The following is a 70,686-nucleotide window of genomic DNA, read 5'->3' as shown; positions in this document are numbered from 1 at the left end:
GGTTTTGGTTTTGGTTTGTGTGTTGTTTTTTGGGTTTTTTGCGCGTGTGTGTGGGTTCTGTTTTGTTTGTTTGTTTGTTTGCTTGGTTGGTTGGTTTTTGTAGATGCAAAAATGTGCCGGTATCTGAGTGGCTGGCAAAAGTTCTTCAAAAAGGTCTCCTCATAGACGTTATTTGATTGAAATAATTGTATTTCTTTTTCAGAGTAGGCAAGATTCCCTTTTTGGGAAGCGTTATTTTTTTGTTTTCCACATTGCTTCCTTTGAGAGATGGTGTGAATTTTGGGGTTGTCCTGTGCAGGGACAGGAGTTGGACTCGACGATCCTTGTGGGTGCCTTCCAAGTGTGGACATTCTGTGATTCTAAGAACTTAGAGAGATGTCAATCGAAGAAACGTTCTCATTGCTTCCTCCTCCCCATGACCTGATCCCTTGGGCATTTTCAGTATCTCTGGGGCAATGCAAAACAAAAATAGAACCAGAGAATCATTTTGGTTGGAAGAGACCCTGAGGATCATTGAGTTCAACCAGCCCTCCTGAGGGGCCACCAGCTGGATTTGGCTGCGTTCACCACAGCTCCCAAAGAGCCCAGCCCTCCAGCCAATTCTTTATCCATCGCAGAGTCTACCCACCCAGCCCATGAGCTGCAGCTTCTCCAGGAGAATGCTGTGCGTTATGGTGTCAAAGGCCTTACGGAAGTCTAAGTACACAACATCCACAGCCTTTCCCTCAGCTACTACTTGGGTCGTCTTCTTGTAGAACGACAGCAGGTTGGTCAAACCTTTCACAAACCCATGTTGACTAGGCCTGATCATACAGGTCCCTTGTAAAGTGACGAGAGATGTTACTCAAGATCTGCGTACCTGGAGCACAACTGTTCTGAGTATTAAAGACTGAGGCGAAGAAGGCATTTAGTACCTCAGCCTTTCCACCTTTTTCACGCCCTCACCACCTGGATTTCTCCTTTCGTGCTCGGCCAGCTCCAACACTTTGTCACGTGGTTACACGGTTAGTTTATCCTCAAGCCACTGAGAGCTTCTGTAAGCGGTGAGACAGCGGGCACCTGAAACAAAGTCCACCCTCTGTGCTACCCACCCTTGGAAATCCCTAGAAATCTCTACAGAGCCACCAAAGGAGCAGCTTCGCTGCTGTTCTGAGCAGCCAGCCAGCTGACCACGAGGCTCTGGGACGGCGCGGAGGGCAACAGGGAGGTCCCGAGGGGACATGAGGGCAAAGGGGGGCCTGGAGGCACCCCAAGAACACCCAGGTGCCCAGGGCTGAGCCGGCCTGTGCCTCCCAACGGGACACCCTGCCCCTCCCTGCCCAGGTGCAGGGTCACAGTGGGGCCCGTTGTGACCTCACTTGGTGACACCCACTGCACCGCGTGTGCTCAGCGCAGCTGCGAGCCCCAGCCCACACTGTCCGGCAGGACGGTGACAGGAGAGGGTGTGCGAGCACGGAGACGGCGAGTAGCCCCCGAGCGCAGCCCACCTCTTTCAGAGAATTGGAGAATCGGAGACTTCTTTTGGTTGGAAGCGACTCCTAAGATCATCGCATCCAACCATATCCTAATTCTAGCTGCCCCCGGCAGACTCCCTTCTGCCCCCGGCAGACTCGTGGCGAGGACTCCTCGAGCACAACCCACGTCCTTGCCCTCTGCCCCAGGCAGGCTCGCGGCGTCGCGCCAAAGCTTCCCCCTTCAGCAGCCCGCCCAGCCTCTTTCCTCGAACCTGAAAGATGGCGGAGAAACTTCTCAGGGTGGCCCTGAAGGAGGACAGGGCTCCTCAGGAGAGCAGCTCTCCAGTGGAGTCCCAGGAGCTATGCCTGGCCCAGCAACTGGAGATGGGTGAGTGAGGGGCCCTGATTTTCTGGAAAGAGCGGGGGCCAGCGAGCGCTCCCTGTTCAACGCCAGGATCCCGTTTGCCCGCACGCTGGCAGGGGCGTCCCACGGGTGGTGGCCATGATGCCACCTGAATGCCAGGGCTGCTCCGAGCTGGGAGCCGGCCCCAGCTCAGCCTCTGCGGGCTGAAGCGAGTTCCTCAGCCGCTGCGCTGGGGCTTCCCGCATCCTGCCTGGCTCCAGCATCGCAGCCCGTCTGCCGGGCACCCTCCAGCACTGACACGCAGGGGAAGACTGTGCCAGGGCAGGGGGCACAGGGCTGGATGGGGGGCAGAGCTCCTTCCTCTGCTCTCTCCTGCCTGCGCACCCTCTCTGTAGCCCTCCCTGCTCTCCTCCGTTCTTAGATGCCAGCTGGTTACCAGTGTACCACCTGGAACCAGAACATGTGGACGTCATCAGGGCCTTTGTCAGCAGCCCGGAAAAGGTAAGTGCGGCCATTTGGAAGGCGGCTGAGCTGGCGTCTGCCGACAGGGGCTCTGCTGCGGGGCTGCTGGAGGGCGCTGGCTGGGCAGAGCTGCTTCTGCCAGCTCTCCATCCGGCACTGCACCCCCGGTGCTGCGGTGCCGCTGACCGTGTGTCCCCATCTCACGCTCCCTGTTTGTCTCTCTGTCCCCCGGCTGCCAGGACGAGGAAGGGAAGCTGAGGTTCCTTAAAAGCATCGCCATGCTCTTCAGAGCCGCAACGTACAACGGCTTGTGCCAGGGCCTAGATCTCTTCTGCCAGAGATACAAACTGGCAGAGAATATCAAGGTGAGGGGATAGCCGGTGGCTCCGGGGAAGGGGACAAGGCCCCCAGCAGCGGCGCCCTGTGAGGACAGCGTTGGGCAGGGCAAGGGGCTGCTGGCACCGGGTGCTGGCAAGCTGCCAGGTCCCATCCTGGCTGTGCTCTGCAGGTGCTGCTGGACGAAGAGCCCAGGGACCAACTGCACACAGCGGTGTGGCGGAGCGCCATGTTTGCCATGGCCGAAATGAGGTGCCTGCCCATCCCTCCCGGGGACTCCTGCCCCAGAGCCCCGTGCCCAACTGCACGAGGCCTCCAGGCACTGCTCCCCGCACCAGTGTCCGACCGGCCCCTCTCTCTTTGCAGCTTCGTGGAGGCGGTGCTGGAGGGCAAAGAGATAGGCCTCCTCCAAGCGTGCTTCTCCGGCATCTTCCTGCTTCCTCCAGAAGAGGAAATGCAGGACCTGAAACCTTTCCTGTACTTCACGGTAAGTGCTGGCTGACCTACAGGAGCTCCGGTCCTGTGCCATGTCCAGAGATGCAAGGCAGGGCACGGTCTCGGCTTTACTTTCCCACTCTTGTCCCGTCGTCCCATTCCTGTGGGCCTGGCCACGTCCAGGGCCGCAGGCTGCCCTGCCCACAGCACACTGTTTGCCCCTGGGCCTCTCCCAGGCACAGCAAAGCAGCCCCCGAGTCCCGCCTCGGTGCTGGGACTTCAGCTCAGTGTCCCAGGGGTGAGAGGGACAGCAGGAAACACGGCCACATCTCGTTGTCTTCCTTGCAGACCATGAAAGGCATGGACAGCATGCTGGTTGCACTGGTGCTCAACTCTCCCACCTCCGGAGTCAACGAGAAGATGCAGAGTATCTTCCAGGTCTGGCATGTGCAAGGAGTGGGCTTGACAAGGGCTGTTCTTCTCCCTGGGGGACGGGGTGTCCACTGCTGAGTGGACAGTCCCACGCCGTGCCATGCAGAGAGCGCACTGCAGGGTGGTGCCCACCTCCCTGGGGGAACCAGGGGCTGCCCACCAGGCTCTTCCGCAGCACAGTGGCCAGCCGCACAGGGTGGCATCTGCCTTCCTGCCTGGCTAGAGGGCTGGCCTGGGGCACCTGTCCCAAGGCTGCCAGGGACCCCAGGGCACGAAACCACTACAGGCTTTGCTCCAGATCAGAGGCAGCCTTAATGGACTGGGCGAGTCCCGCCCAGGACTTGAGCACTGCTGCTTCTGCTGGAGCGCTGGCTGCTCCCAGGGCTCAGCAGCAGCTTCTCTCTCCCCAGATGCTCTTGACCTTCACCACCTCTGAGAGGGCATCTGTGCGCGAGAGGGCCGTGGGCAGGATGAGGGTGCTCAGCTTCTTGCTGGCCAACTACTCCTCACTGAAGGTAACGACCAGGCACACCCCGCTCTGCCAGGAGCCAGCTCTGCCCCAGTCCTGTGTCGGCCGGGGCTGCCCAAGGAGCCCGGACGGAGCACACGTCTGGCAGCTTTCCCCGCATGGGGCTGTTGGGCAAGCCGGGTTCCGCAGGGCCACGCAAACCTCTGACCCACCTGGGTGCAACCCTGGGCACACACATGGGTTCAGGGCTTCGGCCCCAGGTGCCCTCAAGCCCTCTGCTCTTCCTCATCCCTTGCCCAGGCCGATCCCAATGAGGAGAGACACGCCTCCTGTGCAGAGATGCAAATGCCAGTCATCGGAGAGCTGCTGGGACATCTCCTGCTACTCCTCTCATTCAAGGAAGAAGAGACCAGCCGCTTGGCTTTGGACGCTCTTTGTCTCCTCTTCCAATTCAAGTATCAGCAACGCTGTAAGAGAAGCCGTGGTGGGATGGATCCCCCCTGCACGCCAACATCACCCAGGAGCTCCGCTCGTCTTCCTGACGACTTTGCAACAGACAGTTCTGCTGCTTGCTGGAGGCACCACCTTGTCACCAGCACTGCCCTTCCCCTGCTCCTGACCCCCACGCTCTCTCCCAGCCTCTTGATGGTCCCATGTAGCTCAGCTGCTCCTCAGGAGCGTGGGAGGCAGCCCCACGCCGCATCTTCCCATCTCTCCCAGCTAGCCTGTATCCCTGCCCCGCAGCACTCCGGCCATGCGAGCCATCCCCCACGTCACCGTTATTCCAGGCATGGGGGACTGAACTGTGGGACTGCATGCAGAGCTCTAGGACCTTGGAGTTTCCAGGGCCAGAACCATTCGCACACGTACACTGGAGGCGGGTCAGCCTTTCCGTGGCACCGTTCTCCACCACCTCCTCCCCTGATGGCGGTCACAACCTCCCTCCTCGGCCATTCCAAGTTCAAAGCTGTTTCCAGTATCGGGGAAGCTGCTGCGTCTTGTCGACTCTTCCGTGTTTGCCCCGCTCTTCAGGTGCGACACTGACAGAGGAGGATACTCAGCTCCAAGGGGACTGGGAAGCCGAGACCACCTCCTTGCGCACTTCGCCCAGCGCCACTCACATTGTCGAGGTAACGAGCTCCCCCCTCGCTGGCACTCTTGGCCGTGGCATCAGCAGGGGAATGGTGAGAGCGAAGGCGTCCACAGTCAGCGGGCTGGCGCGGCCTCCCTGTCCCTGCTGAGAGGCTTCCTGCTGTCCCCGAGCAGGGACGATGCGAGGGCTGCGCTCCAGTGTCCCAGCAGCAGCCCCCGTCCTGCTGGCCACCAGCAAGCCCTGGCTGGCAGCAGGGTGCGCACCTTGTGCCCGTCACCCCAACAGTCACTGCTGCCCCTGCTGCCAGCGTTGCTGCGGGCACTGCCGCCAGCACTGCCGGGCGCCTCTGCAGGGCTGCTGGCACTGCCCAGCTAAGCAGCAGCTTCAGGGCCCTCAGTGTGACATGGCTGCGCCGCCTCCCTTCCTCCCTTAGTCCTTTGCGGAGTACCTCCAGCCTTCTGAGAGGTCAGACATCGTCCGCGTGGTCATCGAGGCAACGACCGACTCCAGCACCTTTGACACGGAGGCGGCCAGAAACGTGCTGGACGTGGTCAGGGGAAACCCTGACTTGTGGCTGGCGGATGTAAGTGGCCTACGGCCTGTTGCTGGATTGCCCTGCCCTTCAGGCCTGTCAGGCCTTGTTCCTCCCTCCATCCCTCTCTTCCTCCCAATGCCCGCTGTCTCGGGCACCTGAAGCCACCTCAAGGCGGCGGCACAGAGGGATGGCAAGGGCAGCTGAGGAAATGGCCGCACTCCAGTGGCCGCGCCATCCTCACCTGTGTCCCCTCCAGGTGCCGAAGATCACGAGCTGCATCCACAAAACCCTGGGATGCATCAAGTCAGTCCCAGCCCGGCAGAGCGTGGAGTCCCTCGCGGTCGCCATGGCTGACAAATGCCCTCAGGAGGTGGTGACAACACTGCTGCAGGTCGCTCCAGGAGGAGACAGGTACTGTCCCCAAAAGCCACCAGGGCTTGTTCCCTGTGGGGAGAGGGGCCTGGAGACGCTCTGGCTGCCAGAGCCAAGGAGTCCTGCAGGACACACCCGAGGAGCAGGACCCTCCATCCCACCGTGCTTTCCAGCCCAGGGGGTCAGCCAGGCCCACAGCAGGCAAAGCTCAACGAGCAAGCCTGAGCCCAGCCCACACTCCTGCCCACCCCACAGGGAGCACCAGCTCAGCCCTCTGCTGCTGCCCAGGGCATCCCAACCATCCTGCAGGGCTGAGCGCGGCCACGCTGCTGTGGCCACGGCTGCCCTGCTGACAGAGCGCTCTGGCTTGCAGCACTGCCCTGGCACTGTGGGAGGCGATGTTCTCCGTGCCCCAGACTGTGCGGAAGATTTTGAAGGAGCTGCTCAGCCAGCTCTGGGACCTGAAGAGCAGGCTCTTCTGCACACACCTGGAGGACTACTGCCTCGTTCGCTTGGCCGTGAGTTACCGGAAAAAGCCCCCGCTGCCCTGTGCCTGGGCTGCGCTACGAACCAGGAGCCCCACCAGCTCTGCCGCTCGCTCACTGCTGCCCTGCTTTCAGATGCTGGCCAGCACAGATCTGGGAGACAGGGCGTTTGCTGCAGCCTACCTAGACTTCAGGTTCCTGAAGCAAGAAAGGCCAGCCATGCTCTCCCTGGTGCTCAGGGCCATCATGACACTGTCAGAGAGAGACGAGATGGTGAGTAGGGTGTTGCCAAGGGGAACCATGTTGGCAGCCAAGGGCTGGGGCAGGGGCTGAGGGCTTGGCCTTGGCTGGCAGGCGGGCGGCGGGGTGGCTGCTCCAAAGGCCCTCCCTTCCGTGGTGGGGCCTGCTGGCTGCCCGGGGAGCTTTCCAGGCACGGACCTGGTCCCAAAAGGGCAACTCTTGTCTTCACACAGGCAAGAAAAATGAAGGTCATCCTGCCAGACCTCCTGAGGGTTCTGCTGTTTGGCTATCAGGCTGCCACCACCAAGGCTCTGCTGGTCTTCAGAACCGTCATGGCTCAGCTGGAGAGGAGGGAGGCCAGCCACATCGCTGTGCAGATGGCGGAATTCCTCCTGCCCCTCTTGGATGACGTAAGGCTCATGTGGAAGCCTGAGCCCCACGGGTGGGCCCTGGGCTCTTGTGGGATGGCTTCTGTGTTCAGCAGCCCAGCACAGCTCCTCCCTGACAGCTGCTCCCGGAGCTCTTCCCACCGTGGCGGCTGAAGCTGGTGGGGGATGCTGGCTGGCTGGCTGGCTGGCTGGGGGGGCCCTTGGAGGAACAGGCACTCCCACAACAAGCCTCTTGAGTGGCCTTTCACGGACCCAGGACGGCAGATCTGGCCCACAACTCCAGCGTGCAGAATGCCGCCCCGGAGCATCTCCCCTCACATCAGCCATGCTGGAGCTTCTGCTCACCATGGGCAGAGAGCTGCTGGTGCTCCAGTCCTACTGTGCTTCTCCCTCCCAGGAGCTGAGCCAGCTGAGAGAGAGCTCCATCAGCCTCTTCAGAGACCTGATGAAGATGGCGGTGGGGAACGACAAGAGGGAGATGAAGAACATGGTGCGGCTTGGCCTGCTCCCTCTCTTCTTTCGGCTGAGTGACCAAACGCAGAGCGTGGCCAAGGTACAGCTGTCAAAGCTCAGCACTGATGCGGGGAAGAGACCCCTGGACGTTTGGGCCACGGCATGTCCCAGCTCCCTAAGGGCAGAATCAGCCCAGGACCAAAGTCCCAGTGAAGGGAGACACAAGGTCTCCTGCTCCAGACCGTGGTGCCAGCTCCCAGCTTCTGCTGTTCCGCAGGCTGCTGGGGAAGCCCTTCTTGCTGCCGCAGAGCTCCTCAAGTGGAAACGGCTCAAGCACCTAGTGCGGACACAGCAGACATGGCAGATTGGAGAGAGCTTGGTGAGGACAAGCCCCGAGGCTCAGGGCCCAGGCGGGACGAGGGCTGCCCCACGCGTCTGGGCTGTAGGCTCTGCACATGTGCCTCGCCTGCCCTGCTGCAGCCTGGACCTGCATCCTTGTGCCCTGTCCTCAAGAACAGAGCCCCCAAGGGCTCTTCTCTCTGCCCCGCTGCCCTCCCCATACCCAGCGGGAGGGAGGGTTCTCAGCAACCCTGGGACACCTCGACCTGTGTCTCTCTTTCAGTCTCACCCCACAAGGCTCCTGGCTGGGACATGGGAATGGCCGGGGGGGAAGGGGAATGGCTGGCTCTGGGAGCAGGGACTGGTCCAGCCAACTGGGAATGGACAGTGACGTGCCCATCCCCTTGTGCTCTCTCCAGCTGAAGCAGGACAGGAGCAGCGCTGAAGAATTCTTGAGTCAGAGCCTGTCGTACCTGAAGGATGCTCAGGCCAGCTTGCGAGAGGCGGCCGTGAGGTTCATCGGTGGGTCGCAGTCCCCAGGGTCCCTCTCTTGGCAGCCTGGCCCCAGTCCTCGCCGCTGCCCTGGCAGCAAGGAGCAGTCCTGTGGCTGCCAGAGCCCCGGCTGCCCCGTGCAGGGCGCTGGCTTCCCTCTCCCAGTCCTGCCCACGCAGGTGGCCATGGTTCCCGCCTTGCTCAGTCCCACCATCTTGGCCCCTGCTCTTCCCTGGGGCCAGCCCTGATGAGGGGAGGGAGCAGGGGCTGACGCAAGTCTGTGCCCAGGGCTCGCTGCACGGCACCCGAGGAATCCAAGCGAGAAGAAGCTGGCTGAGATCTGCAGCGGTGAGTAGGGAGGGAGCATGGTCGAGAGGGAATGCCGGGGGGTCTCTGCAGACATGGGAGCTCATCTCAACTCTGCCTCTTTCCCTTGCAGCCCTTCAGACCTTGGAAGGAGACAGCGAGCCCTCCATCCGCTCCCTGGTAGCTCAGACTGTCATCATCATCCGGAGCTCTCCGAGGGAGCAGCCAAGGCCACGATGGACCCTGCGAGCCCTGTGCTGCCGCTGGTGCTGAGCCCTGTGGAGGAGCAGCTCTTCTCAGGAGAGTGGCTGGATTTTAATAAAGAGCCCTTCTTGAAGCTGGGTTTGACATCTGCCTTTTCCAAGGACCCCAGAACGTCTCTGAGTGCACTGGCACTTTTGAGAGCACAACCCAGAATCACAGGCAAGGGTGATGGAGCAGACAGAAGCACTGGCAATGAGCCTGTCCAAGGCAGCGGACATGAAGCTCACTGGGCCCATGGGGTTTGTTGCTCGAGTCACACGTGGAAATAGCAGGCTTCTCTCAGGTGTCCACACCTGAGCTGGCCTCATGCACTCCTTATGCACCCAGGGATGCTCAGAGACAGAGTCTGCCCCTTTTACACACAGAGGCAGGAGTCACAGTGTCTCTCTCACCTGCTCTTGCCACTCCCAAAGGGTGCGAGGCACCTCAGCCCTGCAGTGTGTCACCCTGCCTGCACTCATCTCCGACGTCCCGCGTCATGAGGAATGGACGCGGGGACCTCAGTCCAAGGAAGCACAACCCAGTGCTGCATTCAGGTGGTTTCCTCCTAACGTGAAGTCACCTCGAGACACCGTCTGTCCCACAGACCTTCAGGGAACCCCAAGGAATAGCTGATGACATTTGTGGTCTCTCGGGTTCGGCTCATCCCACCTCCCGTACATGATGTGCAGGCTTGCATCTCATCTGTGCCATGCAAACACGGCCTGCTCACGCTCATGCTCATGCTCATTCACCATCCTTCCTCGGAGGGACAAAGGGCCCCTCCAAGCTGCGCTGAGAGGCCGGGGCTGGAAACGGCGGTTGTGCGGGGCCAGCCCAGGACGATTGCCCTGGGGCAGCTTCCGCGGAGTGCCCAGTGCTCACGGGCACAGCCCAGACCCTGCTCTGCTGGTCCGTCAGGTGTCTGGCAGGAGGCCGGGCTGGGAGAGGACACTGCTGCGTGCCCTCATGCTTCACACTCACGGTGTTGCGCTCTGTACTGGCGCGTACTGGTGTTTTGACCTGCTGGTCATGTTCTTGGGCATGTGCCAGAGAGAAACCTGGGAAGAAGACCTAAAGCTTCCAGCATTGTCCTCAGGAGATCACCTTTCTTCATGGAAGGCTGTTTTGAGGCCAGCTCTGTCACAGAAGCGCCCATTGCCTGTCCCCGCCTGCGGTCACAGGACTGCCACGCAGCAGGACACTGACCAAGCTGCCAGAGCACTCAGGCCTTGCACCAACACGAGGCATGAGAAGGAGAGCGTGGCAGCGGAAAGAGAACAGCTCTGGAACACCAAGCGCTGCTGCTCCCTGCCAGTGCTGGTGTGCTGGGACTGTTGTCCTCCACCCAATTATCAAGGTGAAACTTCAGCCTCCTGCACTACTAGAAAAAATGAGCTTCCAATGAAATGTAATGAGATTTCATTTATTAACTCTTTATGGACCTATGCACTAACGGTACACTCTTCTGCTTTGCAATAACGGTATTTTTAAAAGGCATTCTTTCCCAGCCAATGTGAGCTCTGACTGAAGGACAGGGATGTAAATAGTGGGCCTCGCAGGCACGATAACCATTGGGCTTTCCTTGTTCTCTCTTGTGTCTCTGTATCAATTGAAAAGTAGCACAAAATAATCGTCTCATTCCTTACTATTAGGCAAGCTTTGTTGCATGGCGAAGATTTGTTTATTTGTCAGTCTGGTGCAAGGCTGATAATAAAGTCCAGAGTTTGCTGGTTTTTTTTTTTTTAAAAAAAAACCAATCCCTGAGATCTTGAGTAAATATCCAGCTGAGCTGACATCGATACTGTAAATCGGGTAATTGAAGAAAGAAAGAGCGGGGGGAAGGAAATAGAAGAAATACTGCTTCATTGCTATTTATTATTGAAATGCTCTCTGTTTGGCTATTCCTGAAATCTCTCTGATCATCCACACCAGGCTTGAAGCCTTTAGGAAAACGCTGCAGAGCGCCTTGGCTTGTAAGGGCATTTTGGATGTTAATGAGCCCTCTGCTGCCGTGCTCCTAAACTGCAGATCCTGGCACAACGAACCAACCCCCAGCAAAGTAAAAGGCAGAAACAAACTCAAGTTTCTGAAGGTGCTTGGGATCCCACGAAGGGGGGATCACGGACACAGCTCTGAAGGAAACAAGCAGTCCGTGTCCCTGGAGGATGGTGAAGCAAAAGCCTGCAGACACTGGTCACAGGTGGTAAAGGTGATGTGGAGGTGGTTCTGATGCCATGTCAGCCCTTCATGTTTGTTTATCATCAGAATGGCCGAGCCCTGGCCCCCAGGGCCTGGCAAAGGAGACCTTTTCTCTCAGATGTTTCTCAAGGCTCTGCCTGTGCTCCCTGCGAGGCTATTTGTGTTTGCAATGGGGTTCGGTGCCAAGTGCTGTTGCTTTAACAACAAAGCTGTGGTTTTCTGAGGATTTGGCAATGCCTGTGAGGTCCCCCAAACCCATCCAGCTTCTTTCACAGGCCTGCCAATGGTCCTCAATCACCCAAGCTGTCCCAGTCCCAAACTTGTTTGAATCCTCAATTTGGATCCGTGGCCCAGCACTCAAATGCACACGTTCCTTCTTCTGCCACCCCAAAGTCAAAAAGAAAAGCCAATCTATTCCACATTAGCACGACCAGCCCATGCTCCTCAGGTGTTCTTCTTGCCTTTTACACACTTACTGCTACGCATAGACCACTCTCTTCCTGCACTCCCATGGCTCTCACTAACCTTTCACTCTTGTCTTCCAGTAACGGGCCAACACTCCAGGAGGTTCATGCTTCCTCCAGGCTCACGGATGTTTCCTGAGATCCATCCCAGTGTGGGGAGTGTAAGAGAGGAGCAGAGCAGGGTCACCTCATTGGGCATGACTGAGCACAGCCGCCTCCAGCAGCGGCCATTTTGCATCTCCCAGGTACAGCCATGCCCACAAGATGAAAATATCACTGCCATCTAGGCTTAGCCCAAGAGAGGCCTTTCTTCCTTCCGTATTCCCAGGAGAATCTTCCTCTTATTCCTCCTCCACTTGCGGACATCAACTGCTTTCCATTTCTGGGCTCAGACATTCACTAAATGTAAGGATTCACTAAAGCCATCAGCCATCCCATTGCTCCTCCCTGACACGCCCCAACCCTCTCCCTGACCCCTACACATGGCCAGTCACTGCTGCTCAGGGCCTCCCACTCTTCAGAAGAGGCCTTGAGCTTCTTGGTTCTTCCCGGTGCCTACTGTAAGCATCCTTGCTCTCTCCAGAGTTCATGGTGAGCTTTCTTGTCCGTAACAGCACCTTTATGACCGTGTCTTACTGAATGCTTGTCTTTTTATGACCATCTGTGCAGCAAGAGCAGTCACAGGAAAGCACCAAACACATAAAACCTGACGCCGAGCAAAATGCTGTGAAGACCTGATGAGTCGCCTCTGTGCCTGTGTCCTTCCTGGAAGGTGTCTGTCCCGAGAAGGGGATCCAGCTTCTGCCATGAGAGGCACATGAGAGTGTCCATGCGCCTGGGCAGGAAAAGGGTGGCTTTTGCCAGACCACCCTTCATCTGAACCACTTAGATATCTTCTTCTGGGTGGGGAGAGGGGAGCAGGGTTTTTGATAGTTTATTGGTGGGTTTGGTTTTTGGTGTTGGTTTTGGTTTTGGTTTGTGTGTTGTTTTTTGGGTTTTTTGCGCGTGTGTGTGGGTTCTGTTTTGTTTGTTTGTTTGTTTGCTTGGTTGGTTGGTTTTTGTAGATGCAAAAATGTGCCGGTATCTGAGTGGCTGGCAAAAGTTCTTCAAAAAGGTCTCCTCATAGACGTTATTTGATTGAAATAATTGTATTTCTTTTTCAGAGTAGGCAAGATTCCCTTTTTGGGAAGCGTTATTTTTTTGTTTTCCACATTGCTTCCTTTGAGAGATGGTGTGAATTTTGGGGTTGTCCTGTGCAGGGACAGGAGTTGGACTCGACGATCCTTGTGGGTGCCTTCCAAGTGTGGACATTCTGTGATTCTAAGAACTTAGAGAGATGTCAATCGAAGAAACGTTCTCATTGCTTCCTCCTCCCCATGACCTGATCCCTTGGGCATTTTCAGTATCTCTGGGGCAATGCAAAACAAAAATAGAACCAGAGAATCATTTTGGTTGGAAGAGACCCTGAGGATCATTGAGTTCAACCAGCCCTCCTGAGGGGCCACCAGCTGGATTTGGCTGCGTTCACCACAGCTCCCAAAGAGCCCAGCCCTCCAGCCAATTCTTTATCCATCGCAGAGTCTACCCACCCAGCCCATGAGCTGCAGCTTCTCCAGGAGAATGCTGTGCGTTATGGTGTCAAAGGCCTTACGGAAGTCTAAGTACACAACATCCACAGCCTTTCCCTCAGCTACTACTTGGGTCGTCTTCTTGTAGAACGACAGCAGGTTGGTCAAACCTTTCACAAACCCATGTTGACTAGGCCTGATCATACAGGTCCCTTGTAAAGTGACGAGAGATGTTACTCAAGATCTGCGTACCTGGAGCACAACTGTTCTGAGTATTAAAGACTGAGGCGAAGAAGGCATTTAGTACCTCAGCCTTTCCACCTTTTTCACGCCCTCACCACCTGGATTTCTCCTTTCGTGCTCGGCCAGCTCCAACACTTTGTCACGTGGTTACACGGTTAGTTTATCCTCAAGCCACTGAGAGCTTCTGTAAGCGGTGAGACAGCGGGCACCTGAAACAAAGTCCACCCTCTGTGCTACCCACCCTTGGAAATCCCTAGAAATCTCTACAGAGCCACCAAAGGAGCAGCTTCGCTGCTGTTCTGAGCAGCCAGCCAGCTGACCACGAGGCTCTGGGACGGCGCGGAGGGCAACAGGGAGGTCCCGAGGGGACATGAGGGCAAAGGGGGGCCTGGAGGCACCCCAAGAACACCCAGGTGCCCAGGGCTGAGCCGGCCTGTGCCTCCCAACGGGACACCCTGCCCCTCCCTGCCCAGGTGCAGGGTCACAGTGGGGCCCGTTGTGACCTCACTTGGTGACACCCACTGCACCGCGTGTGCTCAGCGCAGCTGCGAGCCCCAGCCCACACTGTCCGGCAGGACGGTGACAGGAGAGGGTGTGCGAGCACGGAGACGGCGAGTAGCCCCCGAGCGCAGCCCACCTCTTTCAGAGAATTGGAGAATCGGAGACTTCTTTTGGTTGGAAGCGACTCCTAAGATCATCGCATCCAACCATATCCTAATTCTAGCTGCCCCCGGCAGACTCCCTTCTGCCCCCGGCAGACTCGTGGCGAGGACTCCTCGAGCACAACCCACGTCCTTGCCCTCTGCCCCAGGCAGGCTCGCGGCGTCGCGCCAAAGCTTCCCCCTTCAGCAGCCCGCCCAGCCTCTTTCCTCGAACCTGAAAGATGGCGGAGAAACTTCTCAGGGTGGCCCTGAAGGAGGACAGGGCTCCTCAGGAGAGCAGCTCTCCAGTGGAGTCCCAGGAGCTATGCCTGGCCCAGCAACTGGAGATGGGTGAGTGAGGGGCCCTGATTTTCTGGAAAGAGCGGGGGCCAGCGAGCGCTCCCTGTTCAACGCCAGGATCCCGTTTGCCCGCACGCTGGCAGGGGTGTCCCACGGGTGGTGGCCATGATGCCACCTGAATGCCAGGGCTGCTCCGAGCTGGGAGCCGGCCCCAGCTCAGCCTCTGCGGGCTGAAGCGAGTTCCTCAGCCGCTGCGCTGGGGCTTCCCGCATCCTGCCTGGCTCCAGCATCGCAGCCCGTCTGCCGGGCACCCTCCAGCACTGACACGCAGGGGAAGACTGTGCCAGGGCAGGGGGCACAGGGCTGGATGGGGGGCAGAGCTCCTTCCTCTGCTCTCTCCTGCCTGCGCACCCTCTCTGTAGCCCTCCCTGCTCTCCTCCGTTCTTAGATGCCAGCTGGTTACCAGTGTACCACCTGGAACCAGAACATGTGGACGTCATCAGGGCCTTTGTCAGCAGCCCGGAAAAGGTAAGTGCGGCCATTTGGAAGGCGGCTGAGCTGGCGTCTGCCGACAGGGGCTCTGCTGCGGGGCTGCTGGAGGGCGCTGGCTGGGCAGAGCTGCTTCTGCCAGCTCTCCATCCGGCACTGCACCCCCGGTGCTGCGGTGCCGCTGACCGTGTGTCCCCATCTCACGCTCCCTGTTTGTCTCTCTGTCCCCCGGCTGCCAGGACGAGGAAGGGAAGCTGAGGTTCCTTAAAAGCATCGCCATGCTCTTCAGAGCCGCAACGTACAACGGCTTGTGCCAGGGCCTAGATCTCTTCTGCCAGAGATACAAACTGGCAGAGAATATCAAGGTGAGGGGATAGCCGGTGGCTCCGGGGAAGGGGACAAGGCCCCCAGCAGCGGCGCCCTGTGAGGACAGCGTTGGGCAGGGCAAGGGGCTGCTGGCACCGGGTGCTGGCAAGCTGCCAGGTCCCATCCTGGCTGCGCTCTGCAGGTGCTGCTGGACGAAGAGCCCAGGGACCAACTGCACACAGCGGTGTGGCGGAGCGCCATGTTTGCCATGGCCGAAATGAGGTGCCTGCCCATCCCTCCCGGGGACTCCTGCCCCAGAGCCCCGTGCCCAACTGCACGAGGCCTCCAGGCACTGCTCCCCGCACCAGTGTCCGACCGGCCCCTCTCTCTTTGCAGCTTCGTGGAGGCGGTGCTGGAGGGCAAAGAGATAGGCCTCCTCCAAGCGTGCTTCTCCGGCATCTTCCTGCTTCCTCCAGAAGAGGAAATGCAGGACCTGAAACCTTTCCTGTACTTCACGGTAAGTGCTGGCTGACCTACAGGAGCTCCGGTCCTGTGCCATGTCCAGAGATGCAAGGCAGGGCACGGTCTCGGCTTTACTTTCCCACTCTTGTCCCGTCGTCCCATTCCTGTGGGCCTGGCCACGTCCAGGGCCGCAGGCTGCCCTGCCCACAGCACACTGTTTGCCCCTGGGCCTCTCCCAGGCACAGCAAAGCAGCCCCCGAGTCCCGCCTCGGTGCTGGGACTTCAGCTCAGTGTCCCAGGGGTGAGAGGGACAGCAGGAAACATGGCCACATCTCGTTGTCTTCCTTGCAGACCATGAAAGGCATGGACAGCATGCTGGTTGCACTGGTGCTCAACTCTCCCACCTCCGGAGTCAACGAGAAGATGCAGAGTATCTTCCAGGTCTGGCATGTGCAAGGAGTGGGCTTGACAAGGGCTGTTCTTCTCCCTGGGGGACGGGGTGTCCACTGCTGAGTGGACAGTCCCACGCCGTGCCATGCAGAGAGCGCACTGCAGGGTGGTGCCCACCTCCCTGGGGGAACCAGGGGCTGCCCACCAGGCTCTTCCGCAGCACAGTGGCCAGCCGCACAGGGTGGCATCTGCCTTCCTGCCTGGCTAGAGGGCTGGCCTGGGGCACCTGTCCCAAGGCTGCCAGGGACCCCAGGGCACGAAACCACTACAGGCTTTGCTCCAGATCAGAGGCAGCCTTAATGGACTGGGCGAGTCCCGCCCAGGACTTGAGCACTGCTGCTTCTGCTGGAGCGCTGGCTGCTCCCAGGGCTCAGCAGCAGCTTCTCTCTCCCCAGATGCTCTTGACCTTCACCACCTCTGAGAGGGCATCTGTGCGCGAGAGGGCCGTGGGCAGGATGAGGGTGCTCAGCTTCTTGCTGGCCAACTACTCCTCACTGAAGGTAACGACCAGGCACACCCCGCTCTGCCAGGAGCCAGCTCTGCCCCAGTCCTGTGTCGGCCGGGGCTGCCCAAGGAGCCCGGACGGAGCACAGGTCTGGCAGCTTTCCCCGCATGGGGCTGTTGGGCAAGCCGGGTTCCGCAGGGCCACGCAAACCTCTGACCCACCTGGGTGCAACCCTGGGCACACACATGGGTTCAGGGCTTCGGCCCCAGGTGCCCTCAAGCCCTCTGCTCTTCCTCATTCCTTGCCCAGGCCGATCCCAATGAGGAGAGACACGCCTCCTGTGCAGAGATGCAAATGCCAATCATTGGAGAGCTGCTGGGACATCTCCTGCTACTCCTCTCATTCAAGGAAGAAGAGACCAGCCGCTTGGCTTTGGACGCTCTTTGTCTCCTCTTCCAATTCAAGTATCAGCAACGCTGTAAGAGAAGCTGTGGTGGGATGGATCCCCCCTGCACGCCAACATCACCCAGGAGCTCCGCTCATCTTCCTGACGACTTTGCAACAGACAGTTCTGCTGCTTGCTGGAGGCACCACCTTGTCACCAGCACTGCCCTTCCCCTGCTCCTGACCCCCACGCTCTCTCCCAGGCTCTTGATGGTCCCATGTAGCTCAGCTGCTCCTCAGGAGCGTGGGAGGCAGCCCCACGCCGCATCTTCCCATCTCTCCCAGCTAGCCTGTATCCCTGCCCCGCAGCACTCCGGCCATGCGAGCCATCCCCCACGTCACCGTTATTCCAGGCATGGGGGACTGAACTGTGGGACTGCATGCAGAGCTCTAGGACCTTGGAGTTTCCAGGGCCAGAACCATTCGCACACGTACACTGGAGGCGGGTCAGCCTTTCCGTGGCACCGTTCTCCACCACCTCCTCCCCTGATGGCGGTCACAACCTCCCTCCTCGGCCATTCCAAGTTCAAAGCTGTTTCCAGTATCGGGGAAGCTGCTGCGTCTTGTCGACTCTTCCGTGTTTGCCCCGCTCTTCAGGTGCGACACTGACAGAGGAGAATACTCAGCTCCAAGGGGACTGGGAAGCCGAGACCACCTCCTTGCGCACTTCGCCCAGCGCCACTCACATTGTCGAGGTAACGAGCTCCCCCCTCGCTGGCACTCTTGGCCGTGGCATCAGCAGGGGAATGGTGAGAGCGAAGGCGTCCACAGTCAGCGGGCTGGCGCGGCCTCCCTGTCCCTGCTGAGAGGCTTCCTGCTGTCCCCGAGCAGGGACGATGCGAGGGCTGCGCTCCAGTGTCCCAGCAGCAGCCCCCGTCCTGCTGGCCACCAGCAAGCCCTGGCTGGCAGCAGGGTGCGCACCTTGTGCCCGTCACCCCAACAGTCACTGCTGCCCCTGCTGCCAGCGTTGCTGCGGGCACTGCCGCCAGCACTGCCGGGCGCCTCTGCAGGGCTGCTGGCACTGCCCAGCTAAGCAGCAGCTTCAGGGCCCTCAGTGTGACATGGCTGCGCCGCCTCCCTTCCTCCCTTAGTCCTTTGCGGAGTACCTCCAGCCTTCTGAGAGGTCAGACATCGTCCGCGTGGTCATCGAGGCAACGACCGACTCCAGCACCTTTGACACGGAGGCGGCCAGAAACGTGCTGGACGTGGTCAGGGGAAACCCTGACTTGTGGCTGGCGGATGTAAGTGGCCTACGGCCTGTTGCTGGATTGCCCTGCCCTTCAGGCCTGTCAGGCCTTGTTCCTCCCTCCATCCCTCTCTTCCTCCCAATGCCCGCTGTCTCGGGCACCTGAAGCCACCTCAAGGCGGCGGCACAGAGGGATGGCAAGGGCAGCTGAGGAAATGGCCGCACTCCAGTGGCCGCGCCATCCTCACCTGTGTCCCCTCCAGGTGCCGAAGATCACGAGCTGCATCCACAAAACCCTGGGATGCATCAAGTCAGTCCCAGCCCGGCAGAGCGTGGAGTCCCTCGCGGTCGCCATGGCTGACAAATGCCCTCAGGAGGTGGTGACAACACTGCTGCAGGTCGCTCCAGGAGGAGACAGGTACTGTCCCCAAAAGCCACCAGGGCTTGTTCCCTGTGGGGAGAGGGGCCTGGAGACGCTCTGGCTGCCAGAGCCAAGGAGTCCTGCAGGACACACCCGAGGAGCAGGACCCTCCATCCCACCGTGCTTTCCAGCCCAGGGGGTCAGCCAGGCCCACAGCAGGCAAAGCTCAACGAGCAAGCCTGAGCCCAGCCCACACTCCTGCCCACCCCACAGGGAGCACCAGCTCAGCCCTCTGCTGCTGCCCAGGGCATCCCAACCATCCTGCAGGGCTGAGCGCGGCCACGCTGCTGTGGCCACGGCTGCCCTGCTGACAGAGCGCTCTGGCTTGCAGCACTGCCCTGGCACTGTGGGAGGCGATGTTCTCCGTGCCCCAGACTGTGCGGAAGATTTTGAAGGAGCTGCTCAGCCAGCTCTGGGACCTGAAGAGCAGGCTCTTCTGCACACACCTGGAGGACTACTGCCTCGTTCGCTTGGCCGTGAGTTACCGGAAAAAGCCCCCGCTGCCCTGTGCCTGGGCTGCGCTACGAACCAGGAGCCCCACCAGCTCTGCCGCTCGCTCACTGCTGCCCTGCTTTCAGATGCTGGCCAGCACAGATCTGGGAGACAGGGCGTTTGCTGCAGCCTACCTAGACTTCAGGTTCCTGAAGCAAGAAAGGCCAGCCATGCTCTCCCTGGTGCTCAGGGCCATCATGACACTGTCAGAGAGAGACGAGATGGTGAGTAGGGTGTTGCCAAGGGGAACCATGTTGGCAGCCAAGGGCTGGGGCAGGGGCTGAGGGCTTGGCCTTGGCTGGCAGGCGGGCGGCGGGGTGGCTGCTCCAAAGGCCCTCCCTTCCGTGGTGGGGCCTGCTGGCTGCCCGGGGAGCTTTCCAGGCACGGACCTGGTCCCAAAAGGGCAACTCTTGTCTTCACACAGGCAAGAAAAATGAAGGTCATCCTGCCAGACCTCCTGAGGGTTCTGCTGTTTGGCTATCAGGCTGCCACCACCAAGGCTCTGCTGGTCTTCAGAACCGTCATGGCTCAGCTGGAGAGGAGGGAGGCCAGCCACATCGCTGTGCAGATGGCGGAATTCCTCCTGCCCCTCTTGGATGACGTAAGGCTCATGTGGAAGCCTGAGCCCCACGGGTGGGCCCTGGGCTCTTGTGGGATGGCTTCTGTGTTCAGCAGCCCAGCACAGCTCCTCCCTGACAGCTGCTCCCGGAGCTCTTCCCACCGTGGCTGCTGAAGCTGGTGGGGGATGCTGGCTGGCTGGCTGGCTGGCTGGGGGGGCCCTTGGAGGAACAGGCACTCCCACAACAAGCCTCTTGAGTGGCCTTTCACGGACCCAGGACGGCAGATCTGGCCCACAACTCCAGCGTGCAGAATGCCGCCCCGGAGCATCTCCCCTCACATCAGCCATGCTGGAGCTTCTGCTCACCATGGGCAGAGAGCTGCTGGTGCTCCAGTCCTACTGTGCTTCTCCCTCCCAGGAGCTGAGCCAGCTGAGAGAGAGCTCCATCAGCCTCTTCAGAGACCTGATGAAGATGGCGGTGGGGAACGACAAGAGGGAGATGAAGAACATGGTGCGGCTTGGCCTGCTCCCTCTCTTCTTTCGGCTGAGTGACCAAACGCAGAGCGTGGCCAAGGTACAGCTGTCAAAGCTCAGCACTGATGCGGGGAAGAGACCCCTGGACGTTTGGGCCACGGCATGTCCCAGCTCCCTAAGGGCAGAATCAGCCCAGGACCAAAGTCCCAGTGAAGGGAGACACAAGGTCTCCTGCTCCAGACCGTGGTGCCAGCTCCCAGCTTCTGCTGTTCCGCAGGCTGCTGGGGAAGCCCTTCTTGCTGCCGCAGAGCTCCTCAAGTGGAAACGGCTCAAGCACCTAGTGCGGACACAGCAGACATGGCAGATCGGAGAGAGCTTGGTGAGGACAAGCCCCGAGGCTCAGGGCCCAGGCGGGACGAGGGCTGCCCCACGCGTCTGGGCTGTAGGCTCTGCACATGTGCCTCGCCTGCCCTGCTGCAGCCTGGACCTGCATCCTTGTGCCCTGTCCTCAAGAACAGAGCCCCCAAGGGCTCTTCTCTCTGCCCCGCTGCCCTCCCCATACCCAGCGGGAGGGAGGGTTCTCAGCAGCCCTGGGACACCTCGACCTGTGTCTCTCTTTCAGTCTCACCCCACAAGGCTCCTGGCTGGGACATGGGAATGGCCGGGGGGGAAGGGGAATGGCTGGCTCTGGGAGCAGGGACTGGTCCAGCCAACTGGGAATGGACAGTGACGTGCCCATCCCCTTGTGCTCTCTCCAGCTGAAGCAGGACAGGAGCAGCGCTGAAGAATTCTTGAGTCAGAGCCTGTCGTACCTGAAGGATGCTCAGGCCAGCTTGCGAGAGGCGGCCGTGAGGTTCATCGGTGGGTCGCAGTCCCCAGGGTCCCTCTCTTGGCAGCCTGGCCCCAGTCCTCGCCGCTGCCCTGGCAGCAAGGAGCAGTCCTGTGGCTGCCAGAGCCCCGGCTGCCCCGTGCAGGGCGCTGGCTTCCCTCTCCCAGTCCTGCCCACGCAGGTGGCCATGGTTCCCGCCTTGCTCAGTCCCACCATCTTGGCCCCTGCTCTTCCCTGGGGCCAGCCCTGATGAGGGGAGGGAGCAGGGGCTGACGCAAGTCTGTGCCCAGGGCTCGCTGCACGGCACCCGAGGAATCCAAGCGAGAAGAAGCTGGCTGAGATCTGCAGCGGTGAGTAGGGAGGGAGCATGGTCGAGAGGGAATGCCGGGGGGTCTCTGCAGACGTGGGAGCTCATCTCAACTCTGCCTCTTTCCCTTGCAGCCCTTCAGACCTTGGAAGGAGACAGCGAGCCCTCCATCCGCTCCCTGGTAGCTCAGACTGTCATCATCATCCGGAGCTCTCCGAGGGAGCAGCCAAGGCCACGATGGACCCTGCGAGCCCTGTGCTGCCGCTGGTGCTGAGCCCTGTGGAGGAGCAGCTCTTCTCAGGAGAGTGGCTGGATTTTAATAAAGAGCCCTTCTTGAAGCTGGGTTTGACATCTGCCTTTTCCAAGGACCCCAGAACGTCTCTGAGTGCACTGGCACTTTTGAGAGCACAACCCAGAATCACAGGCAAGGGTGATGGAGCAGACAGAAGCACTGGCAATGAGCCTGTCCAAGGCAGCGGACATGAAGCTCACTGGGCCCATGGGGTTTGTTGCTCGAGTCACACGTGGAAATAGCAGGCTTCTCTCAGGTGTCCACACCTGAGCTGGCCTCATGCACTCCTTATGCACCCAGGGATGCTCAGAGACAGAGTCTGCCCCTTTTACACACAGAGGCAGGAGTCACAGTGTCTCTCTCACCTGCTCTTGCCACTCCCAAAGGGTGCGAGGCACCTCAGCCCTGCAGTGTGTCACCCTGCCTGCACTCATCTCCGACGTCCCGCGTCATGAGGAATGGACGCGGGGACCTCAGTCCAAGGAAGCACAACCCAGTGCTGCATTCAGGTGGTTTCCTCCTAACGTGAAGTCACCTCGAGACACCGTCTGTCCCACAGACCTTCAGGGAACCCCAAGGAATAGCTGATGACATTTGTGGTCTCTCGGGTTCGGCTCATCCCACCTCCCGTACATGATGTGCAGGCTTGCATCTCATCTGTGCCATGCAAACACGGCCTGCTCACGCTCATGCTCATGCTCATTCACCATCCTTCCTCGGAGGGACAAAGGGCCCCTCCAAGCTGCGCTGAGAGGCCGGGGCTGGAAACGGCGGTTGTGCGGGGCCAGCCCAGGACGATTGCCCTGGGGCAGCTTCCGCGGAGTGCCCAGTGCTCACGGGCACAGCCCAGACCCTGCTCTGCTGGTCCGTCAGGTGTCTGGCAGGAGGCCGGGCTGGGAGAGGACACTGCTGCGTGCCCTCATGCTTCACACTCACGGTGTTGCGCTCTGTACTGGCGCGTACTGGTGTTTTGACCTGCTGGTCATGTTCTTGGGCATGTGCCAGAGAGAAACCTGGGAAGAAGACCTAAAGCTTCCAGCATTGTCCTCAGGAGATCACCTTTCTTCATGGAAGGCTGTTTTGAGGCCAGCTCTGTCACAGAAGCGCCCATTGCCTGTCCCCGCCTGCGGTCACAGGACTGCCACGCAGCAGGACACTGACCAAGCTGCCAGAGCACTCAGGCCTTGCACCAACACGAGGCATGAGAAGGAGAGCGTGGCAGCGGAAAGAGAACAGCTCTGGAACACCAAGCGCTGCTGCTCCCTGCCAGTGCTGGTGTGCTGGGACTGTTGTCCTCCACCCAATTATCAAGGTGAAACTTCAGCCTCCTGCACTACTAGAAAAAATGAGCTTCCAATGAAATGTAATGAGATTTCATTTATTAACTATTTATGAACCTATGCACTAACGGTACACTCTTCTGCTTTGCAATAACAGTATTTTTAAAAGGCATTCTTTCCCAGCCAATGTGAGCTCTGACTGAAGGACAGGGATGTAAATAGTGGGCCTCGCAGGCACGATAACCATTGGGCTTTCCTTGTTCTCTCTTGTGTCTCTGTATCAATTGAAAAGTAGCACAAAATAATCGTCTCATTCCTTACTATTAGGCAAGCTTTGTTGCATGGCGAAGATTTGTTTATTTGTCAGTCTGGTGCAAGGCTGATAATAAAGTCCAGAGTTTGCTGGTTTTTTTTTTTTTAAAAAAAAAACCAATCCCTGAGATCTTGAGTAAATATCCAGCTGAGCTGACATTGATACTGTAAATCGGGTAATTGAAGAAAGAAAGAGCGGGGGGAAGGAAATAGAAGAAATACTGCTTCATTGCTATTTATTATTGAAATGCTCTCTGTTTGGCTATTCCTGAAATCTCTCTGATCATCCACACCAGGCTTGAAGCCTTTAGGAAAACGCTGCAGAGCGCCTTGGCTTGTAAGGGCATTTTGGATGTTAATGAGCCCTCTGCTGCCGTGCTCCTAAACTGCAGATCCTGGCACAACGAACCAACCCCCAGCAAAGTAAAAGGCAGAAACAAACTCAAGTTTCTGAAGGTGCTTGGGATCCCACGAAGGGGGGATCACGGACACAGCTCTGAAGGAAACAAGCAGTCCGTGTCCCTGGAGGATGGTGAAGCAAAAGCCTGCAGACACTGGTCACAGGTGGTAAAGGTGATGTGGAGGTGGTTCTGATGCCATGTCAGCCCTTCATGTTTGTTTATCATCAGAATGGCCGAGCCCTGACCCCCAGGGCCTGGCAAAGGAGACCTTTTCTCTCAGATGTTTCTCAAGGCTCTGCCTGTGCTCCCTGCGAGGCTATTTGTGTTTGCAATGGGGTTCGGTGCCAAGTGCTGTTGCTTTAACAACAAAGCTGTGGTTTTCTGAGGATTTGGCAATGCCTGTGAGGTCCCCCAAACCCATCCAGCTTCTTTCACAGGCCTGCCAATGGTCCTCAATCACCCAAGCTGTCCCAGTCCCAAACTTGTTTGAATCCTCAATTTGGATCCGTGGCCCAGCACTCAAATGCACACGTTCCTTCTTCTGCCACCCCAAAGTCAAAAAGAAAAGCCAATCTATTCCACATTAGCACGACCAGCCCATGCTCCTCAGGTGTTCTTCTTGCCTTTTACACACTTACTGCTACGCATAGACCACTCTCTTCCTGCACTCCCATGGCTCTCACTAACCTTTCACTCTTGTCTTCCAGTAACGGGCCAACACTCCAGGAGGTTCATGCTTCCTCCAGGCTCACGGATGTTTCCTGAGATCCATCCCAGTGTGGGGAGTGTAAGAGAGGAGCAGAGCAGGGTCACCTCATTGGGCATGACTGAGCACAGCCGCCTCCAGCAGCGGCCATTTTGCATCTCCCAGGTACAGCCATGCCCACAAGATGAAAATATCACTGCCATCTAGGCTTAGCCCAAGAGAGGCCTTTCTTCCTTCCGTATTCCCAGGAGAATCTTCCTCTTATTCCTCCTCCACTTGCGGACATCAACTGCTTTCCATTTCTGGGCTCAGACATTCACTAAATGTAAGGATTCACTAAAGCCATCAGCCATCCCATTGCTCCTCCCTGACACGCCCCAACCCTCTCCCTGACCCCTACACATGGCCAGTCACTGCTGCTCAGGGCCTCCCACTCTTCAGAAGAGGCCTTGAGCTTCTTGGTTCTTCCCGGTGCCTACTGTAAGCATCCTTGCTCTCTCCAGAGTTCATGGTGAGCTTTCTTGTCCGTAACAGCACCTTTATGACCGTGTCTTACTGAATGCTTGTCTTTTTATGACCATCTGTGCAGCAAGAGCAGTCACAGGAAAGCACCAAACACATAAAACCTGACGCCGAGCAAAATGCTGTGAAGACCTGATGAGTCGCCTCTGTGCCTGTGTCCTTCCTGGAAGGTGTCTGTCCCGAGAAGGGGATCCAGCTTCTGCCATGAGAGGCACATGAGAGTGTCCATGCGCCTGGGCAGGAAAAGGGTGGCTTTTGCCAGACCACCCTTCATCTGAACCACTTAGATATCTTCTTCTGGGTGGGGAGAGGGGAGCAGGGTTTTTGATAGTTTATTGGTGGGTTTGGTTTTTGGTGTTGGTTTTGGTTTTGGTTTGTGTGTTGTTTTTTGGGTTTTTTGCGCGTGTGTGTGGGTTCTGTTTTGTTTGTTTGTTTGTTTGCTTGGTTGGTTGGTTTTTGTAGATGCAAAAATGTGCCGGTATCTGAGTGGCTGGCAAAAGTTCTTCAAAAAGGTCTCCTCATAGACGTTATTTGATTGAAATAATTGTATTTCTTTTTCAGAGTAGGCAAGATTCCCTTTTTGGGAAGCGTTATTTTTTTGTTTTCCACATTGCTTCCTTTGAGAGATGGTGTGAATTTTGGGGTTGTCCTGTGCAGGGACAGGAGTTGGACTCGACGATCCTTGTGGGTGCCTTCCAAGTGTGGACATTCTGTGATTCTAAGAACTTAGAGAGATGTCAATCGAAGAAACGTTCTCATTGCTTCCTCCTCCCCATGACCTGATCCCTTGGGCATTTTCAGTATCTCTGGGGCAATGCAAAACAAAAATAGAACCAGAGAATCATTTTGGTTGGAAGAGACCCTGAGGATCATTGAGTTCAACCAGCCCTCCTGAGGGGCCACCAACTGGATTTGGCTGCGTTCACCACAGCTCCCAAAGAGCCCAGCCCTCCAGCCAATTCTTTATCCATCGCAGAGTCTACCCACCCAGCCCATGAGCTGCAGCTTCTCCAGGAGAATGCTGTGCGTTATGGTGTCAAAGGCCTTACGGAAGTCTAAGTACACAACATCCACAGCCTTTCCCTCAGCTACTACTTGGGTCGTCTTCTTGTAGAACGACAGCAGGTTGGTCAAACCTTTCACAAACCCATGTTGACTAGGCCTGATCATACAGGTCCCTTGTAAAGTGACGAGAGATGTTACTCAAGATCTGCGTACCTGGAGCACAACTGTTCTGAGTATTAAAGACTGAGGCGAAGAAGGCATTTAGTACCTCAGCCTTTCCACCTTTTTCACGCCCTCACCACCTGGATTTCTCCTTTCGTGCTCGGCCAGCTCCAACACTTTGTCACGTGGTTACACGGTTAGTTTATCCTCAAGCCACTGAGAGCTTCTGTAAGCGGTGAGACAGCGGGCACCTGAAACAAAGTCCACCCTCTGTGCTACCCACCCTTGGAAATCCCTAGAAATCTCTACAGAGCCACCAAAGGAGCAGCTTCGCTGCTGTTCTGAGCAGCCAGCCAGCTGACCACGAGGCTCTGGGACGGCGCGGAGGGCAACAGGGAGGTCCCGAGGGGACATGAGGGCAAAGGGGGGCCTGGAGGCACCCCAAGAACACCCAGGTGCCCAGGGCTGAGCCGGCCTGTGCCTCCCAACGGGACACCCTGCCCCTCCCTGCCCAGGTGCAGGGTCACAGTGGGGCCCGTTGTGACCTCACTTGGTGACACCCACTGCACCGCGTGTGCTCAGCGCAGCTGCGAGCCCCAGCCCACACTGTCCGGCAGGACGGTGACAGGAGAGGGTGTGCGAGCACGGAGACGGCGAGTAGCCCCCGAGCGCAGCCCACCTCTTTCAGAGAATTGGAGAATCGGAGACTTCTTTTGGTTGGAAGCGACTCCTAAGATCATCGCATCCAACCATATCCTAATTCTAGCTGCCCCCGGCAGACTCCCTTCTGCCCCCGGCAGACTCGTGGCGAGGACTCCTCGAGCACAACCCACGTCCTTGCCCTCTGCCCCAGGCAGGCTCGCGGCGTCGCGCCAAAGCTTCCCCCTTCAGCAGCCCGCCCAGCCTCTTTCCTCGAACCTGAAAGATGGCGGAGAAACTTCTCAGGGTGGCCCTGAAGGAGGACAGGGCTCCTCAGGAGAGCAGCTCTCCAGTGGAGTCCCAGGAGCTATGCCTGGCCCAGCAACTGGAGATGGGTGAGTGAGGGGCCCTGATTTTCTGGAAAGAGCGGGGGCCAGCGAGCGCTCCCTGTTCAACGCCAGGATCCCGTTTGCCCGCACGCTGGCAGGGGCGTCCCACGGGTGGTGGCCATGATGCCACCTGAATGCCAGGGCTGCTCCGAGCTGGGAGCCGGCCCCAGCTCAGCCTCTGCGGGCTGAAGCGAGTTCCTCAGCCGCTGCGCTGGGGCTTCCCGCATCCTGCCTGGCTCCAGCATCGCAGCCCGTCTGCCGGGCACCCTCCAGCACTGACACGCAGGGGAAGACTGTGCCAGGGCAGGGGGCACAGGGCTGGATGGGGGGCAGAGCTCCTTCCTCTGCTCTCTCCTGCCTGCGCACCCTCTCTGTAGCCCTCCCTGCTCTCCTCCGTTCTTAGATGCCAGCTGGTTACCAGTGTACCACCTGGAACCAGAACATGTGGACGTCATCAGGGCCTTTGTCAGCGGCCCGGAAAAGGTAAGTGCGGCCATTTGGAAGGCGGCTGAGCTGGCGTCTGCCGACAGGGGCTCTGCTGCGGGGCTGCTGGAGGGCGCTGGCTGGGCAGAGCTGCTTCTGCCAGCTCTCCATCCGGCACTGCACCCCCGGTGCTGCGGTGCCGCTGACCGTGTGTCCCCATCTCACGCTCCCTGTTTGTCTCTCTGTCCCCCGGCTGCCAGGACGAGGAAGGGAAGCTGAGGTTCCTTAAAAGCATCGCCATGCTCTTCAGAGCCGCAACGTACAACGGCTTGTGCCAGGGCCTAGATCTCTTCTGCCAGAGATACAAACTGGCAGAGAATATCAAGGTGAGGGGATAGCCGGTGGCTCCGGGGAAGGGGACAAGGCCCCCAGCAGCGGCGCCCTGTGAGGACAGCGTTGGGCAGGGCAAGGGGCTGCTGGCACCGGGTGCTGGCAAGCTGCCAGGTCCCATCCTGGCTGCGCTCTGCAGGTGCTGCTGGACGAAGAGCCCAGGGACCAACTGCACACAGCGGTGTGGCGGAGCGCCATGTTTGCCATGGCCGAAATGAGGTGCCTGCCCATCCCTCCCGGGGACTCCTGCCCCAGAGCCCCGTGCCCAACTGCACGAGGCCTCCAGGCACTGCTCCCCGCACCAGTGTCCGACCGGCCCCTCTCTCTTTGCAGCTTCGTGGAGGCGGTGCTGGAGGGCAAAGAGATAGGCCTCCTCCAAGCGTGCTTCTCCGGCATCTTCCTGCTTCCTCCAGAAGAGGAAATGCAGGACCTGAAACCTTTCCTGTACTTCACGGTAAGTGCTGGCTGACCTACAGGAGCTCCGGTCCTGTGCCATGTCCAGAGATGCAAGGCAGGGCACGGTCTCGGCTTTACTTTCCCACTCTTGTCCCGTCGTCCCATTCCTGTGGGCCTGGCCACGTCCAGGGCCGCAGGCTGCCCTGCCCACAGCACACTGTTTGCCCCTGGGCCTCTCCCAGGCACAGCAAAGCAGCCCCCGAGTCCCGCCTCGGTGCTGGGACTTCAGCTCAGTGTCCCAGGGGTGAGAGGGACAGCAGGAAACACGGCCACATCTCGTTGTCTTCCTTGCAGACCATGAAAGGCATGGACAGCATGCTGGTTGCACTGGTGCTCAACTCTCCCACCTCCGGAGTCAACGAGAAGATGCAGAGTATCTTCCAGGTCTGGCATGTGCAAGGAGTGGGCTTGACAAGGGCTGTTCTTCTCCCTGGGGGACGGGGTGTCCACTGCTGAGTGGACAGTCCCACGCCGTGCCATGCAGAGAGCGCACTGCAGGGTGGTGCCCACCTCCCTGGGGGAACCAGGGGCTGCCCACCAGGCTCTTCCGCAGCACAGTGGCCAGCCGCACAGGGTGGCATCTGCCTTCCTGCCTGGCTAGAGGGCTGGCCTGGGGCACCTGTCCCAAGGCTGCCAGGGACCCCAGGGCACGAAACCACTACAGGCTTTGCTCCAGATCAGAGGCAGCCTTAATGGACTGGGCGAGTCCCGCCCAGGACTTGAGCACTGCTGCTTCTGCTGGAGCGCTGGCTGCTCCCAGGGCTCAGCAGCAGCTTCTCTCTCCCCAGATGCTCTTGACCTTCACCACCTCTGAGAGGGCATCTGTGCGCGAGAGGGCCGTGGGCAGGATGAGGGTGCTCAGCTTCTTGCTGGCCAACTACTCCTCACTGAAGGTAACGACCAGGCACACCCCGCTCTGCCAGGAGCCAGCTCTGCCCCAGTCCTGTGTCGGCCGGGGCTGCCCAAGGAGCCCGGACGGAGCACACGTCTGGCAGCTTTCCCCGCATGGGGCTGTTGGGCAAGCCGGGTTCCGCAGGGCCACGCAAACCTCTGACCCACCTGGGTGCAACCCTGGGCACACACATGGGTTCAGGGCTTCGGCCCCAGGTGCCCTCAAGCCCTCTGCTCTTCCTCATCCCTTGCCCAGGCCGATCCCAATGAGGAGAGACACGCCTCCTGTGCAGAGATGCAAATGCCAGTCATTGGAGAGCTGCTGGGACATCTCCTGCTACTCCTCTCATTCAAGGAAGAAGAGACCAGCCGCTTGGCTTTGGACGCTCTTTGTCTCCTCTTCCAATTCAAGTATCAGCAACGCTGTAAGAGAAGCCGTGGTGGGATGGATCCCCCCTGCACGCCAACATCACCCAGGAGCTCCGCTCGTCTTCCTGACGACTTTGCAACAGACAGTTCTGCTGCTTGCTGGAGGCACCACCTTGTCACCAGCACTGCCCTTCCCCTGCTCCTGACCCCCACGCTCTCTCCCAGGCTCTTGATGGTCCCATGTAGCTCAGCTGCTCCTCAGGAGCGTGGGAGGCAGCCCCACGCCGCATCTTCCCATCTCTCCCAGCTAGCCTGTATCCCTGCCCCGCAGCACTCCGGCCATGCGAGCCATCCCCCACGTCACCGTTATTCCAGGCATGGGGGACTGAACTGTGGGACTGCATGCAGAGCTCTAGGACCTTGGAGTTTCCAGGGCCAGAACCATTCGCACACGTACACTGGAGGCGGGTCAGCCTTTCCGTGGCACCGTTCTCCACCACCTCCTCCCCTGATGGCGGTCACAACCTCCCTCCTCGGCCATTCCAAGTTCAAAGCTGTTTCCAGTATCGGGGAAGCTGCTGCGTCTTGTCGACTCTTCCGTGTTTGCCCCGCTCTTCAGGTGCGACACTGACAGAGGAGGATACTCAGCTCCAAGGGGACTGGGAAGCCGAGACCACCTCCTTGCGCACTTCGCCCAGCGCCACTCACATTGTCGAGGTAACGAGCTCCCCCCTCGCTGGCACTCTTGGCCGTGGCATCAGCAGGGGAATGGTGAGAGCGAAGGCGTCCACAGTCAGCGGGCTGGCGCGGCCTCCCTGTCCCTGCTGAGAGGCTTCCTGCTGTCCCCGAGCAGGGACGATGCGAGGGCTGCGCTCCAGTGTCCCAGCAGCAGCCCCCGTCCTGCTGGCCACCAGCAAGCCCTGGCTGGCAGCAGGGTGCGCACCTTGTGCCCGTCACCCCAACAGTCACTGCTGCCCCTGCTGCCAGCGTTGCTGCGGGCACTGCCGCCAGCACTGCCGGGCGCCTCTGCAGGGCTGCTGGCACTGCCCAGCTAAGCAGCAGCTTCAGGGCCCTCAGTGTGACATGGCTGCGCCGCCTCCCTTCCTCCCTTAGTCCTTTGCGGAGTACCTCCAGCCTTCTGAGAGGTCAGACATCGTCCGCGTGGTCATCGAGGCAACGACCGACTCCAGCACCTTTGACACGGAGGCGGCCAGAAACGTGCTGGACGTGGTCAGGGGAAACCCTGACTTGTGGCTGGCGGATGTAAGTGGCCTACGGCCTGTTGCTGGATTGCCCTGCCCTTCAGGCCTGTCAGGCCTTGTTCCTCCCTCCATCCCTCTCTTCCTCCCAATGCCCGCTGTCTCGGGCACCTGAAGCCACCTCAAGGCGGCGGCACAGAGGGATGGCAAGGGCAGCTGAGGAAATGGCCGCACTCCAGTGGCCGCGCCATCCTCGCCTGTGTCCCCTCCAGGTGCCGAAGATCACGAGCTGCATCCACAAAACCCTGGGATGCATCAAGTCAGTCCCAGCCCGGCAGAGCGTGGAGTCCCTCGCGGTCGCCATGGCTGACAAATGCCCTCAGGAGGTGGTGACAACACTGCTGCAGGTCGCTCCAGGAGGAGACAGGTACTGTCCCCAAAAGCCACCAGGGCTTGTTCCCTGTGGGGAGAGGGGCCTGGAGACGCTCTGGCTGCCAGAGCCAAGGAGTCCTGCAGGACACACCCGAGGAGCAGGACCCTCCATCCCACCGTGCTTTCCAGCCCAGGGGGTCAGCCAGGCCCACAGCAGGCAAAGCTCAACGAGCAAGCCTGAGCCCAGCCCACACTCCTGCCCACCCCACAGGGAGCACCAGCTCAGCCCTCTGCTGCTGCCCAGGGCATCCCAACCATCCTGCAGGGCTGAGCGCGGCCACGCTGCTGTGGCCACGGCTGCCCTGCTGACAGAGCGCTCTGGCTTGCAGCACTGCCCTGGCACTGTGGGAGGCGATGTTCTCCGTGCCCCAGACTGTGCGGAAGATTTTGAAGGAGCTGCTCAGCCAGCTCTGGGACCTGAAGAGCAGGCTCTTCTGCACACACCTGGAGGACTACTGCCTCGTTCGCTTGGCCGTGAGTTACCGGAAAAAGCCCCCGCTGCCCTGTGCCTGGGCTGCGCTACGAACCAGGAGCCCCACCAGCTCTGCCGCTCGCTCACTGCTGCCCTGCTTTCAGATGCTGGCCAGCACAGATCTGGGAGACAGGGCGTTTGCTGCAGCCTACCTAGACTTCAGGTTCCTGAAGCAAGAAAGGCCAGCCATGCTCTCCCTGGTGCTCAGGGCCATCATGACACTGTCAGAGAGAGACGAGATGGTGAGTAGGGTGTTGCCAAGGGGAACCATGTTGGCAGCCAAGGGCTGGGGCAGGGGCTGAGGGCTTGGCCTTGGCTGGCAGGCGGGCGGCGGGGTGGCTGCTCCAAAGGCCCTCCCTTCCGTGGTGGGGCCTGCTGGCTGCCCGGGGAGCTTTCCAGGCACGGACCTGGTCCCAAAAGGGCAACTCTTGTCTTCACACAGGCAAGAAAAATGAAGGTCATCCTGCCAGACCTCCTGAGGGTTCTGCTGTTTGGCTATCAGGCTGCCACCACCAAGGCTCTGCTGGTCTTCAGAACCGTCATGGCTCAGCTGGAGAGGAGGGAGGCCAGCCACATCGCTGTGCAGATGGCGGAATTCCTCCTGCCCCTCTTGGATGACGTAAGGCTCATGTGGAAGCCTGAGCCCCACGGGTGGGCCCTGGGCTCTTGTGGGATGGCTTCTGTGTTCAGCAGCCCAGCACAGCTCCTCCCTGACAGCTGCTCCCGGAGCTCTTCCCACCGTGGCGGCTGAAGCTGGTGGGGGATGCTGGCTGGCTGGCTGGCTGGCTGGGGGGGCCCTTGGAGGAACAGGCACTCCCACAACAAGCCTCTTGAGTGGCCTTTCACGGACCCAGGACGGCAGATCTGGCCCACAACTCCAGCGTGCAGAATGCCGCCCCGGAGCATCTCCCCTCACATCAGCCATGCTGGAGCTTCTGCTCACCATGGGCAGAGAGCTGCTGGTGCTCCAGTCCTACTGTGCTTCTCCCTCCCAGGAGCTGAGCCAGCTGAGAGAGAGCTCCATCAGCCTCTTCAGAGACCTGATGAAGATGGCGGTGGGGAACGACAAGAGGGAGATGAAGAACATGGTGCGGCTTGGCCTGCTCCCTCTCTTCTTTCGGCTGAGTGACCAAACGCAGAGCGTGGCCAAGGTACAGCTTTCAAAGCTCAGCACTGATGCGGGGAAGAGACCCCTGGACGTTTGGGCCACGGCATGTCCCAGCTCCCTAAGGGCAGAATCAGCCCAGGACCAAAGTCCCAGTGAAGGGAGACACAAGGTCTCCTGCTCCAGACCGTGGTGCCAGCTCCCAGCTTCTGCTGTTCCGCAGGCTGCTGGGGAAGCCCTTCTTGCTGCCGCAGAGCTCCTCAAGTGGAAACGGCTCAAGCACCTAGTGCGGACACAGCAGACATGGCAGATTGGAGAGAGCTTGGTGAGGACAAGCCCCGAGGCTCAGGGCCCAGGCGGGACGAGGGCTGCCCCACGCGTCTGGGCTGTAGGCTCTGCACATGTGCCTCGCCTGCCCTGCTGCAGCCTGGACCTGCATCCTTGTGCCCTGTCCTCAAGAACAGAGCCCCCAAGGGCTCTTCTCTCTGCCCCGCTGCCCTCCCCATACCCAGCGGGAGGGAGGGTTCTCAGCAACCCTGGGACACCTCGACCTGTGTCTCTCTTTCAGTCTCACCCCACAAGGCTCCTGGCTGGGACATGGGAATGGCCGGGGGGGAAGGGGAATGGCTGGCTCTGGGAGCAGGGACTGGTCCAGCCAACTGGGAATGGACAGTGACGTGCCCATCCCCTTGTGCTCTCTCCAGCTGAAGCAGGACAGGAGCAGCGCTGAAGAATTCTTGAGTCAGAGCCTGTCGTACCTGAAGGATGCTCAGGCCAGCTTGCGAGAGGCGGCCGTGAGGTTCATCGGTGGGTCGCAGTCCCCAGGGTCCCTCTCTTGGCAGCCTGGCCCCAGTCCTCGCCGCTGCCCTGGCAGCAAGGAGCAGTCCTGTGGCTGCCAGAGCCCCGGCTGCCCCGTGCAGGGCGCTGGCTTCCCTCTCCCAGTCCTGCCCACGCAGGTGGCCATGGTTCCCGCCTTGCTCAGTCCCACCATCTTGGCCCCTGCTCTTCCCTGGGGCCAGCCCTGATGAGGGGAGGGAGCAGGGGCTGACGCAAGTCTGTGCCCAGGGCTCGCTGCACGGCACCCGAGGAATCCAAGCGAGAAGAAGCTGGCTGAGATCTGCAGCGGTGAGTAGGGAGGGAGCATGGTCGAGAGGGAATGCCGGGGGGTCTCTGCAGACGTGGGAGCTCATCTCAACTCTGCCTCTTTCCCTTGCAGCCCTTCAGACCTTGGAAGGAGACAGCGAGCCCTCCATCCGCTCCCTGGTAGCTCAGACTGTCATCATCATCCGGAGCTCTCCGAGGGAGCAGCCAAGGCCACGATGGACCCTGCGAGCCCTGTGCTGCCGCTGGTGCTGAGCCCTGTGGAGGAGCAGCTCTTCTCAGGAGAGTGGCTGGATTTTAATAAAGAGCCCTTCTTGAAGCTGGGTTTGACATCTGCCTTTTCCAAGGACCCCAGAACGTCTCTGAGTGCACTGGCACTTTTGAGAGCACAACCCAGAATCACAGGCAAGGGTGATGGAGCAGACAGAAGCACTGGCAATGAGCCTGTCCAAGGCAGCGGACATGAAGCTCACTGGGCCCATGGGGTTTGTTGCTCGAGTCACACGTGGAAATAGCAGGCTTCTCTCAGGTGTCCACACCTGAGCTGGCCTCATGCACTCCTTATGCACCCAGGGATGCTCAGAGACAGAGTCTGCCCCTTTTACACACAGAGGCAGGAGTCACAGTGTCTCTCTCACCTGCTCTTGCCACTCCCAAAGGGTGGGAGGCACCTCAGCCCTGCAGTGTGTCACCCTGCCTGCACTCATCTCCGATGTCCCAGCTTTTGCATTTGCTGCGGTCAAAGCTGTAGCAAACAGCAGTCCTGAACAGGTATCTATGGATACATGAATGTGCTTTTTTCAGCAAAATGGTGCAAATTCAGTAATATCAGTTTGCCGTAAGTAACCTGGCTCAAGCCCCGAGGATTTACTCCCTTTTGTTGGAGAGGCATTATGCAGGCACAATGAGGACAAGATGCAAAAATGGCTCAAGCTTGTTCCTTGGTAACTGCAAACTGTTTTCGGAGTGATGGTGAGGATTGATGAAAGAATCTGTGAGCTCGTCTGGCTTGTTCAAAAGGAGATATATCTGTTACTGCCACAAGTTTGTCTATAATGCTGTTTCCCTTATCCAGACCACCTGGTATGTTAGTATGGCTTTTTATATGCATTATAAATACTGATGCTGTCCTATAATCTAACACATTCCACAAATCTAACAATGCAGCAAGGAACTGGAAATGCACTGCAAACGAGCTCTATGTATTCTTTGTACAACTCCCACAATATAAAGAGAATCTCCTACCAGATTACCTGGGCAGTTATGCCATTTTTGTAATGCTGCTAAGTGTATTGAGGGCAGTCTCTTTTAAGATGTCCTGTCTGTCCACAAGTAAAACATGCTAGGCCACAAGAAGAAGGGCTTCAACCTTTCATTGCAGGCTTAAGTTCTGCAGCCAGGGCCGCAGCATGGGCTTGAGCATGTATTTTTGCCTTTTCTACCTCCTGTTGCATAATTGCTACCCGTGTGCAAGCTTCCACCATCTCTGCTAGAGAAGCAGTTTTTCCCAAACCGGCTAATATCTGTTGGCATTGGGTGTTTGCATTCATTATGGCCAAATCTTTCCCCACAGCTGCTTTTGCCTCTGGAGTCAGGTTAGGAGAGGCATCTATAGCTTCTTTTAAACGGTCCACAAACTTCATATAGAGTTCCCCAGGATCCTGCTTTATTGTAGAATAGGGTGGCACAGAGTTACCTATATTTGGCAACTCTTTCACTGCTGCCAGAGGAAGCCCTTGTGTTTGCTGCAAAATCCCTGGATGAAGTGCTGCCTGAGTGGCACCATCCACATATCGTCCACGACCCATTAACTGGTCGATGCTGGCTAATCGCAATGGATCATCAGCTGGTAAATGAACATTTTCTAATACTGCCAATTCCACCTTCCCCTGCCACTTGTCTAACAACAGCAAATACCCCATTGGAGGAAGTAATAACTCCATCAATGACTTAATATCTGTTGGAGTTAGTACTTGCCCCTTGAAAAATGAATTGATTAGCTGCATCACGTGCTTATTATCCATACCATATTGCATAACTGCACTTTGCAATTGCTTAACCGTTTCCCAATCAAAGGGCGACCACTGGCTTTCTCCTCTATTATCTATGTGCACTGGCATTGCTATAATACTACCAAGTAACATGATCCCTTCAATTGTTGCATCTCTGATTACCCCTTGCCAACGTTGCCCTACATTATAAGAATGATCTTGAGGAATATCTCTACCCTGATGCACAGCGGCAGCACTCAAATTATCATTACTATCACTGCTATACAATTCCCTCGTGTTTCCCTGTGGATCAGTAAGTTGACGCATATTTGCAAACTGATCTAACTCAGTCTCCAGCCCTTTTCCATATCGCGATCTCAGATATTCATCTGCTTCTCTTACAGACCACATCCCATCTTCAACACATTGTCTAGCCCATTTTTGTATTTGCTGCCTTTTAATACGGAGCTCCTCAGGAGTGAGGTCTAATTCCGCTTCCTCCCTTTCCTGTTTTCCCTGTTTTTCACATTCCCTGCCAATTGCCTCCCGCCCATCCTTAATCGCATCTGACGCCTTTTTATATGCTATTAACCGCGAGGTTTTACTGTTACCGCCATGTAGTCATTTCACAGCTTTTAGAACTTCTTGCATCTGGCTCTCCTGCCGTCTCAGTAAGTCCTTCAGGCTCTGCACGTGGCTCTCCTCCTGGAAGTCAGGGAGATTCTGCGGTGCTTCATCCTGTTGCTCCATTGAGTCCTGGTCCTCCGGCAATGGTACTTCAGCTGGATTAACTTGTCCAGGCTTGTTGAAACTTGCTGGTTGCTGCCGTTGGTCGTCGGAGGCAGGCGATGCCTCAAAGCGGGCAGAGGGTATAATTTGCTCTCCGCCCCGGAACTCCAGATCTCATACGGGACATAGCAGCGGTATTGATTTTTCGGAGTTCTCGGAGGGGGGCAGCTTGCGACGGGCGGCTCCGGGGGCACGGCACACAGCTCCGGCTCCTCCGAGACTTCCTGCGTCAGCTGCCCGACCTCCCGACAGGGTTCGGCGAGGTCGCGAGCCTCGTGGCTCCCCCTTGTGGCCGCTTCCAATAGTTCGGTCCCTATGTCCTCCCATGTATCGGGAGAAAAAAATTCGTCCGTCGAACGGACACACCCCTTCCACTGGGCGAATCGGAGTAGACGCTTTAACGCGTCTTTTTCAAAATACCTTCCTGTTCGTGCAGCCAGCTGCAGAATACTTTTCATTATTATTTTTTCTTCCACGGATGCCGTGTTTCCTATGTCACCCGCTTCTCCGCAGGCCTACTTTCCGCTATTCTTCGAGCGCTGGGCTGGGGTCGACAACCAGGTAGCGTTGCTCGCATCTTCACGTCCGAATGATCTTGCTTCGATACGAAGTATCACGTCCGGGTCACGAAAATGTTGCTTTTTCCATGCAAGACACGGAACCTGTCACACCAATGTGATGTTCACAGAGGTCGCTTTATTGTCGGACTGGGCTAGAGTTATAGCAAAGCTGCCCTGCCCATGCACCTTACAACAATATGGTTGGTTGTAACTCGTGCTATACAATAATGTGACAGGCTGCATGTACTACCCATGTGCTCTGCCCGCATGTGTCCCGCGGTTGCTCACTCATTATTACCTTCTAATGGTGCTCCTTCAGTTTCTTTTGTCTCTGGCTATACCTCTCAGCCAGGCTGGCGACAACCCCATCCCCCCAGGGCCGGAGGGGGGGGCTCTGCCACTACAAACCAAAAACCAAACCCACCAATAAACTATCAAAACCCCTGCTCCCCTCTCCCCACCCAGAAGAAGATATCTAAGTGGTTCAGATGAAGGGTGGTCTGGCAAAAGCCACCCTTTTCCTGCCCAGGCGCATGGACACTCTCATGTGCCTCTCGTGGCAGAAGCTGGATCCCCTTCTCGGGACAGACACCTTCCAGGAAGGACACAGGCACAGAGGCGACTCATCAGGTCTTCACAGCATTTTGCTCGGCGTCAGGTTTTATGTGTTTGATGCTTTCCTGTGACTACTCTTGCTGCACAGATGGTCATAAAAAGACAAGCATTCAGTAAGACACGGTCATAAAGGTGCTGTTACGGACAAGAAAGCTCACCATGAACTCTGGAGAGAGCAAGGATGCTTACAGTAGGCACCGGGAAGAACCAAGAAGCTCAAGGCCTCTTCTGAAGAGTGGGAGGCCCTGAGCAGCAGTGACTGGCCATGTGTAGGGGTCAGGGAGAGGGTTGGGGCGTGTCAGGGAGGAGCAATGGGATGGCTGATGGCTTTAGTGAATCCTTACATTTAGTGAATGTCTGAGCCCAGAAATGGAAAGCAGTTGATGTCCGCAAGTGGAGGAGGAATAAGAGGAAGATTCTCCTGGGAATACGGAAGGAAGAAAGGCCTCTCTTGGGCTAAGCCTAGATGGCAGTGATATTTTCATCTTGTGGGCATGGCTGTACCTGGGAGATGCAAAATGGCCGCTGCTGGAGGCGGCTGTGCTCAGTCATGCCCAATGAGGTGACCCTGCTCTGCTCCTCTCTTACACTCCCCACACTGGGATGGATCTCAGGAAACATCCGTGAGCCTGGAGGAAGCATGAACCTCCTGGAGTGTTGGCCCGTTACTGGAAGACAAGAGTGAAAGGTTAGTGAGAGCCATGGGAGTGCAGGAAGAGAGTGGTCTATGCGTAGCAGTAAGTGTGTAAAAGGCAAGAAGAACACCTGAGGAGCATGGGCTGGTCATGCTAATGTGGAATAGATTGGCTTTTCTTTTTGACTTTGGGGTGGCAGAAGAAGGAACGTGTGCATTTGAGTGCTGGGCCACGGATCCAAATTGAGGATTCAAACAAGTTTGGGACTGGGACAGCTTGGGTGATTGAGGACCATTGGCAGGCCTATGAAAGAAGCTGGATGGGTTTGGGGGACCTCACAGGCATTGCCAAATCCTCAGAAAACCACAGCTTTGTTGTTAAAGCAACAGCACTTGGCACCGAACCCCATTGCGAACACAAATAGCCTCGCAGGGAGCACAGGCAGAGCCTTGAGAAACATCTGAGAGAAAAGGTCTCCTTTGCCAGGCCCTGGGGGTCAGGGCTCGGCCATTCTGATGATAAACAAACATGAAGGGCTGACATGGCATCAGAACCACCTCCACATCACCTTTACCACCTGTGACCAGTGTCTGCAGGCTTTTGCTTCACCATCCTCCAGGGACACGGACTGCTTGTTTCCTTCAGAGCTGTGTCCGTGATCCCCCCTTCGTGGGATCCCAAGCACCTTCAGAAACTTGAGTTTGTTTCTGCCTTTTACTTTGCTGGGGGTTGGTTCGTTGTGCCAGGATCTGCAGTTTAGGAGCACGGCAGCAGAGGGCTCATTAACATCCAAAATGCCCTTACAAGCCAAGGCGCTCTGCAGCATTTTCCTAAAGGCTTCAAGCCTGGTGTGGATGATCAGAGAGATTTCAGGAATAGCCAAACAGAGAGCATTTCAATAATAAATAGCAATGAAGCAGTATTTCTTCTATTTCCTTCCCCCCGCTCCTCCCTCCCCATTTCCAGAAGAGGTGCTATCAGCAGCCTTCACTTCTTATGGATCTGGAGCATCTCCTGATGCAGGCACAGTATGTCAGAAAAGGGGGTGCCTGAAGCCCCAGTTGAGTGAGGAGACAGTCCAGGACACCTCAAGAGGAGTCACACTCCTCTGAAGCAAGAGGTGGGTGTTCCTGGGAATCTCAGGTGCCACAGCACAGCGATACAGTTTATGTACTCATGCTGGAGTATATCCTTCCAGTCCTTCTGGGAAGTGTCAGGTCCACACTTTGTGAGGAAGACCTTTGTTAAGGTTCACTAGGGTCGATGGCAGTCATGATCTCCAGCATGTGTTTGGACGATTTCAACACAAAGCTGTGGGCTTCTGTTCCCCCAGTGGTTTATTTTGCTGGTGAATGCTATGCAAGGATATCTATAGCCACAGAGGCCTCTCAATTAAGTGGATCAGGTACTCTGATCCCTGAGGCACATGTGGAGCCACTGCAGCTCCATCTTCACCAGGTACAGCATCCTGTGCAGCCAGCTGGAGCCTGTTTCATCTGTGTATTTGATCTATATACAAAATTAACCTTCCAAGAAGAAGGCTTGCATTACCAGTAACAGTTATCAGGAGACAGAATAGCTCAAGGGGTGTGTCATGCTTCTGGGTCACTAGATCAAAACAAACTCAGTGCAGGTCAGGTGTGATGGAAATCTATCTCAGAGGGTTTTTGGTAGGCTCTGCCAGCCAGCCACTGAACAGCCAGTTCTGGGGACTGATCTACCATACTGTCCGTAGGATAGCTTCTTGAGGTCAAGGTTGTAAAAGCACCATGTCAAAGAAAGAAAGCCTATGCTGCTGCTCTCTTGTCAGTGTTTGTTCTCCAGGTGGATGTAAGGTTTCAACCCCCACTTAAAAGAAAAGACTTTTATCCTTCAGATGTACTTATTTCCCATTTCAAGTTGATTTTGCTCGAGATTCTTTATATATTCCCTTCAAAGGGGAATGGATTGCTGCCTTTTTGAGTTTTATAGTATCCAAACCCAGCTTTCCCGTACAAGTGACAATGGCAACTTCAGCTCTTGAACTTCATAATACTAACCTGTTGACATTATCCAAAGATACTTTTCATTCAACAAAATTACTTGAACAACCATTTCTTAAAGAGTAAATTATCTATTGTTAATACAATTCACAGGAAGAAAAAATGCATAGTTGTGGAAACCAAAATTTAATTATGACATTCTTGAGATCAGTGGCATTTTAGTTGTCTCCTTTAAGTATGTACTAAGACATTTAAAGCTTAGTATCAGGCTTTATTCCTATTTTGTTTGGTCATTCAGAAAACACTGCATACCTGAAAATGTTTTGTCATCAAAATAAGTCATCTAACAATTTAAAAATATGAAATAAAAATCACTTGCAGTTTTGCAAGATGAGTACACATCAGCTAAGGTAAGCATGTTAGTCCTGTGTTCAGGAAAGGAGAAATAAAATTATCGTAAAATCGCAAACACCACAGTGTGTTTAAGTGGCTGGCCTAGAAGCTGAAGCCACTTCCTTGAGATTCAAGCATGATATTAAAGAATGAAAATGATTATGCATGCTATTACTTCTTAGTATTATTACTTCTTCATTGAACAACAATAGCTATGTTTTTTTCCATGTTTTGATGCCTGTGATTCTGTGATTTTTTGCTGCAACTAGGAATTACCTGCCCTGCACTGCACTCCCTGCCATGTGCTCTGGCCCTTGAGGGGAACCCATAACAGGGGAGGATTTTGGACTCCACTGGCTTAGGCTCTATCCCTTTTGCCCCCATCCAAGGCAGGCAGGGGGCAGGAAGGGAACAGGGCAGCAGGCAGGCAGGGAACCAGCAGGGGACTGATAGTGGGCAGGCAGCAGGCAGGCAGGCAGGGGGCAAGCAGGGAGCAGGCAAGATGGTAGGCAGCAGGCAGGAAGGGGACAGGGCAGCGGGCAGGCAGCAAACAGGCAGGAGGAGGGCAGTGGGCAGGCAGGGAGGAGGGCAGGCAGGGCGGCAGGCAGGCAGGGGGCAGGCGGGGGGCAGTGGGCAGGGAGGGGGCAGGCAGGAGGCAGGCAGGGGGCAGGCAGGGAGCAGGCAGGGAGCATGCAGTGGGCAGGCAGGGAGGGGGCAGGCAGGGGCAGACAGGAGGCAGGAAGGGGCAGGGAGGGGGCAGGCAGAGGCAGGCAGAGGCAGGCAGGTGGGGCAGGGCCCGGCAAAAGGGGAGGAGGTTGTAGCTGGGCTTGTCCCAGTGGGGCAGCATTCTAAAACTGATGAGGACCGGGTGGCCTCCTATGCCCCTAGGGAGAAATTGATGTGCTCTGCTCACTCCCTGAAATGCCTGTACACCAATGCACACAGCATGGGGAATAAGCAGGAGGAGTTAGTATCCTATGTTCAGTCGGGAGATTATGATCTGGTGGCAACTACAGAAACACGGTGGGACAGCTCACATGACTGGAATGTGGTCATGGATGGCTACGCCCTTTTCAGGAAAAACAGGCCAGCCAGGCGTGGTGGTGGAGTTGCTCTCTATGTGAGAGAGCAACTACAATGTACTAAATTCTGCCCAGCAGTGGATGAGAAGCAAGTTGAGAGTGTATGGGTCAGAATTAAGAGGCAGGCTGGCAGGGGTGATACTGTTGTAGGTGTCTATTACAGGCCACCAGATCAGGCTGAGGAAGCTGATGAGGCCTTCTATGGGCAGCTGAGAGTGGCCTCACAATCACAGGCCCTGGTTGTTGTGGGTGATTTTAACTTCCCTGATGTCTGCTGGAAGGACCATTCAGCCAGCCAGCCACAGTACAGGAGGTTCCTCCAGTGCACTGATGATAACTTCCTCATGCAGATGGTGGAGGAGCTGACTAGGAGAGGTGCTCTGCTGGATCTCATCCTCACTAACAAGGAGGGTCTGGTTGAAGCAGTAAAGGTTGAGGGCTGCCTGGGTTGCAGTGACCACGAGATGGTGGAGTTCAGCATCTTGTGTGGCAGGAACAGAATAGCAAGTAGAATTGCAACCCTGGACTTTAGCAGGGCTAGCTTTGGCCTTTTCAAGCAATTGCTGGGGGAAATCCCATGGGCAAGACTGCTTGAAGGAAAAGAGGCCCAAGAGAGCTGGATTGAATTCAGAGATTGCTTCTTCCAAGCTCAGAATCAGAGCATCCCCACACGTAGGAAGTCAAGGAAGGGAGCCAGGAGGCCTGTGTGGTTGAATAGGGATCTGTTGGGTATGCTCAAGCAGAAGAGGAGAGTTTACAGGTCATGGAAGCAGGGGCTGGCCACTTGGGAGGAATATAAGGCTGCTATTAGAGGATGTAGGAAGGCAGCTAGGATAGCCAAGGCCTCCTTAGAATTATAGCTGGTGAGAGGGGTCAAGGACTGCAAAAAGAACTTTTTCAAATACATAGCGGATAAAACTAATACCAGAGGCAATGTAGGCCCACTGATGAATGGGGTGGGTTCCCTGGTGGCAGAAGATACAGAGAAGGCAGAATTACTTAATGCCTTCTCTGTCTACTCTGCTGGAGGCTGTCCTGGGGAGCCCTGTACCCCTGAGACCCTGGATGAAGCCAGGTCAATGGAGGAGTTTGCTTTAGTCGATGAGGACTGGGTTAGGGAGCAATTAAGTAGTCCGGACATCCATAAATCCATGGGTCCAGATGGGATGCATCCGCGGGTGCTGAGGGAGCTGGCTGAACTCATTGATAGACCTTTCTCCATCATCTTTGCCAAGTCTTGGGAAACAGGAGAGGTGCCCAAGGATTGGAGGAAAGCAAATGTCACTCCAATCTTCAAAAAGGGCCGGAGGGAGGGCCCAGGTACTTATAGACCGGTCAGCCTCACCTCTGTCCCTGGGAAAGTAATGGAACAGCTTATCCTTGGTGCCATCTCAAGGCATATCAAGGATAAGAGGGTTATTAGGGGCAGTCAGCATGGCTTTACTGAGGGTAAGTCATGCTTGACCAACCTCATAGCCTTTTATGAGAATGTAACAAGGTGGATGGATGATGGCAGAGTGGTGGATGTGGTCTACCTTGACTTCAGTAAAGCCTTTGACACAGTCTCCCATAGCATCCTAGTTGCTAAATTGAGGAGGTGTGGTCTAGACAATAGAGTAGTGAGGTGGGTTGCAAACTGGCTTAAGGAGAGAAGCCAGAGAGTGGTGGTCAATGGGGCGGAGTCTAGTTGGAGGCCGGTATCTAGTGGGGTGCCTCAGGGGTCAGTACTGGGGCCAATATTATTCAATACATTCATTAACGATTTGGATGAGGGAATTGAGTGTACTATCAGCAAGTTTGCTGATGACACTAAGCTGGGAGGAGTGGCTGACACGCCAGAAGGCTGTGCTGCCATCCAGAGACCTGGACAGGCTGGAGAGCTGGGCGGGGAATAACCTAATGAAATTTAACAAGGGAAAGTGTAGAGTCCTGCATCTGGGCAGGAACAACCCCAGGTTCCAGTATCGGTTGGGAAATTACATATTAGAGAGCAGTGTAGGGGAAAGGGACCTGGGGGTCCTGGTGGACAACAGGATGACCATGAGCCAGCACTGTGCCCTTGTGGCCAGGAAGGCCAATGGCATCCTGGGGTGTATTAGAAGGGGGGTGGTTAGTAGGTCGAGAGAAGTCCTCCTTCCTCCTACTCCGCCCTGGTGAGACCCCATCTAGAATATTGTGTCCAGTTCTGGGCCCCTCAGTTCAAGAAGGACAGGGAACTGCTGGAGAGGGTCCAGCATAGGGCAACAAAGATGATGAAGGGCATGGAGCATCTCCCTTACGAAGAAAGGCTGAGGGAGCTGGGTCACTTTAGCTTGGAGAAGAGACTGAGGGGTGACCTTATTAATGTTTATAAATATATAAAGGGTGAGTGCCACGAGGATGGAGCCAGGCTCGGTGGCAAACAATGATAGGACAAGGGGTAATGGGATCAAGCTGGAACACAAGAGGTTCCACTTAAATTTGAGAAAAAACTTCTTCTCAGTAAGGGTGACAGAACACTGGAACAGGCTGCCCAGGGGGGTTGTGGAGTCTCCTTCTCTGCAGACATTCAAAGCCCACCTGGGCACATTCCTGTGTACTCTCACCTAGGCGTTCCTGCTCCGGCAGGGGACTGGACTAGATGATCTTTTGCCGTCCCTTTCAATCCCAAACACTCTGTGATTCTGTGCATGCACCAATCGCCGCTGGCTGCAGGGGGAGCGAGGCGGGGTGCGGCCACTGCCGCGCGCCTCTGCCCCGCGCCCCTGCCCCGCCCACTCGCGCGCCCTGGCCTCCCCGCCGCGAGCGGTCCCGGCGATGCTGGGAGCGCGAGTCGCTGCAGCCAAGCTGCTGCGGTGCGGTGCCGGGGCAGCCGCCATGTCCACCCTGCTGGTCAGCCAGCCGCGCTACGCCTGGCTGCGGGAGCTGGGCCTGCAGGAGGAGAACCCGGGCGTGTACAACGGGCGCTGGGGTGGCGGCGGCCAGGTGCGGGCGGCGCAGCGGTGTGAGGAGGGGAGCGGGACCGCGGGAGCCGGGTCCTGAGGGGCGGCGGGCGGTGCCACGTCGCGGGGACCTCGGCGGTACTCTTGGGCGTTGCGTCCCCTCCCTGGGGGAGAGAGACGACCGCGGCCCCCCTGCTCATCCTCCCCTTCCTGCCGTAGGTTGTGACGACGTTCTGCCCCGCCAACAACCAGCCCATCGCCAGCGTCCGACAGGTGAGCGGGCCCGGCCCGGGCGAGGGCCCCGGGGGCAGGGAAGGGCTGGAGGCCGGAGTGGCGGTTGTTCCGGGGTTGGTTTGAGAGCTGCTCCTCCTTCCCACAGGGTTCGCGGGGCCACGAGGCCGCCAGGGTGGGAGGCGGTGGGAGTGGGAGCCCCGCGGCGGCTGTTGGAGCTCAGCCCAGCTCGCGTCCGCTGCTGCAGTCGGGTCTGTGGCTGTGCGGGGAGAAAACTGGATGTGCAGCGCCACATCCGCCCCCCCCGCCCCGCTCTTGCAGGGGGTGTTCGGTAGAGCCTTTACTGCCCATGTTCGGGCGGTACAGAACGGGTCGATCGCGGCTGTTCGGTGGAGCCGACTGGCCGGGGGGGCGTATGAGGGAGAGCAACGTGGCGTTCACGTGGTAAATTTGTGCAAGTTTTTAGTGTAAGAATGGTGCTGTGGCGCTAACTGCCTGCTTCTAAATGTTCTTATTTCCCATCTGATTGGCCTATTATGTGAGGCTGATGGAGTACGAGAGTCCTCATAGCCTCTGTTTAGTAGTATCTAAGATTGACCATGCCGGATTAACAGTTTGACTCTGTGGTCTTAAAGGTCTTTTCCAACCGAAACAATTCTATGAATCTATATGAGTATATGATGAATGCTTCCCTTATAACTATTCTTTATGGAGCGCCTTTTGTGATATGAAGGAAAGTTTCTGCTAACTTTTTGTTGTTGTTGCTTAGGCAGCACATATACTTTTTCTCAACAGTAACTTCAAGCAAATTGACATGCCATATTGGGACCAAACTATATTAACGTCCTGCGAAAGTGGTATTCTGTAGTGCAGCACTGTCCACTAGAAATGTCTTGCTTGGGATGGGAAAGCTTTTCTGTGGTGTTTGTTGTGGGGTTTTGGTTTTCCGAACTTTTCCTTTTGCATGCTTCTTCATGTAGGCTAATTTGGAGGATTATGAAGAAACAGTAAAGGTGGCTAAAGAGGCATGGAAGATCTGGGCTGATGTAAGTTAACAGAGACTTGTCTTTTATAGCATACCTCTGGCAGGTAAAGGCCATTCATTTTCCCTGTCAGGTGCAGTTGTAAAAACATGTTCATATTGTATATGTTGCATTAAAGCAAAAATCTGTAATGAGGACCTTTAGAAACAAACCCATACAAGTTGCACACATTACCATTGAGGTACAAAGGGCATTGACTTGTGGAAAATGTTTGTTTTGAAAAGCTGGGCAAATTTGCACAGTTTTGTGCCTATAAGCCATTGCCAAGAGATTTGCTGAAGTTCAGAAACCTTGTAGTGAGCAAATTCTCCCTGTGGGTGTTTTTAACTTCCTGTTACAGCATGGTTTCCCCTGTGAGAACTCTGCAGAATATTTGGATACCTAACTTGTGGTGATAACCCTGTTCTCATGGGGTGAGGAAGACTGCTGGTTTTGAGTTTGCTTTTTTTTTTTTAATTTTATTCTCCAGCTGTCCTTGTGTTTCATGAAACTGCTACATTATTCCAAAACTTTAGTGTTACGTTTCTGTCTCAGGCAGTAGCTCAACTTTTTCCTTAGCAAGCTGTAGTTCTCAGTGCACCTGTACAAACTGTGTCCAGCCAGCATACATTCTCTTGCTGGCCATGCCATGCTTGGTTTTTATAGGTCCCTGCTGTTTCTTTGATACCAGCTGAAACCTGAATTTCATAAGGGGTTGGCCATTCTGTATTTTATCCTGTAAATCCTTCACCTTGTCTGAAGAAAATAAAGTTCAGGGCAAATGCGGTAGCTCCCTCAGGATATGTTAGTATGTGTTCTTTTGTTACAGTTTGGGAATACAATGTTGGTGAGTGTATACCAACGCCTAATGTGTTTGGAAATAATTTGAAAGCAATCTACCGACCAACAGATCCAATGCTTTCAAGTCTCAAGGCTGTTTGGATTTATTTTGTGAATTTCGTTGCTTGTAATGGGCTTATCTGAAAGATTTGGCCTGTAAAGAGATGTGCTTGCATTGATATGTGTTCCTCACCTCTCTCTTTCCAGAAAACTGCTGTTCATCAGCAGTTTCTGACCCTGTAAATCGAGTTGCGTATGTATGGTTTATTATTGACCCTGACTATTGATTGTTATCTAGCATACTGATAACACATTAAAAAAAAAAATCTATTAATACATGGTATAGGGATTTCATTTTTCCATGATTGAGGCTTCTGTCCGTCTCAGCATCTGCTAACAAAATATATGTCAGCAGCTGTTGCCATACAGAAAAAAAAAAAAAAAAAAAAAGTGATGTTAAGTACACTTCAAAAGCTCAGAAACTGGTAAGTGTGCTTTTATAAAAAAACACTTGTTTCCTGAGGTGCAGCTGATTGTTTGGGGGCATTGTGAGTGGTGTAGCTCAACAGAAGCAGCATAACTAATAATCTGAATTATTCTGGCAATATTCAGTGGAACTGAAGTTTTGAGCAGACATAAATTTGTGTAGTGTTATCAGTCTCACTGAGGACAGAAACAGTTTCTGGTAAAGTGGTGTGCATGATAAAAATGAATGAGTAACAATGTCTTGGGAAGATAGGGGAAAAAGCAGAGCAATTAGTGATTTCTTACTGTAGAAGTAGAAAACTAACCATATATATGCAGCAGAATTCACAGATTTTCAGTCTCAAATAGATTCTTATGTTTTCTTTTGTTTTGACTAGATCCCTGCACCTAAGCGTGGAGAAATAGTGCGGCAGATTGGTGATGCCCTGAGACAAAAAATCAAAGTTTTGGGAAGTTTGGTAAGGTGTTTTAAGAAGTAGCTTAACTTGGTGTTGGGGGAAGGAGTATGTCAAGACCATTTTTAGCGTACTAGTCAGGAATACTAACCTTAGTAATTGTTAAAATGTCATTAGTTCCGTTAGCTTGCCTAAAGAAATTTCAGTTTTGTTTTTTTTTTAAAAAAAGGGAAAAATAAAAACATGTAAGATTGCATTCTGGCATCCTAAACAGAAAATGATAGTATAAAATAGGAAAAGAAAACATAATTCATTCTGAGCCTGTGCTCTGGCTGGGAGGAGCATTACAACTGTCTCCCTGCTGTTTTCCCACTTGTCTGTCAGACAGGGCACTGTCTGATTCTAAAAGTGTCCTGAAAAAGAACTTCCTCTAATACAGAGCTTTTAACCTTGAAGTCTGTCTGGTGATCTGTAGGATTTGGCAAACTGACATGTGAAGGTATAAGGCTTCAGAAGGTAAGATAATCTTATTGACATCTTGCATTGCTGTGCAGGACATAAAGGCTGAAAGACCGCTCCTTTAAAACACTTGCTAGTTGCTAGGGAAGAAAAGGAGACAAGTGGGGAACTTGCTACTTTCCTTTTACAGGGTTTGCCTGCATTGCTGCTATTCAGGCAGAGCTGTCAGTGAATAACTCCATGTGCAGTCAGACCCATATTGTTAACCTACACAACTTTGTTCTGCTGTTTCCCTTGAAGTTGTCTCCACAGCAGAGTTTCCATGGTGGAATTAAGAGTGCTAACATACTTTTATATTCAAAAATGGTACAGCTTCCCTGGTGAGTGTGGGCAGACAGAACTTTGCTGTATATTCCTTGGACAAAACTTGTTGCTTATTACCAGAGCATTTTTCTAGTTTTCCCAAACAGGTAAGTCTGTTCAGCTCTTCCAGGGTAGGGGGTGAGCTCTAGGGTGAAAGCTGTGTGGTAGGTTTTAGGACTTTTCCTGGCTTTAGAATATGTAAAAGAGAAAGGTATAGCAACTCACCTTTCCATATGCTGTTGGAAATTTCCAGCCTCGCCTCAATATGTCTTTGTCAAGTATCCAGATGTATTTCTACTGCACTTACAGACTCACTGCTCTTAGTAGATATGTCTCATGCCCCTCCATTTCTGGACACAGACAGGGGCTGTTCCTTCTATCTCAAGATGACGACAAGCATCATATAAATGCCTAGAAATATGCTTAGTCATTTTTATTTTGACCTTTATAAGGGGAGTAAAATCTTGTGGCAGTCCTTTGAACATGATTCCTCACTTAATAGCTTATTCAAAGTACAGTCATCTGTCTAAATTGGTGGGTGATATCTCTGTGAAAGTCATACCTAGGTATTACAGCATAACTGTAAAATCAAGCGGGGGTAAATGAATGACTTCGCAATTCCTAAGTTAGTGAATTTTCTCACTTTTGAATGAAAATGTCTTCAAATACTAGCTTATTCTTGTTGATAGTCTATGTCTATTGTGCACATCTAACATGCTTTTAACAGAAGGACATAGTTTAGGATTGACTTCAGCTAGAAAAAAAATGAAAAAGCAATCCTAAACCTCCTGGGTTACTAAACTAATGAAGATGTGTAGACATTTTCAGCGATGTCTGAAAATGGAATCTCAAACTCACTTTGAAGTGTTGTAAAATGAGTATTTTGCTTATGAAAAATGTAAATGACCATTTCCTTTTCCTGGAGAAGAATCAGCCCTCTTTTCCAATTTATTCCATACTTGGTCCACAATGTATGCAAATGTCCTGATGGAAATTCAGAGTATCATTGATCTAAACCTATGAACCTGATTACTGTTGGATACTCCTTTCAGCAGATTATTTTTAATTTCCTCCGTTCATTAATTTCTTCTTCTAATTTCCTGCTATCATATGGGAATTTGAGTCCTTTCTAGTTGTCTATTGCATTCTTTCTTTAAGCTGAGAATAACTGAGGAAGAAGTTAATCTCTTCTGATTAAAAAAAAGTGTATTAAATCTTACTTGGTGTACAGATATGCCTGACATTAGTGGGAGACAAAATGTGTTTTGGATGCAAGGGAATTTGTTTTTAACAATAATTTTGTCTTCCTCTTAATTTTTTCAGGTCTCTTTGGAAATGGGAAAGATTTTTGTGGAAGGTGTTGGGGAAGTACAGGAGTATGTTGATGTGTGCGACTATGCTCTTGGTTTGTCCCGAATGATTGGTGGACCTGTCTTACCTTCAGAAAGTTAGTATGTGTGTATACATGTTGTTTTCTGTTGTGGTGTGGGGGTTTTTTTGTTGTGGTTTTTGTTTGTTTGTTTGGATTTTGTTTGTTTTGTTTGTTTGGGGGGGGAGTGTTGTTGTTTTTTGTGTTTTGTTTGTTTGTTACAAATTAAGAGATGGAGATGTAGCTTAAATATGCAGTGATATAGTGCAGCAAAATTTCTGTTCTGTGAGTTATTTAGGGAGCATGTTATCTAGGAATAGATATGCTGGTAGGCAGTAGTGCCACCTAAAGAGCTATCTAGCCTGTGGCGTGTAGCAAGAGAGGATATAGATTTTTCTCTCCACTCTTTGAAGCATTAGATCCTCTTGGATTTATTTGTTAATTAAGGTGCTAGAGGAAAGTTGGTAAAAAGTCCAGCAGCGCACTAAGAAATGAGAGACCTTTTTGTCAGTTATTGTTTAGCAAACAATCACCATTCCGTTAACTGAATTGTTAAAATAGCAAAACTTCATGTTGTCCTGTTATTACTTTTTTTTCACAACCTAGCTAACCTTGTTCCAGTGAGCTGTGGAGGACATGTCATACAGCGCTCCACAAGCTAATGGTGTGATGAACAGAGGAGTCATGCGGTGCCCCTTGCTCACACAGTTTCCTTTTTAAAGAAACATTAAATGATGCATTGTTACACTGTTACACTGATGCACATTACACTGTGTCTTTGCTTTCAGGACCTGGCCATGCCCTTATAGAGCAGTGGAATCCCGTTGGGTTAGTAGGAATCATCACTGCCTTTAACTTCCCGGTGGCAGTTTATGGATGGAACAGCGCAATTGCAATGATCTGTGGAAATGCTTGCATCTGGTAAGATATAGCTCTCCAATGTACTAACTGTTTTAAAATTAGAGAGTTGTTATCTCAGGCATGAAATAGTTATCAAATGTCTGGTGTTTCTGTCTCATGTAGGCTTAATTTCTATTTACTTTTAGGTTCACTGTAGTCAAAGAGCTTGGTTTTACTTTATGGTAACCTGTTTTATGAGACAGTGAGACTGAGGCTTGTCCAGAACTTAGCCAAATGGCCTGTTAATAAAGAAACAGGTGGAGGTCTTGTGGCAGTTGTAGAGAACAGTTGATATTTTCAGAATTGCTACACCTAAAATTAAGAATCTAAGTAAAAAAAAAAGTAGCTTTACTTCCTCTCCCAGCTCCTGCTTCGCTTTCATCTACCTGCTTCACTGTAGTGTTTAGCATAGTTCTTGTTCATGTGGATTTTGGCAGAAGCTCTGAATGGTAAGCTGTGGAGAGAAACACTTGAGTTCCTATCTTGACATGCATCTGAAAACTGTCCTAATCAAAATGTGCTGTATTTCAGATAACATAAAAATTGCATGCTTGAATTATTTCTAATCCTCGAAGAACTGAAAATAAAATAATTTCATTATTTCTATTTTTCTTTTTAGGAAGGGTGCTCCTACAACATCACTCGTTAGTGTTGCTGTTACAAAGTAAGTTCTGGTTTCTTTGCTTTCTGGTTTGCTTTTTAAACAACTTTTCTGTTTGAGGTAGTGTTTGTGATCAGAAGAACTGCTTCCCCTTGTAACCTTAGAAATCACAGTATACATAGGATGTTACCTATACTGTTGGACAGTTTTTTTCTGGGAGCTGGACTATGCTTCTGGTGTAGTAGGGTTAGCTATGCAGTTTGGTTCCTTGTAGAAGACAAACTGCTGGTGAAATTCAGCTTTCCTTGATCACTTACTTGTGTTTCTTAATAATCCCTTTTTTGGGACTCTCAGCCCAACATTAACAGTCAGTTTCTTTGCAAATTCTTCTGGCTGGCCATGTAGACCTATGTCCTGAAGTCTTTCCCACAGTCTTTATCCAAACCTAGTAACTCTTCAGCATGAGTTTCTAGGTTTCAAAAGTTAATAAAAAAAGAGAAGAACTCCAAAGAATAAATGTCATAGTGATAATGACTCTAGGTTTATTGCTATTTTGCTTACTATATCAGCATTTAAAAAACGTATCTATTGTTTGCTAAGAATAACATACATTTTTAAATGCTACATAGAAATAGGCCCCTTCAAAATAACTGATTATTAAATCTTGTAGCTTTAACATTAACTTTGGAGAACAGTGGCCTCAAACTACTTATGGGTATTTTGTGTAGCTCCATAAAGTTATATAAATGTCTCTTTCTAATGGTGAAAGACTGTACAGCCAAGGTTTTTACACACTGATCTAATGCTTGTCTGTGCCAATTGTGTGAACACATAATGAATATATTTTAGAGTCTTACTTCTGCGTGACCTATGGCTGTAACTCCAAAGTCTTTAAGAGAGAAATGTGTTATGTATAGTATGAACTACATGTCATTTAACTGCCAGACTGCTGATTTTTAAAAATCTGTACCTTCTTCATGTGCATGGTCAGACAGTTTTAATGGTTCATTCCATGTTACAGGCACCTGTCAGAAACCTCTGAAATTTTTATGTCTTTGATTCTAGGATAATTGCCAAAGTCTTGGAGGATAACAAAGTGCCTGGAGCAATCTGTTCTCTGGTTTGTGGTGGAGCAGATATTGGGTAGGTAACATTTATTGTGTCTTGTGAAGATGTGTAGAGGATGAATAATATTCTTTGAGGTATTTCTCAAAGTTTTTCTGATCTCCAGGAGTTCCCAGCACATGCACATACTTGTTGCCATCATTTTAATCAACTGGTCTGAAACTCTGGCCCTGCTGTAAACATAACGCATATTTCTACTTGCTGTTGTGAGATCATATATTTAATGAAGAGACATGGCTAAGTTTGTATTATACTTCTGCATATGCTTACACCCAAAGAATACAGCTAATGTTAAATTCTACTCATCATGTTCTTAAGAGTTTTCGTTTTCTAGTCCATTGGCCTTTAGGACCTCTTGTGGGGGAGAATACTTCCCCATTTTCCATGCTCAGATAGGACTCTGCACTTGCTTATAGATGCATACCTGTGCTTGGAAGCTGTACAAATCAAATTGTTTTGTTTGACTATTAAAATATGGAAGTTCCAAGTACAAATGTATATCCACATTATTCTTTGGAGCATTTCAAGAGAAGACAAAACAGATGGTAAGCATTAAAAAAAGCCACAGGTATGCGTATTTTCTTAGGGAATGTAACAATTTCAGCCAATGTCACTACTCACTTCAGATTGAATTTCAAAATTAGTACAGGTGATGCTCTTATAGTGTGAAAAGGGGGAGGGAAACAGCCTTGTTCCTCTTTTCTGACTAAGCAGCAGCTTTCCTGACATCTGCTCAATCACCTGATGTTTCCAAAGAAGTGGCTCTGACTTTGAAACATCTCCCTGGTTGAAGTTCGTTTATTTGGAAGGTGCAGGCAATTTTTTCAGCAGTCTGCTCTTCCGTTGGACATGGTGGTATGTCTCCTGTTGTGCAGGACAGCAATGGCGAGAGATGAGAGAATCAACCTGTTATCTTTCACTGGCAGCACGAAAGTGGGCAAGCAAGTGGCACTTACGGTTCAGGAGAGATTTGGTGAGTGTATGGGGTCTCCTCTATTTCTTTCCATGGTTGAGAAAGGCAGGGGAGTGCTATAGGATTTTAAAATAACCCAGCATTTTTTTCAGGGCTTCCACAAATCCATGGCCCTACAGGTAATCTGGGGAGATCCATGAATATAATTGTGTGGACATTGTCAAGATGAACAGCCAAGGCCTATGGTCTTTCGGCAATATGTTCATGGATAAAAGCCCCCTCACCTTTTACTTATAAATACAGGAGAAAAGTTAGGATTTTTTTAGGTGCTGTTTTTGTTGCAAATATTTAAATGTGTACAGGCGTGAGTCCCTGCACAGCTGCTGGATTCTAACTTTTTACTTTTAAGTGGAAAACCTTGTGAATAGGATTTTCTCATTTTACACATTTGAAGTTCATAGGAGTATAGAAAAACCAACCAACCAACCAACCAACAGATTGCAATTGTTCACCCAGAAGTAGATGGTAATTTTTTCTATCAGTTTTGAAATAGAGCAGTTGGCAGAAAAATAAATAAACCTATTTAAATTTTATGTTTGATCTCTGTAGCACTTCTTCCTCTTCTTTGTCTGTATTATACTATTTATGCTGCAATTTTTCCTCTTTTCATATTTTTCTTTCCACTGCTACTTTTGTGTATTTTTTAAGCTTCTTTCTGTCGTAACTGCTTTCCAAGTATCTTTCTTCAAAATATGTGATAGATGTAGCATTTGGTGTAATTTTCTGCTTTGCTTAGAGCTTTTAATTGACTGTAATGCCTAAAACATTTTGTCTATTGAGAAAAATATGTTTAATGAAACCTAGCTCTAGTTAGAGGTGAGCTAACTGAATGAGGTGCGGTGAATACATGTGTGCATGACAACTTGCTTTTTTTTCATTTTTATTAGGTCGAAGTCTGCTGGAACTGGGAGGAAATAATGCCATTATTGGTAACGTGCACTGTAGAAATTTAGTCCCATAGGTGATATTTGGAAGTTAGTATGCAAATGTTTGTAGTAAATTGTCCCTTTTTTCTTCCGTCCCCATCCCCGGGGGGTTTAAAAAGTCTAGTAGAATGTCATGGGGTTTTTCTTCTGTCTTCAGTGTTGTGGAGGGGTAGTATTTAAAATAAAAAATGAAAGTTCAAGCTCTCATATGTATTCACCTTTGAAGTGAAGAAGGGAGTGGTAGAAGCAGGAAGCTTCAGTATTGGGACGTGGACAATGCTAAATAAATTTATCCTAGGATAGTTCTTACCTTGTGAACACCACACTTTTACCATTTTAGAAAACAGGTACACATTATATATAAGTCTAACACACGATACTTGAAATCAAAGCATGCAGGTATTTGTTTCAGTAGCACATGTTACAGGATTAAGTAGCTTAAGGTATGATCCAATTCCCAGAAAAACATAGCATAAACCCTGTGAAGCAGAGCAAAGTGATGCAAAGAAAATACAAGCTAGATAAATGCTTAAATTGCTGTCCTGTTATGTTAAAGCCTTCTTTTTCACCTTTTTCGTATCATGAACAAATGTAATTGCCTATCTAGAATATTAAGCTCTTTTGAAAGCCACATTTGAGCAAGTCTTTCTTTTTTTCCTGTACTGCTTCACAGCCAGTACCACAAACGTAATACTTAGAAAATTGTTTCCTTTTTCTTATGAAAGTCCTGTATTTTCTGGAATTGGTTTTGAATGATGGCATAAACATTGTTTGGTTGGACTTTGTCCCAAGTTTAATAATAATTTTGAATACTTAGAGAATTCTGTGGGACTGGCTAAGCTGAGGTATCCTTTGAGGCTTTTATGTACTAGCTTTGCTTTAAACATCCCGGTGTTTTCTAGCCAGATAAATTTGTTCAGCTCAGTTATATTTTACATTATTGTGTACTTGTATGTTTCAGCTACCTTTTTGCATGCTGTCTGGATACACTTTGCTGTTGTTTCTTTAAGCTTCTCAGCATCTCAGTGATAGGACAAGGTGATGAAACGGCAAGAAAATGCATGTGGTTTCTTGAATTAAAATGAAACTCAGGTTCTTTGCAAGCTTTATTGCAAAAGGCTATTTTTAGTTGTTCATACCTATGTTTGTGTTCAGTTGCAAATGTTTAATTCCAGGTGTAAAAGTAGTAGAAGTTTGGAGGTGTTTCTATATATCTTAGTGTTCTATGCTAGTGCTGCTATTCCTAATGCTTCTTGACCAACCTGTCAGTTTATTATATTGTTTGGTGTCTTAAGTCTTGTGAACTACCTATATACTTCATTAACATCCTAATGTTTTTATTTTTGTTAAGTGTTTGAAGATGCAGATCTGAACCTTGTCATCCCATCTGCTCTGTTTGCTGCTGTGGGAACAGCAGGTCAGAGGTGCACAACTGTTAGAAGGCTGGTGAGTAAATGTATGTTGTCTGATTTGGGTAGCTCCGAGTTGAAAATTAATTCCAAATTAGCTCAGAAAACGCGTGACAATTCCTAATATTATGAAGAGCAAGAAATAATCTATGAAACGCTTTTTTGCTTTGTCAAAAATTGGTAGGATGGGAAAATAAGATGGTCATTTGTCATACTACTATACTTCTAGCTCTAGAGGGTTTTTTTTATGTATTTCTAAATGTACCTTGTGCTAGAACTCAGGAAAACAAAACTTATCATAATTCTGGTATTTCTTTCTATTTTCATTGTCAGTGCTGCTTTGCTTGTGCCTGCTACAAATTTTGGTTCAGGATTTAGATTTCAGGAAAGTGAGAGTGTGTGTTGCTTACTTTATTATTAATTTTAACTCATAATTTTCAGTAAGTTTAAAGGTGTTATAATGTCAGCCTGTGTCTGTATAGTCTTTTCAGGGTTGGGTTGATGGGGTAAATATTCACCAAAATTGATGTGGCTTAACTTTGGGTGTATAAGAAGAACAGTGATTCCTCAAATTATAGCAATAAAAAACACTTTAGTATTTGTCCTGAAGCACTTAACTGAAGCATTTGCAGCACACATAGATACCATTAATCTGAGAAGGTATCAGTGAAACCTAAACAGGTTTTTGTTTCTTGGCTTCTTTTAAATCTTCATATTGAAGATTTTAGATCTTCATTCCATGGCGTTGGTGCTGTTTTGATGTCCTGCTCGTGGGTTTAATTTTAGGATTTGCTGAATATGAGCAACACTATCTCCACACTTCAGTCAGCCATTTTCAAAGCGTAGTTGTACTTCAGGAAGTTACATAGGCTGAGCTGTCTTACAGCCTTCTTGCCATGTTTTGTTTAGTTCCTCCATGAAAGCATCCATGACGAGGTGGTGGCAAAGCTTGCTAAGGCATATGCCCAGGTCCGCATTGGTGATCCATTGGATTGTAAGTAGCTGTTTGCCAACTCATGGATTTAGGAGACAAGTTTCTGTTTGTTTCTTTGTGTTTAAATTACAAAGTGTTTATAGATCAAAGCCATCCAGTGTTAGCAGTTTACCAGGGAGTGGGGATAGCTGGTTTCATTTAGAATACAAACTCTGAAAGGAAGATAAAGAATCCATCTACTACTGCTCATCTTGGACAGGTGAAATGATTACTCCCAAAATGTCATTCTAAGGATATTTTGAAATGTATACTGTTTTGCTGAAAGTATGTCTTTGGATCTTTGGTTTTTAGCTGACACTCTGTATGGGCCTCTTCATACCAAAGAAGCTGTGAAAATGTTCCTTGATGCAGTAGAACAAGCAAAACAACAGGGTGGCTCTGTCGTCTACGGTGGAAAGGTGACTTGTATTCTCCCTGCTACATTTAGTGCTCTAGGAAAAAAAAAATCAGTGACAGGGTGGCTTCAGCCAAGATTGTACCTCAATTTGTCCCATCAGCCATTACAGGATGTTAAGCTAGTCAGTCTGAAAATGTTTGAATTATGATCCTGTCTTCAGGGTAAAGATGGGTCTATTTAGGAGCTGTGATCTTCTCCAATAAATGGCTAAGAGCATTTGGCTGTTCCTTGCACTACTCCCTAGTCGCAGGTGATGGTAAAAATACAAACAGAAACATAAACGAGTATCAAACACATAACAAAGAATTGCTGTTTTGTCCCTGGATTCATAATATCAAACTTCAGGAAATACTGAAGATTCAAGGGACCCACTTGCGTATCTTCATCATATGGGACATTTAATTCTCATGGACCTATCACTCTAGCAATTCTTGTCTTTCACTGGCACCTTCTTTATTCCTAATACCTTTGAAGTTCTAATCAAAGTTACCTACTCTGATGACCTGACCTTATGTTTCTGATTGCTAGGCACAGCTATAACAGTCAGACCATGAAGGATTCCCGTCCTCCACTTGTACTAAGCAGGATGCTGGTTTGAGCTTCCTCACTTGTTTCTGCTTTTTTGTGTTTTGAAGGTTATAAGTCGCCCTGGAAACTATGTTGAACCAACCATTGTGACTGGCCTTCCTCATGATGCACCCGTTGTCCACACTGAGACATTTGCCCCCATACTGTATGTGCTGAAATTTAAGGTAAAATAACAATGGGGAGTTAGTCAGGTGTCAAAGATGCCAACAGAAGAGGAGGGAGATTTCAGATGTATGTCGTGTTCATGTAGTTGTCCTGGCACTTTAGTTGTGGTAACCATTGTTCTGCACTGTGAGATATCCACTCTAATAGCTTACCTCACTGTGTAGCTACATTTATGCATTTTCTGTGAAAAACACTGGAATTAAGATGACAGTCTGTACAGGAATAGATTTTTTTTATTGCTCATGTATGTTTTGAGCAGCGGTGGAGGTGTCCTGTCCCAGATTTGTTGCATGTATATTTTTCAAGTAGCATACAGTGTATTTGCATTATGTCTGGTGCATTGGATTTTTTTCTCACAGTGCTTATTTGTAGCTGCTGTGCTTTGAATGGTCATTTTATGTTCATTTTAGGAGCAAGAGGAGGTTTTTGCCTGGAATAATGAAGTAAAACAAGGTCTTTCCAGCAGTATCTTTACCAAAGATTTGGGAAGGATTTTCTGCTGGCTTGGGTATAATTTAAGTTATTTTTCTACCTTCCTGAAGCATATGATCAGTCTTTCATGTGTTTAGTAAACCTATGCACAATGCTAGCTGAGCATTTTGTAGCCCTCATTTTAGGAAAGGAGCTTTTCCTGATCCTGAGGAGTAATTGTGTCTTACCTTTGTAGGCCAAAGGGATCTGACTGTGGAATTGTGAATGTCAACATCCCAACTAGTGGGGCTGAGATTGGAGGAGCTTTTGGTATGTTACTTATGCTTTTTTCTTTATCCTTTAAATGTTGAAATCCTCTAGTATCACACCTAGAGACTTGGTATTTTTCCTCAAGCTTCATTTTTCTTAAAGCTGGGTGGGCTTTTTTTTTTTTCCTGATGACTCTGGATGAGAATAAAGCATTACCAGTGTAAGACTAGTATAAAATAGGTCTCCCCATCTTATTTTTCAAGGTTTAAATCAGTCCATTTAAATGGCTAACTCTGAAAAAATATTAAGTTAATTTTGAATGATACTGCTTTAGCAGAAAACAGACATTGAATAGATGTATCACAGAATGTTAGGGATTGGAAGGGACCTTGAAGGATCGTTGGATTTCAGCTTTTAAAAATCTGTGTATTTGCTCTTTAAATATTCCCTGTGTAATTTTCCTCCTCCCACCAAGGGAACGCAACTCAGAAGTATGTTCTGAATGTGTTTAGAGATGTAGCTGAGTGGAAAACTGTTTAAAAAAAAGTTTAAATTAAAACAATCATGAGCATTTTTGTTGTGTATGCTTACATGTGTATACGAAAATGACAGCATAGAACATTTTTGTGAGAAATTCTTTAAATACATTTTTGTCTTTATTTCTCTTTTTTTGTGTATACTGAAGGAAGTGAGGGGAGGCAAGAATAAATATTCACTTTACCATTTAAATAGTACAAGAACAAGCACATTCTTGTACTCTTGTCTCATGTTAAAACAAAATATCTTCAAAACAAGGTCCCCTGGTGCCAGCATAATGAGACTTTCAACTCACAGATGGTTTTGGATCAAGCATGAGGAGAGAGCTAGCTGTGTGAGTTGTATGAGGTGGCATTGTGGTAATTTATTTCAGATATAGAACAAGGGAAAGGGAATATTTTTCCCCATGAGCTTTTATAAAAATTATCACCTCCTGGAGTTAGTCCAGATTCCCATGCTCCAAAAAAATTTCAAGTTTTCATTTATAACATCTTTCTTACAGGTGGGGAAAAGCACACTGGTGGGGGAAGAGAATCTGGAAGTGATTCATGGAAGCTTTATATGAGACGGTCTACTTGGTAAGACAGAGTTCTGGAATTCCAAATAAATGTAAATTACAGATAAACTTGCAAATGTTCAAAGTTTATAAATCCTGACTGTGGGAAGTTATCTTTGCTAAATACAAAATAACCATGAATAAGTGTAATTGCCTTCATGCAAGAATTTATATCTGTGTTACTAGTAAAAGATGATTTAAAGGGACTAGATAAAGACCTTTCTATACTCACTGTTCCTCAAGAGGGGAGAAAAAAAAAAAAAGTCATTTTTTCCCCTCTTGCCTGATTTTAACCTTGGCAAAAATTGAGTTACTGAAACTTAGGAGGAAATACATGAAGTGGCAACCACAGTGAGGGGGTACTATTGCCAGTGGTGGATGATTTAGCTACGTTTTGGATATCTGTCCATATATATCCTGACAGCCTGTAGTGGCTGGCTGTTCCCACTCTATGCTACCTTCTGCTATCATGCACAGGTAAAGGCTACAGGCTTATGAACATAAGTAATCCCACCTCGATTCTTCTGTATGGATATTCTCCTAGTGAGAGACTGAGGTGATACTTTACTTTCTCTTTGATCTCTCAAGGAAGAGATAATGGGCAATGTGGTCTTTCCCCACACCTAATTACCGTATTGAAAACCGGAGTAAAGCCAGTTCATAGCTTTAAACAGGTGAACTGCTTACAGAAGTCTTGTGTATGTGTGACAGAAATCAGAAGCCTTGTACATAGGAAACTGATGGTATAACCTGCCTCAGTGGTCAAGCCTGATCTCTAAATACTTGTTTCTCTTCCAGTACGATCAACTACAGGAAGGATTTACCTTTGGCTCAAGGAATTAAGTTTCAGTAACAGCCTTATGAACAGACGTGCTATGAAGTCTCGTAACATTTCAGAAACAAGCACCTTCTTTCATGGTGAAGAAAATTAGTTATCTGGAATTTATCTGCAGCAAGGATACTAATTATGTCAAATAATGAGCTACTCTAAAATTGCTTCACTTTCAATCTATAAAGTTACTACTTTACTCTTCAAATAAAAGTACGTGGTCTTTTAGAAGAAGATAGGGTGACTGAAACTAACAAAATTGGATTTAGGTGGCCTGCATAATTTTCTGTTGCATTATCACTATAGTTCAGTATCAAAACTGTCTGTATGCCCTTCCTCCCCACCATTTCCTGATATTTCCAGCTAGCAGGTCTATACTTCAAGTATGTGCTGGGTTTCCTACAGATAATTGGTGCTGTGGGAGGTGGGCAGTACAAGGCTATTTTTTAGTATATAAATAAACATAAATTTTGTGAGATACCTTGGGCTTCTAGTTTTTTGTTTGTTTGTTTTTTGTTGTCATTCATTGTTTTGGAGCAGGAATATTAAGCCAACTCTCCATTTTCACATGCTGAGCTGCTAGCTGGAAGAAGTATCACTGGGCTGAAAGGACCACTTTCATTTTCCTGCCTCATTCAGAAAGGAGACTTTGACCCTGTGTGTTGGAAGGTAAGGGGTAAGAGCAGGGGCTTCCGAAGTTTCCTGGAATATCCTTCTAACGCTAGGAGTCACAGCCAGTTCAGGTTGTCACAGCCCTAGTCACACTGTGCCGCCAAAGCAGCTGAAGAACTGAAGAGGCAGCCAGGAGAGAATAGACTACCAGAGGGAGTTTGCAGGGAAAAGGCGAATTGCTTATTAGCTTTTCACCTTATGTGGGGGTTTCGCATGGCAAGTCAAGATCGCAGTGATAAGTAGCTCCTTCAGGAGCCTTGCTTGGAATCCAGGATGAGAAAAGACAGGGTACTGCTAGGCTGATTTTAGCTTTCCACTGAGCTTAGCTTTCCCTCTGAGCTTTTCAATCTAATGTTTTTGGAGGAGATTTCCTTTCAATCTTATGTACCAAATTTCCACAATCATCTCTGAATGTGGCACAGCTGTTCATTCTGGGTGCAGATTCTTGGACTCTGATTTGGCTTCTGATTTATTTTGTTGCTAAGATGTTATAATGGCAATGTCATCCAAATTGTGTTAAAGGTCCAACATACTGCAATGCTAGCTGGTCTTCTTTCACTGTAACATTTAGCTTTAAAATACATTGTGTTTATAAGTTTACATCTGTGTTATAGAAGGTATTTCAGGTTTGACTTTCTACAGAACAAAGAGTAGGCAGCCGAGGTTTTTTCATATTGAGTCTCTTTCACCCAGGTGAACTCTCTCCTGCAGCTCTTTGTGCTTGGCCATTTAACTAGGAAACAGATGTCATGAAAGAATGGTGCATATTTGCACATAAAAAGAACTGAAATCACCTAAACAGAGATGGCAAAGAACCCAATTTCAAAATGTAATTATTCTGAAAATAGCCCAAGCTACAGAAACAGTATTCTTTACTGCTGTTCTTTTGCACTGAATGTCACCATGAAACTCTCAACAATTTAAAAATAAGTTAAAGAGTTCCTGTCTTCCACCCTCTTGCTGCTTATTAGTCATTTTGGTTTTTTTTAATAGTGTCATTACATAATATCTGTTGTTCTAGAAAACAAAAACATTTTTACTCTTCTTGGATAACATAATTTCACAAATCCACTGGTTTAATTTACAAGAATAACGTTAGGTCTGCTGTCTGGCTTTAGGTATGTGAACTCAGGCCATGGAATAGAACAAAAATGGGATGGTGAGTGATGTTTGGTCTTCAAATATTCTGAAAATTAGTGTGAATGGAAAAAATGTAGGAATGTAATCAAAAGAGTGACTAGTTAATGCCAAACTTTTTTTTAGGGGTCAACTTCACCTTTTGATTTTACTTCAATACAAATTTCTGAGTAATCTTGTAGAGGATTAAGCTTGAAATACATGTGCAACTACCTCTGTGTATTATGAGTAAGCACTTTAGGCCCACTTTATGTAGGCAAATAACAGGCTCTCTCTGTAAGTAGATTACAAATCCATCCTGACTTTTGCTGAGTATGTGAACTACTGTTCCAAAGGTCTTGTTATCTGCATTGTCATTGGACTGCTAGTATGGCATTACAGCAGGTGATCGTTGTAGTTTAGCCCCAGCTGGCAACTTGGACCACGCGCTGCTTACTCACCCCTCTCATCCCCTCCTCCTGGTGGGATGGGAAGGGGAATCAGGTAAGAAAAGGTAAAACTCATGTACAGCTGATCCCAGAAGTGTGGGCACCCGGACCACACTTAATGCTCTGAGACAATTACACCACATCACTGGTCCCAGAAATAAAAGGCCCAGACGGTGGTGATTCCCCAAGCAGTGAGCTCCTCTCCTGGCCAGCTCCCCCAGCTTTATACTGAGCACGATTTGGTACAGAATACAAATGGTGGGGAATTCCCCTTTGGCCAGCTGGGGTCTGCTGTCTTGGCTGCAACCCCTCCTAGCTTCCTGTGAAAATTAACTGTACCCCAGCCAAACCAGCACAGTAATCACAAAGCTTAATTTGCTTCCCAGATAGCTGGGTGTTCCTTAGGTAGTTTTTGCAATTTGCTTCTCTCCACCCTTATATCTATTTAGTTACCTGTTGTTGAGTCCTACCTGAACTGACTAGCTGAAAGACTTCCAGTGAAGTGGCTCTGGGCAGAGTACCTTTTAAAGACAGCTGCAGATTGTAACAGGTTTTGGCAGTGATTTACATGCCTGTAAGTAGTTATGATTGTCATGAAGTAGTAAAACTAAACAGGTTTAAGGATACTGTAAGCAGCATGTTTCTCAATTTCTGCTTGAATTTGGAAAGTCCACTTGGGAGACTGTAAACTGCATTATCTGTCATTGGAGTATCTCACCCATGGAAAGCAATTTGAGAATTCATAAAGTGTGTCTTGGAGCTATTGGTATGTGCAACATGATGGAGCTTGCAATTTTAATACAAATTCTGTCAGTGGCTTCCACTGTTGCATAAACTTAATTACTAACACCAGTGAGTAACAAGTGTTAAATGACATGTGATCAATAATTCATTTGTTAGCACAGTATTGCTTACTGTGAAATGACCTTGATGGGAACAGTATTGCAAGTAACCTCCTTTCTTTTTGCCTTATTAACTGAAGAAAAATGCAAATTCTGCTAGTGTCATTTTTACTTATAAACAAACAGAGCAATTGCTTTTTTAATGAATGGTGAAAAATCAGACCTGTAGGCTGTGAGTTATAGGCTGCCTCTCTTACATTCTATTGCATCCTATCACAGCTTCTCACAGCAGATCTAAAAGCAGGTTGTTGGTACAGGAGCTGTTTTCAGGAATCAGGTAATACTACTTGCCAATAGTAGGTCTCAACTTGGGGTTTTATGAATAGATGCCATGCAGTGCTGAATTTAAAACAACTGGGAAAGTGCTCACTGGTGTATTTCAATAGTAAGAGACCAACTCATTCATACTATAACATGTTGTTTTCTCATGGTATTTCTGGCATTCAGTTCCATGTGTTGTTGCTGGATGGGTTCAAAATCACATAGCTGCCAGAACTATTAATTTGTGGCAGTTGTATTTCTCTATGAGATACTATATGTATAGCTGCTGCATACAAGGCTCATTAGCCTGTATTAATCCATCCAAGTCTCTGCATTATTTTCAACAGGAGCTGTGTAAAAAAGTGAAGTGTAAATTACAGGAGACTTCTTTGCTTGGATTGTCTTCTGAATTTTTTGCCGCATTGATGCTGCACTGATGTATTGGGCATGTATTGCACAAGTGTATACTAATTTTCCTATGTGGAAGGGGGCAGAAAGATAACTTAAGATGAATTAATCACACAGTATTAAATTCTTGAGTAAAAACAATGGCTTGGCAGGGACATTTCTAATGTATTCAGTATTCTGAAATGTGTATTCCTTGGTGGGCAAAACTTACTGTCATTCCGCATGCCTAGTGTTTGAAAGTAATGGATTAATCACATTCAGTTGTTTGCAAACTTCTGCTGATACTGACGTGCTTCTTGCAGCAAAAAGCATCTTGCCTAGACTTGCATCTGAAGGCGGTTGCCTGCAGGCACCTAGTACAAAGGTACATACTTGTTCACCGTCTCTCTTTCTTCTGCTAAATTATGAGCATTGGGTTTCCATATAGCTCTCCTCCAGATAACTGGGGAATGCACGCTGGGACAGGAGCTGGCACAGGAAGGCGCAGTGGAGGTGTATCAGCCGTGGTCTTCCTCTCGGTGTCGCTGTCGCTCAGGCCAAAGCCCTCGAAGGGCAGCCCAGCAGCAATCCCTCCTGCAAGCCAGCTGTTGTCACAGGGCAGTAATTTAGGCTTCTGCTTACTGCAGAACAGTGTTTAGAATTCTCAAAGAGCAGTGCGACTTAAAGGAGTTCGTTCGGTGGCTGGTTTACTCTATTATTTACTGCATGGGGGAAGCATGCCAAGCCGAATGCTGCTGACCTGCTCTCCAGGTGCCTGTACCTGTTCACAAAGCAAACTTTCAGGTGTCTTCCCTCGCTGATAACCATTTGCTCCAGAGTCTGTATTTTAAAGCTCCAAAGGCAAACTTTCAGAGGACACCTGTACCCGTTGTGGTGCAAACTTTCAGGCATTCCCTCTCTTTGTTTTAGCTGTAGATATTGTTAATAGTCTATAGCCTGGTAGGTGATATTTTATCTGAATAAATCCTTTCCTTCTCAGCAAAGTGCAAAACAATCTTGCAAGTGTTCAGTGTAGTTTGTAATTGCTTTTGGTAAATAAAAGCAGAACTTTACAGCTTAAGATTTCAGCAAATCCAGCTTACTAAGTAACATGAAGAAGAGAGTATATTAAAAATCACACAACTTTATACTTCTAGATGATTCATTATATTCAGTATACATTTACTTAAGCTAGATGATTGATGTAAAACCTAAATTGGGCTCGTCCACTGACTTGTCAGTAATAAAACCATCGCTATGCAGCCAGTTTATTTAGCAGAGAGAGGTCAAAGTGGGCTCACCCAGGCTGTTGTATTTATAGAATGAAGTGGTTGACTCGTGGTCAAATCGCATATTGGTATTCAGTTGCTGTTCTGCTTCCTTGGGGGTTTCCCAAAAGGAGCTCTTTTCCCAGCTATGGATGAGGTCTTCACCTCCTCTGGAGCCTGGACCAAACTGCTGCGGGTTTGGCAGCACAGCTATATAAAACACAAACCTCTTCGCCTGGGTGTCTTTTATACTCCAGCACATCTGGGAACACTATTTCTGAGCCTGTAATTAAATATATTTTATTCTGCAAAAGCCTCAGTTGATGAGTGTGGTTTTTATATAAAACATTAACTCCACAAGACAAAAGATAAGAATAACACTGTTTCAGCTGGTACTCATCTCAAGGGAAGAACAAAAAGTTTAATACATACTTTACTGTTCTCCGGCATTATGGCTGTTTTCCTGCAACCTGGTTCCAAGGTGGGGCTAAGGGGAACAAATGGTGCAAGCTAGATATCTCAGTGTCAGAGGAAGGCACATCCCTCTGTTACACTAAAGTCTGAAAAGATGGAAATAGTGGTAACTGTGTTTCATGCTTCACTGGCACTATCCAGACAGGTGTCCCAAGCCTGCTTAGATGCAGTAGTGAAATTAGCGTCACCCATTCCCTTTTTCGGGGGAGTGTTATGAAGGTGATGAAATGACAGCATGCAAGTTTAAGAATGAGAGACTGAGGAAGAACAGAGGATAAATACCATCCCTCTTGCTCCTAAGGCTTTTATTTAAGCCCTAAACTATTAGTGAGTGCTTATTGTCTCCTGTCTTTTGTGGATTTTAAGAGGCTACTCACTCATTGGCCTGTGATTTAGACTGACATACAATGATTTAAACCTCTCAGTCTGATGTGGCAGCTACATTTGAGAAGTATCTATAAAGTGCAGCGCATACCTCTTCTTTGAGTTGTATTTCTTCTAACTACATTTTTTACCACAATTGTTTGTATTTTTTATATTTTTAACACATTTACCGTCAGACGTATGCAGGATACTCCTATAACCCCAGAACATAAACCTCTTTCCAGCTCCTATGTGACTGTATTCCCTTACAACTGTACATGCTCACAGTTAGGTGTTTGAGAAATGAGGGATATCTTTTTGCCCCATAAAAAGCAAAAGCACTCCCCTTTCTTTGAATTTGACCCAGACAGTATTTGATTTATGCTCTTCATTTAAGGCAGAAGAAATAGCAGAGTGAGGTAATGGGTGATGTTTCATGATACAGTGCAAGCTGAACTATCCTCCTAAGCTTTGCTATGGTATTAAATCCTTGTAGGTTGAAAAAACAATGTGAGGATCTCAGCTGAAGGAGAGTGTATGTAGGATCATGGAGTGACAGAAACTTACGGCAATAAGTAAAACATCAGGGATAGAGCACAAGGTAGAAAATCTAAAAGTGGTGAGGGAAGCATCGCTGTTCTGAAACAGGCTTAACCAATGCTGGCTGCTGAGACTGTGTCTTGCCTGCTAATTTCCTTCCCGTATTTTTTGGTTAGCTGCGTTACTGACTTTTTTTCTTTTTTCCCGGCAATTTAATGTTGAAGTGACTCACTGCAAAGTCTGGCAAGCACCAGGGAACCTGTAGGAAGGCAGCAACTGGTCACTGGATGCAGAAAAATAAGAGGCCTTGAAACTGAGGAGGAGTGATTCAAAACCACCGGCAAAGGACATGGTGGAGCCAGGGTGAAAGACACAGGCAGCACTGCAGAGGAGCTTTCAGGTGCTGGATATTACACTGGAAACACTGGGGAAGATGAGGTTGGATTATGGCACATGGGAGGTGGGGCAGAGTGTATAAAATAGGGTAGACTAAAAGAGTATGTTTTTGAATATTGTACAAAGGAACAAAAGGATAAGATAATTACTGGATCAGGAGAAGAGGGAACGGTGCTAGATGTAGTTTAAGCTAACATGCAAGGCTGCAATTAGGGCAGATAAAACACAGACAAACATCATCTTAAACCTTCAAATCTGTTAAGAGTTCATTGATTGGAGTGTGAATCTAGCAGTAAGACAGGCTGTCAAAACTACCTATTGTGATTCAGGACAAAACCACCACAACACAAAGGAAAGCACCTGAAAAGACAAGAAACATTCTTGTTTTGATGGTGGTCTTTCTTTACTCTAAAAATTGTCCCAACGTCATTTAGCATGTTTTGTGTAAAAAAAAAAAAAAAAAAAAAAAAAAAAAAAAAACAACCAAAAAAATCCCACACCAACCTCTTTGTTCTGTGTTTTGTTTTTTTTTTTTAAATCAACTCTGATGTATTAATCCATTCATTTCAAATCTCTATATTTGCTAGATTTATATTAACCAATATTTGTCTAAGTACTCTGTCTTTGTATGGGGATATAGCGGAAGATTTGTCGAGGAGGTTAGTTAAATGTAAATACCCCCAGTGACTTGCACCTGTCTGTAGAAAAAGCACATACATCACACTAATTGTTTTACTAACCTTGCGTGCTTGGTGAGTAGAACCTCTGTGTTAGATAACACAGGCCTGTGAGAAACTCTGGGCACCTTATCACTGTCTGAGATTCCTGCTTTGTTGTGAGAAAGAGCAGGAGGCTGCTCCTGCCTGAAGCCTTGAAATACAGGCGAGCTCAGCAGGCCCAGGGATCTTCCAGCAGGGCTGAACTGACCAGCGCCTGCGTCCCTGCCTGTGTCACCTCTGCCTGGGAGCTCAGGTGCTACTTCGGAGATCCCCCAGTAGAGAGAGAGGTAACTAAAATAAAACTTGCTCTTTGCAATGCATTTGTGACCTCTGGCTCTTCTTGCGACGTGCCTGCGTTTGTGTACACAGTCTTACATGCTGATCATATAATTTACTCTTCTTGTTGTTCTCTGCCTTCTTCCTTCTGAACAATAAATACTGAAAGTCCACAGAAAGGCTAATCCTTACCGGTATTTAGCCTGTGTTATTCCATCTTGTGTTGTTCTACAGGAAAGAGAAACATGAAGCATACTTTGCACAACTATTTTTAATGAATTCTTCAAATCACTATTTTCCTTCTGGGATGGCCCAGGACACCACACAATAATAGTTTAGCGATTAAAGTAGCAGAGCTGTTACACGTTCATTCGAACATGTTTGGGGTGTATTGTAACAAGTTTTTACTTGTGAAAGAAAGAATGGATCAATTCAAACCAGTGTAAATACCCACACTCTGGAAATCAAACTAGCTTAAAGATCTCTCAACCTGAGAGTTCAGGAAAAAAAAATAAGGTCGGATTCAGAATTGCAGAAAAAATAGCTTTTGAAAAGAACACTGCATAGAATACTGCACAGTTGTTAGTGTGTGTGTCCAACATGAAAAGAACCACATTTTTTCACCAAAGGCAGAAACATAAATGAAACTTCTAATATTAGCTTATAGAGCTTATTATAAACATTAAAACAGACCCAGGATTTGCTGGCTCTGCTGCTTATAGCTGAGTAGAGCTGATGCATTAAAAAGAAGTGAATGGGAAAACCAGTAAGCAGAGAAAGTTAGAGATGAGGGAGTTTGTTTCTGTTTGATGTTAGTGCCTGGAGCCTAATTCCGCTATTCAAAACAAGGAGGAAAAAAATCCAGTGAAGTGTGTCAGCATGTAACTTTGCAGGAGTCAAACATTGCACTTCGCTTACAGTCCATCTTATCCCGAGGCACATTTGCTGTGACAGACATTCTTCTAACTTTAATATTAAAGGCTGTCCAAACTTCAAAAAAAAATCTGACTTCCATAGGTTGGACATAGTAATCCAGGTCTGATTGCATTAGGTGACTCCATTTGCTTCCTGAGGGAAAACAAACCAACCAACAAACAAAAAAACCCACAGGACAATTACATTTTTCTTATGTAATCCCCTACTGTCATTTATGTAAGAGGAGTTTTTTTCTGATGCTGACAGCTGAGGATGGCAAATAGAGTTCCGCAGAACCCTATTGAACACATTTGGTTCACCTCACTCTTCTGTGTCCACGGAAACTTGGAGGTACAGGTCAAATGTACAGAGAAATTGCCTCAAAATGTTCTTGCGATTTCCAACAGTGTTTCACTTAGCATGGAATAAAATTACTGAAAACAATAGAGGGGAAAAGTAATAATGTCAGCAAAACTCCTAAAATATTATTGCAGGCATTGCTTACCAGGCCTGTCTTTGATATAGGTTACTATTTAGCAGATCAGCTTCTGGATCTGGGTTACATCTGGTAGCGCAAGAAGGCAGAGGACGGGCTATAAGCAGAAGGAAGGAAAAATTAAGCATAGGAGCTCTCAACAGCCAGCTCTGAGCAACCTCGTTTATTTAGTCCTAACCCTAATCAAAGTTTTCTGCTTTCATTCATTCAGTTAGACCCCAAACCACAAATGGTTTCATGGGAGTGGTTACTGTGATGGTTAAAACATGATTTCAGAACCAGCAGCGTAAGAAGGAACTTGCCACAGAAGTGTGGCAGGCGTGCTCCTACAATCAAGAAGCTTAAGCCTTTCAGCTCAACAACCACCTTCCTTACAGCCATCACTGTTGATCAGACTCTTCAGAAGGCATCTCCCAATCAGCCAACGCAGATTTTGTATTTTTGCAATGTGTGCTGTTAGTGGCATTGCTCAGAACTGTTTTCAGGGAAAACAGAAGGACATGTCTTCAGTGCTAGTATCATAACCCGGTGCCATAAAGCATTTATTTGTCACGCGCTTCGTCTGTGAAAGAAGGTTCATGGTTCATTACATACGCTGTGGGAACAGCTGTTGGTACAAGCCAACTTTCCTCCCATCCTGCCCCTGCTCCGGAGTGCAGCCACGTGTGCATATTTCCACGATAAAGAGCTGCAAGTGCGGGAAGGATTTAGAGCTGTATTTTACCCTGTGTGCCACGTCCAGCATATAAGGTTATAATTAAGTTACTCATTAGCTTTTTTTACTTGAAAGCATCCTTTATCTATTCGTAGACAGTGAGAACAGCTATTTTAATTTTGTACTTGACAGCACATTGCAATGATTTTCCTTTAATCTCCTGCTAAGCACTGCTAAAATGCCAGCTTAGTGGAAA

General features: G+C 50.8%; 1 protein-coding gene across 2 annotated transcripts; it reads left to right on the top strand.

Annotated features, from left to right (window-relative positions):
• Positions 1-44,615: 44,615 nt before the first annotated feature.
• Positions 44,616-60,565, top strand: ALDH7A1 (aldehyde dehydrogenase 7 family member A1; the record flags this gene model as incomplete). Of its 2 annotated transcripts, XM_080362884.1 has the most annotated exons (18): positions 44,616-44,738; positions 44,915-44,968; positions 45,907-45,972; positions 47,652-47,732; positions 49,815-49,938; positions 50,649-50,781; positions 51,380-51,424; positions 52,427-52,504; positions 53,362-53,459; positions 54,347-54,388; positions 55,737-55,831; positions 56,704-56,788; positions 57,080-57,186; positions 57,821-57,937; positions 58,349-58,446; positions 58,606-58,679; positions 59,659-59,734; positions 60,511-60,565. In XM_080362884.1, the coding sequence occupies exons 1-18, from the start codon at positions 44,631-44,633 to the stop codon at positions 60,563-60,565; spliced, it is 1,536 nt and encodes a 511-aa protein (XP_080219010.1). In that variant the 5' UTR covers positions 44,616-44,630. The 2 variants fall into 2 exon arrangements, with proteins under 2 accessions (XP_080219010.1, XP_080219011.1); XM_080362885.1 differs by lacking the exons at positions 56,704-56,788; positions 57,080-57,186 and having other exon boundaries at positions 44,628-44,738.
• Positions 60,566-70,686: the final 10,121 nt, after the last annotated feature.

This window comes from Nesoenas mayeri (genome assembly GCF_963082525.1).
Source record: "Nesoenas mayeri genome assembly, chromosome: Z".
Classification (NCBI taxonomy): Eukaryota; Metazoa; Chordata; class Aves; order Columbiformes; family Columbidae; genus Nesoenas; species Nesoenas mayeri.
Note: the sequence above shows the minus strand (reverse complement) of the source record. Positions and strands in the feature narration are given on the sequence as shown.